Genomic DNA, 64127 nt, shown 5'->3' on the forward strand with positions numbered 1-64127 from the left:
AGTACCGCTCCATCGAGGTGTTAATAGGAGCTGGATACAGCACCCCCGCTGACATCTGGAGCACCGCCTGCATGGTGGGAGCCAGACACACACACACACACACACACGCGCGTGCACACACGCACGCACGCACACACACACACACACACACACACACACAGGTAGAGGAATACAGAGTTTAATACTGCGATAGATTGTGTACTGGAGGAGGGAAGGCGGTCAGGTGTTCATAAAGTGTTTATTACTTGCACTGTGAGCAACATTTTCGAAAAAAAACACTCTCAATTTACCAGTGAAAGTTGGAAAGATGGCCATGTAGCTCCGAATGATGTCGCGATTAACAAATTATGTAATAAAATCAGAAAATGTTTTACATTTTGCTCTTAACTTAGTTGAAAATGTACTTATATGAAATATACTTCTATGTATATGTGTGACGTATATACATGTGTATATACCCTACACTGTATATATAGTTACTCAAGCTCCCCTTTTGTAGGCCTTTGAGCTGGCGACTGGAGATTACCTTTTTGAGCCCCATTCTGGAGAGGACTACTCCCGAGATGAGGGTGAGTACATCTTTATTCTTTCTTTTGTTTTTCATCTTTAACTCGTGCGCCACATAAACTGCCCTTGAAGGGAGATTCCACCACAGAGCAGCATCAAGGCCGCTCATTTAATGAACTGAGGCATAACTGCGTTTTTTAAGTCTCCCTTTGTGGTTTAAGGCGAGCCGGCAGCCACCCAGCATTAGTTGTGCAGTTTGGTTTTGAGCTCATTTTGATCTCAGCACTGTGGTGGAATATCCCTTTAATTCCAAGGGTAAAGGCTTAATCAGTATTCTGTGTGTGTGTGTGTGTGTGTGTGTGTGTGTGTGTGTGTGTGTGTGTGTGTGTGTGTGTGTGTGTGTGTGTGTGTGTGTGATATACAAAGCATTGCATTAGCAAATTAAATGTTGTAAATTATTGAATGCATCTTAAATGATTAATGGATTGTGCCACCTGAAATAACTTATTTGAATTATTTAATTGCATAGGGACACTCTCATTTGTCACAGCACACTAAGCTCGATTTCTTGGTGTAACTTAGTCAGAAATGCCCCCATAATGCGCTAGGGAAGGTTTAGCTCCCCCTTACCCATCTCTACCCTCTGTCCCCCTGTAAAACCTTAAATTCTGGATGTACGTCTTCACTCATCTCCATGCTGCCTCTATACCTGGCTTGTTAACTAACCTCCCAAAGATTTAAAGCAGATGCACACAGAGATGAGGGCAAGTGGGAACGGCGAATGTTCGCGCAATTCTTTCCGTTCCTTCCGAGGTCTCTGCATGTCATGTCTTGAAAATGCCTGAAATTAGGTTTTTCAAATATCGGGCGCTGAAAGTCATCGAATAGTCAGGAATAAGTCATTTTAATTCACAAGGTCTCCATTTCAACAAGTTCTCTGGGAAAGAAAAGTACTGGTTCGATGTACTCCAGTTCCTAATTTATTCGCTTGCTATGCGACCTAAATGAAAGTGTTGTAATAACAGTTCAAAGAATCATCTAGTTGATCAACTTCCCTGTTTCTAACACTTTATTGAATAAGACAAGTATGATTGTCTTGAATTTAGTAAATACTTAAAGACCCTAATAACTTTGCAGAGACCACGCCCCCTTTGATTTGCAGTTATTGTAACATTTATCCATAAAATCAAGAAATATATCTTATAACCAGCCACTGAATTTATAACCCTTGATCTTCCGATCAGATTTTGGTGTTTCATCCATGGCAATCCAATGAAGGTGAATCTATTTTCCCCTTGAAGCGAAATTAAAAACCAGACTTCGAGTCTTTTTTTGAATTCTGCTCCTCGATGCCCGCCCCTTGTTTCTACAGATGAACGTTTCCCCATTTCACCCCCGTGCTGCGGGGCTCGCCACACTAACACTGACTCTTGTCTCTGGCACTTTGTGACTGTTTGTGACTGTCTCTCTCTCTCTCTCTCTGTCACTCCTCCATTTCCCTTCCTTCCATTGTCTTTTATAACCCTCTCGCACCGCTGTCTTCCCTCTCTGTCCCCGTTGTTTTCTAACACCTTTACCTTTCCCCTGGCATCTCGCTCTCCCCTCACTCCTTTACTGTCTGCCCTGTCTGTCCTGTTCTTCCTTCTCTTTTTCGCCCCCCCTTTCCCCTCCCTTTTTTCGGATTCCCCTTGTCCTCCCGCCACCTCCCCTCCATCCCTCTCTCTTCTGTAGACCACATAGCCCACATCATAGAGCTGCTGGGCTGTATTCCGAGGCACTTTGCGCTCTCCGGAAAATATTCCCGGGAGTTCTTCAACAGAAGAGGTAGCGCTGTCCAGGGAGCCGGTGGGGCGGGGTTACGCAGACTGCCCGAAGGGGACAGACATACTGACAGGCAGGCCGTCGAGAGCGACAGGCAGACAGACACATCTCCTTTCGGCACAACGAAAGGAGATGCCTTTCGGCACAAAACCCTGGTCTGGAGTAAGGGAGTAGTTAGTAATTTTTTAAAGTGTGTCCCTGTTTTACATTCACCCCTCATGCAGTATGCAGGGGGGGGGGGTCTCCGCCTTTTCTCCAACCTGGTGCCTCCATCCCTCCACCAGCAGCACGATGCAAGTAATGGAGGACAAATCCACGTTCAGTGCAAAAACTCACCCCGCATTTCAGGCAAAGCGAACACGACGGCGCGGGCGGTTTGACCTTGCAGATTTAAACAGGATTGGGTGGGTGGGGGGGGGGGGACGTAAACTGGAAAAGCAGTCACCGCCAGCAGCCCACAACTTGGCAGGTTGCTTGTTTGGGGGAAATAGCGGGAACAACGCTGGCAACGACAAAGAGCGGCAGCAAACAGCGAATTTAGCCGTGAAAACCGAATGCCAATTTTCAAAGTCAGACCGCTGTGGCGCCGCGTTCGCTTCGGCTGGAATGTTTACTCCCAACACGGATTGTGGATTTGTCCCCCGTCACCCGCGCCAAAGTCCTGATGGAGGGACGGAGCTGCATGTCCCGTTTGGATAAAAGGCTGAAACCTGCCCAAATGGGACAGCGCATGAGAGGTGAGTATAAAACAGGGATCAACTCCGACCAACGGGCACGGCGCATACGCTCTAGGGTGGGGTGGTTTTTCCCAGGCGTCTGTCGGTGTGTCCTGGCGGCGGCTTCGGGCGGCAGCGTTCCCCGCCGCGCCCACTCGGCCGCTGTGTGCACAGCTGTGTGTGTGCATGCTGTAATGCTGTCCCGTGCCTGTTCTCTTGTGATTGTGTGTGTGTGTGTGTGTGTGTGTGTGTGTGTGTGTGTGTGTGTGTGTGTGTGTGTGTGTGTGTGTGTGGCGCGCGCGTGTGTGCGTGCGTGCGGTGGGGGGCAGACCACATCGCTCTGATCACGGAACTCCTTGGGAAGGTCCCGCGCAAAGTGTTCGCTGCCGGGAAGTACAGCCGAGAGTTTTTCTCCAAGAAAGGTAAACGCACCAGCAGGTACCAGGACGGAGCGGCCCGGTTGTGGGCCGAGTGACCTGTGAAGGGTCAGACTTGCAATTTGTATATCAAATCACGCAGCATCAATGAAATACACATCTGGTAACAGCGGCCCAACCTGCTGTGTGAATCTTTGGCACAGGAAGGTGTTTTTCAAGGACCAAACTGGGGTCAAATGGAGTTTTTGCCTTTGCCAGCACAGACACACACACACACACACACACACACACTACCCCGACCCCTTTTTTTCCCTGACATTCCCGACAGCTCACATTTTTAGATTTAGCCTCACCTTGTATTTTTAAATTCCATGTTCAAAGCAATGGCGCTTCTGCCTTTAAAAGATTGAATGAAGTCACCTCAAATATGACAAGGATGTGTTTTAGCCTCAGTGTCAGTGGGACCAGGAGTTTGAAGGTACGTCGCTCCGATTTTACAACACTGTTACGCTACGGCCCTTTGTGCAGTTTTAGAGTTGTGGAGTTGTGACCAGCGGCCCACTGCCTGTTCATCTATCGCTCTGAGGGCGGACAGGATTACGATTTTTGGCCAGAAACTGCAGGAGCCACACAGGGGGGGGGTTGGGGGGCGGCTGCAGTTTCGGCAGTCTTTTACGGCAGGGTCAGCCTCCCTAGCCATAGCGCTTGTCTCTCTCCCGCGCCCCGTGCGGGCGGCTCCACTTTTCGCCGAGTCGGGGCTGTTTCGCGTCGCCCGGCCCCAGGTTCTCGCGCCCCTGGTAAGTGTGCGGCGTACGCCCCCCTGTTTGATACGGCGCGTAACCCCCACCTCCCCGCACCCTCTCCCGCATTCCCTCTCTCCCGCCGCTCCCACCCCCTCCGTCTCGGCTCGTGCATTCTTCACACCGTGGACGTGAGACTTAAACATTCCTCCTTTGATGTTTGACTGAATCTGAGGTCTGAGCGCGTGCTTGATGTCTCAATGTTCTTTTCTTTTTTCTCCTTTTTTTCCCGTCTCCGTGCGGCTAATCAGGCCTGACTCCATCGCTCCGTCTCTCTCGGCTCCCGCTGTCTGCCGAGCCGCCCGGGGGCCCCGTCGGTCTGGCTCGCTGTATTTCCTTCATTCGCATAGATTGGTGTTCCGTTTATGGGGGAGGATGGGGGAGGGGGGGTACACCAACGGGGAAAAGAGCGATGGAATCATACATTTCTCTTTAAAAATTCAAGCTGATTCCCCAACACACTATTTGCAGTATACAGGGGGATTGATTCTATCCCACAGTTTACCCGTCCAGTCGGTGCGGATGAAGGAAACCTCGGTTGCCATGGCTGCCATGGCGAAATGGACCCTCTGACTTGATCTCTTTCATTCTGCATCTCTCTCTCTCGCTCTCTCTCTCTCTCTCGCTCTCTCGGGCAATTCCTCTTGTTTTCTTGCCTCTTCGCTCCCTTCACTCTCTCACTCTCCCCGCCTGTCGGAACCTGCTGTTGGACTCACCCCGCACCTTGATCGCCCCCTGCAGGCGAGCTGCGGCACATCACCAAGCTCAAGCCCTGGTCCCTGTTCGACGTGCTGGTGGAGAAGTACGGCTGGTCGCACGAGGACGCCGGCCACTTCACCCACTTCCTGCTGCCCATGCTGGAGATGGTGCCCGAGAAGAGGGCGTCGGCCAGCGACTGCCTGAACCACCCCTGGCTGAGCTCGTAGCCGCATACTGTTAATCAGGACCCCCCCGAACCCACCCACCCCCCTCCCAACCCCACCACACACGCAAACACGCACCCTCCCACCGCCACCCTGACTCCACCCCACACAATCAACCTAAGCACCCAAACCCTCGCATCCAGGTCGCAGCCAACAGAGCTGCAGAAAGTGAAGTGAAGACAAAAGGTTTGACGGCGTCGGAAATGACTCGAGAAAGGTCGTCTGGGATTCCGTTCTTCGCAGGCTCCCGCCCCACCCGCAACGGCAGCCTCTCCGTCTCCCCCCGAAAAAGGAATGTCGAAAACGCGATAAGGTTCAGGCGCCGACCCTCCCGCACAGCGTTACGGTGCCGTCTCCCAAACCACGCGGCGGCCAGGGCTTTGACGGGATCTGCCGAAACAGCGGAGGATTTGGGGCGAATTCGGACGACGGAGAGAGGCTGAAACGGGTCGTCCTCCGAAGCGCGTCTCCTCCGTCTGTTCGCGTGTTTGAATCTCCCCGCCGCTCCCCGTACGGCCAAATATATCAGCCTTTCGTTGCGCGGGAAAGTGTGCGAGCCACAGTTTGCGCAGTCCGGGGTGCTTTCGGGTTCCGGTTCCCTCCCCTTCTCGCCTGGCCCCCGGTCCCATCCCCAAGCTCCCCGCCTTCCGCCCTCCGCCCACCCCCTTAACGGTTGACACCCCTCCCTCACCAATGCTCTCCCCCTCCCCCCCCTTCGAAGTGAGCTGCATGACCTCCTGGGGGGGGCGGTGAGGCGGCCACGCGAAGAGAACGACAAGGGGGGCGAAGGACGGCAGGGGACAAAACCCAGTGGATGCAGACGCTGAAGCGGAGGCGGAGAGCTCCCGGTTTGAAAAAGGAACAAAAACATTCATAAACTCGCACGGAGAGACCGGTCGTTTGGCACGAACGATATTGGTTTGGGAAGATGGATGTGTATTTCGGTTTTGCATTTCACTGGTTACCTTTGCCCCCCCCTGCGGGTTTGAATCGAATTTCCCTGCGGGTTTGAATCGAATTTCGTTGGAAAAGACGAGACTTCCTTTACAAAACGGTGCCCGTTGGAGGAAGGTCACGACTCAGCAGTTTACCCCCCTTTCCCCCCCCCTCACTTTTCACATTCCTGGGTCCTCCTGGTCCTTTCCCAGAATTCCTGACTTCTTTCCTTACTCCCCTTTCTGACAAAACTACAAAATAACTCTTCCTCTGACTTGTGCCGGGACCCCGTCTCCCACGTCCCAGATACGATACAACCCCCCCCCACCCCCCCCTTTCTCCTGATTTTCCTACAGAGGATTCCCTCGATCCCGGAGCCTCTCCAGAAGAAGGCGATGGTCAAATGGAGTTTGCACTTGTCTTTGTAGATGTCCTTCAGGGATTTGAAATCTTTGTACATAGAAAACTGAAATCTGGCAACGCAGAGACAAGAGGACGAGGGACAGAATCCCCCCCCCCCCACACACACACACATACACACACACACACACACGTCATTCCAAGAGAGAGAGAGAGAGAGAGAGAGAGCGAGAGAGGACCCACCCTCCTTTCCAGTTCATGGGGACCTTCGTAGCAGAGGCCTGCTGGAATGTTTGAACTGCTGGGGAGCGCCGCGCCCGGCACACTGCAGTGCTCCCAATGCCAACGCTCCGAGACGTTCCACTTTTTCACTCCACTTATCGATATTTCTGTCTCAATCGCACGCGCGCGCGCGCGCACACACACACACACACACACGCACACACACACACACACACACACACAGACAGACGAACAGACACACACACACACACACACACACACACACACACAACGTATCATCACAATTAGTCCAGTTGCCTATTTTTCGCAATAAATGAAAAAAGATGAGTATAAGTAAATTGTGAGATATTTTTAAAAACTATTTAATTCAGTAAAAAAAAAAAAAAGAGGAAAAAATTAAAACTTTTCTCTGGTTGTTGTGACCGTGACCGAATCTCGTCTTATATTGAGGTGATTGTAATTGTCTGTTCGAGATGTTTTTATTTCTTTTGTAATTATTATTATTATTGTTATTATTATTATTGGGATAAGTTCTTTTGTTTTTTACACAGCTGTCACCTCTCCCTCCTTCTCATGAACTGTGCTGCTCTGTCTGGGTCCGTGATGATGACTTCAAATTATTAACTAAACGAAAACAATGATCAAAACGTTTTGCAATAAAGAGTCCATGATGAAAAAAGAAAATTTGCACCAAAAGCTCCTGATCTCACTCTCTCAGCCATGCTGACTGTTCTTCCTGATGACATTGACAGAATGCCGTCTCTTGTCTGTTTTTCCATTGACAGATTTAATAAAATTGTAAATTATTGGAATCCGTGGGCCTTTGATGTGATGTTTTGCCGGTTACTGCTGTGAATATCCATCCACAACTTGCATCTATCAAGCTGATTAAATTGGCCAAGACGGCTTTGGTCAAAGGCAAACTGTGCAGGACTTTCATTCCCCATTGTTTCGATATGTGTTTACTGCGAAAATGAACTCCCCCACGCGGAAAACTCACCGATTGCCCATCGTTTTCGCCAAGGAGGGAAACCCGAGCCAGGTTCACTCTTTTACAACATCCAATCGCAATGCAACGAGGCATAGATGTTTCTGTCTCATCGCCTCTTTTCAATGAAGGCACAAAAAGTCAAACTCGTTGGTTCTGACTCCAGCCCGACGGGAGCGCCACGGATCCACCCGGGAACATCCAAAAAGCCCTGTGCTCTGAAAAAACACTGCCCGGTATTTAATAACATTTCACAAGAGCAACGTGTCCCCATGTAGTTGCACCACAAAGACGAAGGAAAGGAAAGACGGCTCCAGATACTTTTAATTTATTGGTTTGTATAGCTCCAGAACGTAAAGACATGTAGGTCCCCACTAAAGACATTGAGTCACATTATAAGTTATGGTCTGTATTATGATTCACACTCAATCATTAAAACCACATCAGTAACGCTGCAATAAAACACAGAACACAATAAACAACATCCTGAGATCAACACTAGTCATTAAAAAGTAAAAACCTGCTTTGGGGTGGGCAGGGTTGTTGTGTAACTGTGGTCTCTGAGGTTTCTGATGTACCTTCGGCAATAAAAACGCAAGTAGTGGTTTGTATGAAGTAAATGCTCCACCGTGGATCGTGGGATCCAAGGGGACGGGAGGTAATGCTTTCTGATTCTCGTTCACAGGTGCACAACGTGTGAAATGCTGTGAAAACTTCAAATCAATGAATAAATAATTGTTTTATTTCTAGTTAAAAGATGTTGTTAATAGATTAAAAACACGTTAAGATTGAAACCAGTCAATGTAAAGCACGGTGAGGTAATCATGGAGTCGACAGAGCTGGGCGAGCACTCAAATTCCTACGACAAAGATTCAGTGCAGGGACCCGAAAACACACAACTGTGCGCACGTTTGTGCTCACTGACGGTCTGTGTGTGTGTACACATTTGCATGTTCTAATGTTATTACATTGTACTTTCAGACAGTAATGAGAGTAAAGGCGTGTGTGTGTGTGTGTGTGTGTGTGTGTGTGTGTGTGTGTGTGTGTGTGTGTGTGTGTGTGTGTGTGTGTGTGTGTGTGTGTCAGACAGAATCAGAGCAGCGAGGGCCAGTTCTTCAGTAGCATGGGTTTAGCCAGCTCCAGGATGTCCAAGTTGGGGTCCAGCGACCGGCCCAGGCCCTCCAGGACCATGATGGCAAATATGATGGACGCAAAGTTGCTCTCCAGCTTCACCTACCGGCAACAGAGAACGGGGTCAAAAGTTAAACCTTTTAAAAACCGCCAAACATCTATACATGCCCGTAGCCGGGAGGGATGTGACCGAGTCGAATGAAATAAGGTCCGAGTGGAGCCGAGCCTGCTGCGGTTGGAAAGCGCAACTACTGAACTTGGAATGACGACACGCAGTGAGTAGTTTACAAGTTACTCCTGTTACTGTCACATCCGTTTGGTCAAGTTCCCGTCCGGCTCTTGGATCATTTCCCCACCTCTATCCGTCACAGTCACAGAGACCATCAAAAAAAAGTCATGGTTTCATATTGTATTTAGCCAAATGAACTGGAAGAGCAGGGCCAATGTGCATATTTTCAGAATTAGTCTTGGAAAATCAGGTGAGAAATGGATTCCTTGCACCCTGCTCTACAGTTTCAAATACGTCAAAGGCTCCTGTACTGAAAATAAAAAAAGTCCACTTTCGATGGAAAAAGACCCACCCCTTTCACACGGCGGGCTACAGGCATGCTAAACCTATAGTGAAGAGTATTTCAACAAGTACTAGAAATTCTAACAAGTCATCGCCCCCCTCGAATGTCAGCACGCTGTCTGCCTGGAGGGAGTATCTTGGTTCCTTAACATGACACACAATATGCTCTTTTACAGCAAACACATTTGTTTACCCTGCTTTCACTTCAAAATGACACCTCAAAAAGAAAACACGTTGGAAGCTTCAAGGGCAGAAATAGAGATAAAAAGACAGAAAAGGTTAAAATCCCGTCAACGGCTTGACCGGCCAGCTCTATCGCTTCCTAGGGAGAGGTTTTAGTGTGGGGCAGAGACAACTGTAACAGCCTTCAAAACTAATTAAGCATTCGGACGCTTCCCCCTCGCATTTGATTCTCTCCTTCTCTGGATTATCTCTATTAAAAAAAAAATAATAAATAAATAAAAATCCTGTAAGTGAGAGTCGTGCCACACAAGATCCAAGAATTGGCAAAGTCTGACAGAGAGGAAAGAGGGACCTTTCACTTCACTTTCTCAGGTTAAACTCTCCGAGGTAGAAATGCGTTCGACTGCTACAATAATTGATAACTATTTTTGGATTCCCCTGGTGGTGTTTGCTATCAGTCTGTATGACTCAGCAGTAATCAAATATCACAATATTTTTGACAATATATAATACTAAAATACATCCCTTGCGATACTTTATTGTCACGCTACTTAAAGACAACATTTAACAATATGCAATGCAATTACCAAAATCCCGGACATGACATCATGACATCCATATTATAATGATGTATCGCCCAGCCCTACGCAGCAGAGAAAGTGAGACTGGAGACCACTGCGAGTGGATTTCATTGCCAGCAACACTAGGCAGCAGAAATGGCTTGCGGTGGTTTCGGAACTGTCCCACTTGGGTTGTGATAGTGGAGGACCAAGTTGAATCTCTGTGATCTAAGGGAGAAGCTGCGGTTCCGGGTTCAGCTTGTGCAAAATGCTCCACGATAACGCCCACAATAAATATGTCCCCGGCCCCTGGTACTGTTTTGCGAAAAGGGCACCGGAGAGTGTAGCACAGTTGGGACCGTCCTTGAGGGCCCGGTTGGTTTCAATACAAACAACGCACATTTCCTGCCCCCGCTCTCCCATCCCTGATGCAAACGTGTGTTTCCAGAACTTGCAGGAGAATGTTCGGGCAAAGCGAGGCTACTTGTCTGCTTGATAGAGTGAATATTAGCTTCTTAATGAGACTCACACCTCTCTAAGGCCTTGCAGCATTCCTCTTCTCTCTTTCTGTAACTCCTTACTGAGCTCCTGGCATTCAAGTGCCCTTGGTTACCACGGTAACAGAGCAGGGAATCGGTCTGGGACGATATGCCGTCTGAAGCGCTGCCTTTGCCACCAAAGTAAACACAAGGCTCTGTTGTTTTACCTTGTGGTTGATAAGGAGGCCAAACACTCGGGAGAGCAGCTCTGCCACTTGGATCTGAGAGCCCCAAAACAAACAAAACCAAACGGGAAGACAAACAAGAGGTTACAACTTTGTGACGCTCTTGGTGACTCATTGGCTGCTGTTGTGTGTTCCTAGTATAGAAACCATGAATAAATATAAATTTCAGACATTGACACAAATAATACGCAGACACTGCGGTGAAATGTGAAAATGGCGGTTGAGAAGGCATATAAGGCTCACGTCACTGTAGCATAGAATCCCTTTTAAAAAAAATAATCTGGAGCTCGCTCATCGTTCAATTATTTTGTCCGTGAAATATGACCCAAATTTTACCCAAAGATGCCCATTACACACAGATGACAGCTCAAACTTGCCCAAGCGGTTACTAAGAGTGGGACTAAGACTATGATAGTCTTGTTTTCATTTGTTAAACACCCCGTGCTCTTTTAAGCAACTCTTTTGAACAACAAAGCTTCTGAAAAAAAATGTCCAAATCTCTTCAGCCAAGCGCCATGCCCCTCCCTCACTGGTCGTCAACATTGCAACCCCACCCCTGCACGCTAATGGAAGGATTTAGGGGAATCATGGCCTTTACGAAACAGGGAGACAACAAGATGACATTTTGAAAAAGTCACATGCAAAAATAATAAATCACAAAAACACTACATGAAAAATGAAAAAAAAAAACAGGCTGCAAAAACACAATACTGAACATATACGAATGTGAAGTATCCTTATCAATATTTTACACTTAAATGCAAAGATGGAGTGACGGCAGGAATGATAAGAAATTAAAACCCTGCGCTACTGAGCATTCATGATTATTGGGGGGGGATCAGGAGACAACATGGCGGGAATCTAGTTCAGCACCTTTCCCAGAGAGAGGGTGTTACTGAGGGCGTTCTCCACCAGCTGGGCCATCTCCCTCTTGAACCGAGCCACGTCCTGGCACTCGTTGGCCCTGGCGTGGTTCAGGATCAGCTCTGCCACGCGCTCCCCCTGAGGACGAGGCGGCAGACAGATCAGTCATCTGGACTTTCCTGGTCAGAGCCTGGTGGAACACTCAACTTTGTTCCTCACAACGAGAATCCAATTCACTTTCTGTTCAATTATATTTTCTTTATTTTTTGCGGTCAAGTACATTTTATGGAAGATGCAGAATTCGAAGATGCAGTCTCTTAAATGTGACCTTATTTGTTCAAGATGGAGAGTGTTGGTAGGAACACTGAGCCATAATTTGACATCACAATGTGTTTGTTTTTTTTTAGCTGTAATTAAACCATAAGATGCTGCTGTGCTCTCTCCAGACTTGAATTCTGTAAATCCCAGAACAATTAAGATAGGATTTGATTAAATTTGGAGACTGAATATTACTGAAAATATTTTGAAAGGTTCAGATCAGTAATGAGTTTAGGGCAAAGATGAATTGTACTTTTTTTTATTAAATGCAAATAACTAATAAGCATTTTTTTTTTCAATTATGTCAAATAATGGACATAAGGATCTTCTCATGAAGAAAATATTCGGCTATTACCAGCAGATAATTATGGATACTCTTTTGGACATTGCACATTTTCATTTGGAGGATAACAACCTCCAACTCATTTACTACAACATTACTCAACATTTACTCTCTTTATTTAAAGTGTGACATAGCTAAATTTCCAGTGTCCAGAAAAATATTTTGAATTGTTAATGCTGCACAATGGAGTAATCGCAGTTATGGAAGAATGCAATCACAATTGACCCATTGTACTGTGCACTGCCGCTCGCTGCATGGCAGTCTGATGAAGCTACGGTCTCAATGCCGGATCATTTTAAAAGACTCAGATGCCGATGGTTCGGCACTGACTCTCAGTGATTCAAAGGAAGAAAAGTGGCACCACTGTGACCAGCCTACCTGTCGTTGCACCACAGCGGTGAAGACGGCCTTGAAGTTGGCCAGGTCGTGGTCGCTGAGCCTGGCCACGATCCCGGCGTCCAGCAGGACCAGCTGCAGCGGCGCCGGATCCGGCCGCACGCTCACCACCACCGTGTCCCACAGGTCGGTCAGCGTGGTCTTACCCTTGGACTTGGAAGGGACGTTGGAACCCTCATCACCAGGCGAACAGAGCCGCACTAGGATGTTGCCCGGGTGGAGGTCACCGTGGACAAAGTTGTCTATAAATACCTGGAGTACAGTATAAGCACACGTGGACTGATGATACTGCTGGGCGACGTTGACTAAATCAAATATCACGTAAATTTTTGAAGAATACCTTGATATGGATAATGTTAAAGACACATTTAACGACATCACGATATTACAACCAAAGTCTCAGACGATATCTCGTCTCATATGACAACATCAAAATTATATCAATATACATGACCCAAAGTGATGCTATGTCAGATCGCAATCAAGAAATCAGGCCAGCAATGTAAACCTGGTCAAACTGATATGTGTAAAAACAAATGCACAACCTCCTTTTTTTAATCCTCTCAGACACATAACCACAGACATTGAGCTCTTAAACATTTATTTTCGCAATTCTCAGTTACACCTAGAAAGATTATAGTAAAAAAATTGTCTGGAGCAACTACTGAAAGATGATGAAACTGGACCGGATATTTGAGACATTTTGCAAGCTCTACGTCAGGGGTGTCAAACGTACGGCCCGTGGGCCGGAACCGGCCCGCCAGGGGGTGCAGTCCGGCCCGCGGGATAAATCTGCATTATTAAAAAAAAATAACAATTAACTTCATTTTCTTTAAAATCTGCAGTTCCTATATTGTCCGCTAGTGGCGCTTTCGTGTTTTAGTCAGTTCTATCGTTTTACCCGCTTTTTCTGTTGACCCTGGCCCCCTCTTCAGTGAAATGTCTTTGTCAAAAAAGAGAAAAGTGGACACAGAGTGTCGGATTTTTCAAGAAAAATGGACCTCTTCCTATATGTTCACGGAGGTAAATGGGAAACCCGTGTGCCTGGTGTGCATGCAGCAAGTTTCGGTGCTTAAGGAATACAATATTCGGCGCCACTATGAAACTCAGCATGGTGAAAAATACAACAGCTTGCACGGAGAACTGAGAAAACAGAAGGTAAATGAATTGTTGGCGGGTCTGAGGAAACGGCAATCTGTTTTCACCCGGAGCCGAGAGGTCAGTGATGCTGCGGTGAAAGCCAGGTACGTAATTGCAGGCCAAATAGCATTAGCCTCAAAGCCATACTGTGAGGGGGAATTCGTCAAAAACTGTATGCTGAAGGCTGCCGAAATTGTGTGTCCTGAGAAGCGACAAGCTTTTGCCAATATTAGCTTGACGAGAAATACCGTGGCACACAGGATTTCGGAACTATCAGCAGATTTGGACAGCCAACTAAAACGCAAATCGGAGTCATTTCTGGCATTTTTTGTTGCAATTGATGAGAGTACTGATATTACGGACGTCGCTCAACTGGCCATATTCATTCGTGGAGTTGACGAAACTTTGACTGGTTACAGAGGAGTTTCTCGAGTTGGTGCCTATGACCGACACCACAACAGCTGCGGACATTTTCCGCTCTGTCGCTGAAGCGCTGGACAGAGTCGGGGCGGACTGGTCCCGCGCCGTAAGCCTGGCTACTGATGGGGCGCCGTCAATGATCGGGAAAAAGGCAGGTGTGACAAAGTTCGGAGAGAAAGTACAAGCCGCAAATGGAGGGGGTGAGTTTTGGACATTTCATTGCATTTTGCATCAGGAGGCATTATGTTGCAAGGCGTTAAAAATGGATCACGTCATGGAGGTGGTTGTCCGAACTGTTAATTTAATCCCAGCCAGAGGTCTCAATCATCGTCAGTTTGAAAGCCTTCTCAGTGACTGTAACATTACCCATGGTCTGCCATACCACACTGAAGTAAGATGGTTAAGCAGAGGTGCTGTGCTGAAGCGCTTCTTTGATCTACGTGGGGAGATCGGACAATTTATGGAGAAAAAAGGAAAACCTGTTAAGGAATTACAGTGCCCACTTTGGCTGCAGGACCTTGCATTTGTGGTTGATATTACAGAGCACTAGAACAATCTGAACAAAATGTTGCAAGGACGCAAAAAAATTGTAACAGTATTATGACAGCATACATGCATTCAAGTTAAAGCTCGCGTTATGGGAGACGCAGATGGCAAGCGGTGACCCTGCTCATTTTCTCTGTCTCAGAGATGTGTGCGCAGCAAGGGTTAATCCTGACGTGAAACAGTACAAAGACAAGATTTCAGGGTTGCTGAGGGAGTTTGGGAAACGATTTCAGGTCTTTAGCGAACCCGAGACAGAATTCGCAGTTTTTCGCTCACCATTCACAGTCAGAGCTTCTGATGTGCCCGTTGAAATGCAACTTGAAATCATTGATTTGCAGTGTGATGTAGAATTGAAGGACAAATTTGCTTCTGTGGGCTTGGACACATTTTACAAATATCTCCAACCAGGCTATCCTAAATTGACAGCACTGGCTGCAAAAAGGTTGTCCATGTTTGGGACTACCTATCTTTGTGAGCAGGTTTTCTCAGTAATGAACATTAATAAAACGAAGCTGCGCTCAAAGCTCACACGTAAGCACTTAAATGAGATTCTGAAAGTGGCTGCTACTCAGGACATGATGCCTGATATGAATGCACTTGTGCAGGCTAAAAGATGCCAAGTTTCAGGGGAAAATACTGAGCAAGACTAAATCTTATGGAATGCTCCTGTCAACATTGCACTATAAAAATAAACAGCTGTGAATATTTGCTGTTGTAATTGCTGTGAAAGTCAGTGCTAGTCAGTAACAGATTTACAACAGAAGAGTTTTGCTGAGTAAAAAAATATTTTTTATGCATGCCATATTTTCTTATGCATGTTGTATGTTTTTTTACATGCATACATGTTATGCATTAACAAGGAAGGGGACAAATTTACTTTATCAAATGTCTGTTTAAAACAGCTGCCACTTAAGATTTCAAGTGTGTGGAGTCAGTTCATGTGTTCAGAATTGCTTCCCAGATGTGGAAAATGGATTTTAAATCATTTATAAATTTTGACGTGTTTGATGTATTTTAACATGCAGGACAGTGTTTTAACTTCCACAAAACTGTCAATAAATGTTTTGCAACATTGTACAATCACTGTGATCAGTTTTTATGCATAATGCACTTAAATAAATGTTAAAATGGGCGAAAGTGTTGTTAAAATTGCACATACTTTTCTTAAAAACTCTTAGGTTGTTCATAATATATTTAATAAAAGGACAATTCATTGCAGATAAAGATTTTTATAATTTACTTCTTCTTCTTTGCACTAATACAAAGAAAAAAGTGGACTTATTGTTAGTTCTATGTTATTTTGGAATGAGTTTACTGGTCTGGCCCCCTTGAGATCCGATTAAGTTGTATGCAGCCCCCAGACCAGAATGAGTTTGACACCCCTGCTCTACGTCCACATGAAAAAATCTCAATAAAATTCAGCACAAGCAAAAACACACATTTCTTCCGGTCTCAATGTCACTGTTATTAAGTAATGCATAAAATGTGGAGAAACACAGTTTGGTGAGGCGGTTCAAGGACCACAAATGTAATTTCATCCTACACTATGGCAAAAGTATGGCTAGGATTAGAGCGCTGGTCAGCATATAATGTACGTTACCATCTTAAGCAGGGTGTCCACCCCCATCCGGGCTATCCTCTGCTTCAACTCCTGCGGAACATCTGAACTCAGATAGGTGGAGATGGGTTCACTCTCCTGGAAAACATACACAACCTATTTATTTTACAGATCAATGTAAAATACATGACATTACTGACATTGAACCAAACCAAACCAATCTGGACTAATGACATAAATATATATTAAATATATTATCTTATATATATGATAATTTCTCATTTAAAAATATTTAAAATGTATAACGCTGAGAAATATTCTCTCTTAACTACCTGGCCCCAGCCAATGTCTTTCGCCTATGACTTTTATATGTATCTAGTGCGTTACATCGCTTTCATTACATCCTCACCTCAAAGGTTTCCACTAAGATGGTTCTTGTGACAAACGGCCGTAGTGGAGTGGGGAACTTGACAAAATCCACATCCCGAAAATTATCTCGGAAACGCTCAATGTTTCCGGCTTCAAACCGGAGGTCAATCTGAAACAGAGTACGAGTTAACAACGTAAGAAAACAGTATCCCCTTCGTCAAATGATTGTACAAGTGCTTATGAGAGACCTTGGACCACTCAGAAAATGGCACAATGAATTACAGTATATGGAAATAAAACATGTAAAAACAAAAGGATTCAATTACATGTCTGAGCTTGAATAAAACTGAGCTAAACAATGATTGTAGTCCTTCTATTACTACTCTACCTGTTTGGTCATCAGCTTCTCAAACTCCTCCACTATCTCTGGAAGACTGAGCCATTTTAGACCCGGCACACAGTGCAGGAGCCAGCTGCCTGCTCTCATCAGCAGCAGATCGATCTCCACCTGCCTTCTGATGCCAGGGTGGAGCACCTATCCAACAAGGAAAAACAAAAAACTGTAAATGCTGTCTTTTACAGACATGTATCTTGAAGAGCTGATCAAAATCCTTTGAGGGGTGAATATTATGTTAGTATAAGCACAATGTGAAAACACACCTTGATAGCCACAGGTATCAGATGCTCTGAGCTGATCTCCCCACCCTCCACTTGGTGACCTTTCCCTCTGAGACTTCTCTCCTCGTGCTCATCTTCCCCTTTTCCTCTCCAGAGGCCCAATATGGAGCTGGCCACCCCTCTTAGACCAGGGATCTCCCAGGCCTCTAGCAGGTCTTCCCTCTCCATCTCCTCCACCAGCGTCTGGAAGGCCGGGTCCTCCACCGCCTCCACCCTGGCCCAGCCTTGGTACACCTGGGCGACGCAGCCCGAGCCCACGGGCTCCTTGCCCTTAAACACAAACAGCTTCCTCCAATCTTCCCCGAAAGCCCGACGTAGGCACTGCTTGGTGTGGGCCCAGGAGTGAGGGCGCACCTTCACGTGGAGCTTGGAGAAGCGCTCGCAGAAGTCCCTGGAGAAGACGTCTCGCCGGGTGCACGCCCATTGACCCAGCTTGATGAAGGTCGGACCGGAGGTCTCGGTCACCCACAGCAGGGCGTCCAGCCAGTGGGAGGCAAAGCGGGACGTGAGCAGGGTCAGCGGGGACAGCAGGAGAAGGGGGCCGAATTTGAGGAGCAGCACAAGGGCACGTAGGCCGAGTTGGAGGAAGAACACCACTCTATGGACTTGGACCTTGGCCAGAGACTTCTTCTCCGTGGCCCGGGGTGCGAGGGCGGTCCCCTGGCATCTGGCCACGCCGGTGGAAGCGTGGGCCGCGCCCCAGCACAGCAGAGTGGCTCTCGGTATGTGTGTTAGGATCTGGCCTCGCGCAAACGGACATGCCTTCGGGTTGTGCGTGAGGCTGATCCTGGCGAAGGCTCCTGCCCGTTGCACCGTGCACTTCAGGCGAAAGAGGACTGCCCTGGCACCAAGTGCGGCCATGGTCACGTCAGATGGTCGCAGCTCGGCCCAGGTTGACCCCCACAGACTTGGGATCTCATACGGTCCTGTGTAGATTCACCAGCCGTGCGGACGACCCCTGCGACATCAAACACAGTCAAAGTAATAATAATAATACTAATAATCCGCACCAAGCTTCATTCCAGTACCTTGAAAGGGACCGTACGCTCCATGACAACACCGGCGGTCTGTTTAAAAGCTAGCGTTTAGCTCATCCGAATGTGTAGTCACCTTTTTTTAAGTCATAGCGGTTTGTTGCCCGGTTGTTTTGATGCACGCCGGGGGTTTTCGACCGCGATAAATCGATTAAAAACAGCGTTTTATCTTTCAACATAAGGTTTACTGCCCCTCACCCTCGCCTCTGATTTGAAAACATCGCAGACTTCCGCGTATGGCGTCATTACGTACGGGTCACGTCGTGCCGTCCGCGTGTGCTGCGTTCCGTGAACCATCAGAACACGGAAATCGCAACCTTCCGCGTGGACCTTCCGCGACATCCGAGGTGAATCGCGCGTCCCCATTGCCTCGGTTCAGCGAAATATGGACGCCTATGGCAGACTTGTTTTAAAAATTATAAAAAAAAAACAACAAAAAAAAACGATAAAGACAAGGTTCACCGTTAACCGTGCGTGGCGATGCAGTATCCCGAGCGATCTGCCCTGAAATTCCGACTTGGAATTTCGATTTAAAGCGACCCTTTGCACTTGATCCAACTGGCTGGAGTAATTTTTGTTTTTTTCCGAGTTTCGATATATATGGAACGCAGCCTCACTGTATACTGCTCTGGGCTCAACCGCAAAATGACCGCAGAAAAAGTCATAATAACTGTAAAATAATCAGAAACAGCTTTTCTCCAAAGGCCACCGGACTACCAAACTCACCCAACACGACATGAGCACGACACCCACAGAGTCCAACTGACTGCACAATATTTACAGTTTTACAATACATATATATCCCCTTGAGATATATATGTATTGTATCTATGTGTATGTATGGTAACATACCTCCTTTGACTTCTGCAGTATATTAAGACTATCCTTAGTCGTGTTGTGTTGTTGTGTCTATTGTTGTTGTGTCTATTGTTGTTGTCTTTTTGCACTTTCATGCTATATGTTGTGTGTTGCAAATATGACTTGCACACTTGGGGTATGGGGAAACGCAATTCTGATCCTCTGTGTAATTGACAATAAAGTACACCTTGAACTTTGAACTTTGAACTAGCATCTGCTCCGCGTCCGTTAAGTTTTATTTTCAAGCGAAAAAAAAATGTGCCCTCTCAGTAAGTTAAGGATTTTTATTTTTATTTTATTTTTTTTGAAACAAGCTTAGTTGTAGGAGTGTCAAAACAGCGCAAACCCGACGCTATTTCGCTTGCATCCCAGGGTTTCTGTATTAAAGTACCGTGCTAAACACTGCAATAACGACACATCTTGAGTGACATCGAGAGGTAGTATATTCACTACGATAGATGAACTGCTGGGATTAAGAAGTGCACATGTTTGCAGGTTCGCTTGACAGCCCCTAGATGGAGACATTTGACACAGCATGCCTTTTGATTTGAAGCGGAGCCTGGTTTTTCCTGAAGCTCCACGCACGAGATGCAGCCGTCGGTGTCTTCTACAGCAGTGGTCTCAAACTCAGATGACCCGGGGGCCTCGAGGGGAAAATGGCCTGTTTTTTTGTATTTTATATTTTGACAAACATTAAGTACATTTGAGTGGATTATCATCACGTGGCGGGCCGCATTAAATTGCCTCACGGGGCCGGATGTGGCCCCCCGGGCCTGTAGTTTGACACCCCTGGTCTAAAGGGAATGTGAAGTCTGACGGTCGCCATGGGGTTGCTATGGACCCCGCTCGCCATTTTTGACTTCCCCGTTCGATCGCGTAGGGGAATAGCCAAAATATACCAGCCGCACAAAATAAAGATGGAGCAAGGAGGGAGAGAGGAAGGGAGAAAAAGGAGGGGCGAGGTTTTCACACCAGATTTCAGATTCGGCAGTTTTGTCACCCAAGCGCGGCGGCCGACGTTCACCGTCGGTGCCAGCGAATTGCCCCGAACGCGGCGGCTTGCACCGGCGCCGCGACGCCAGCTTCACCTTCCCTCCAGACCGGGACCTCGCCACGCAGAGTGTCGTGACGCGTCTCCCACCCCCCAGCTCTCATTGTTACGCCCGGTAGAGGTCGGAGGAACAGAAGGAAGGCTAAATGCCGACCAGATGTGAGCAGCGCCCTGCCCTTCCCCTCTCCCCCGCTGACGACGGTCGGGTCGGGCGTTTCAAACCGGTCCCCCGTTTCATTTTGGGCTGGGAGACAGGTCGGTGCCTTGTCTTTTTTACCCGTTATGCTTATCGACGGCGCAGGGATTGGGTCAACCTGTGAGCCTGCAAATGCCTCTTAAATCTGTTGATCGGATCCTTTCACCTTCCACAACAGAGTGAGTGTGTTAAAGACAGAACGGTCGCGTGGTCTGATCGATATCCATCATACGGACGTCTCATACTGACGTTCCGTACGACGTTTTGCACCGACGAAAGAGGCAGGCGGCTGAACCGGAGGTGGCAGAGTTGAGGATGTGGAGATTTTCATCGGGAGTGACAAGGATGGACAGGATTAGGAACGAGTACGTTAGAGGGACAGCTCAGGTTGGACAGTTTGGTGGAAAAGTGAGAGGGGCCAGATTGAGAGGGTTCGGACACGTGCGTCGGGGAGATGAGAGTTACACTGGGAGAAGGGGTCTGAGGACGGAGCTGCCAGGCAAGAGGAGATGAGGAAGGCCAAAGAGAAGCTTTGCGGATGCGGTGAGGGAGGACACGCAGGCGGTTGGTGTAAGGGAGGAAGATGCGCAGAACAGAAGGTATCGGAGGCAGATGATTCGCTGTGGCGACCCCTAACGGGAGCAGCCCAAAGGAGAAGAAGAAGAAGAAGAAACCGAGCTGACGTTCGACATTTTGAATATCGTTCTGGTCAAACGACTGGGCGACGACCCAGATTCCTTTGCAGGTTTTGTGTGTGTGTCCGACGTTGCACCCATGTGAAAGTTGCATGTGTGTTGTTGTATTCGTATGTGTCTACTGTATGTGTGTGTGCTCCACATATTAACGTATGAATCACTACACTTGCAACTCGTCTTTGATTGCTGTTCTTTCACTTTCTATTCTCATTCATGGCCATTGGGCGGCTGCCAGGTGGTCAGCTGGACCTGCCCTTTCTGTTTTGTTTTTTTAACGTTTCATTGAGCTGGGGTCACTGGCAATCAACCAAACCTTTTTTTTTTTTTTTTTTCCCAAACATTGGCTGCTGAAGAGCCCCGCCTCGGGCCAGGGTGGCTTATCAGGAGAGTATCTCAATCCATCACAGTAAAAGTAGAAAGTCCAAATGTCAAAGCTCACTAAGCCGGGCGGCAGTTTGCAATTTTGGACACACATTCCAGTTTTGGTTGCGGGGTCCCACACCGTAACTCACAAAAATATATTTCATGACTACCGACGTAATGCGACGTGTTCTGGTCGAGGTGCCTTGTTTCACAGGAGCGAGGCTGGTCAATCCCTCCTGCAGCCTTGCATGGAGCTAAGGCAGTCGGCACGTGACACGTGCAGCCTGTCAACATGTCCCTGGCGGACACGCAGGGGATGGAGTTGGCCTCGGACCGTTTCGTCTGAATCTGGGTAAGACAGGCAAAACACACATTTCCCCCAGAACCGGAATGTCCCATTAAGCAAGGCAGTGGCCTAATCGGTCACTGAAAATAACAAACCCTCGGGGTCATCAAGATCGGACACCGAGTGCTCAGAAGCCGGTGCGGCGGAAATGTTATCAGCACATCGCTGGTTCGGGTCGTAATTACATCATAGCCACTACCGCGACGCGTGAATTTTACACTAAATTAAACAACAATAAACGAATGGAAATTCTTCCGCACCGTTTCCCACCCCGGCAGTGGACGCAGAGCACGAAAGCTCTGAACTTTCGGTCCCGCACCCTCCACCCTCCCTTCTGCAGCTCTCCATCTGCCGCCGCCCGCGTTGCCGCGTCTGCCGCCGCCGCCGCTGCTGTTGGCTGGTGCGTGGAAGTCAGTAAACAAAGTTTCGGAGAGATAACACATGGAAGAGCAGGAAGGGCCGAGCCCCCCCCTCCCCGCCGCCCCCCTTTTGTCCCCTTGGAGGAAGAGGCCCAAAGGCCCTCGGGCTCCTTTAATTGGCTCCCGGCGGAGGCCGTCATTTGTGTATTCAGTTACTCAGCTAACCCCCCACCCCCACCCCCCACCCCTTCATCCCTCCTTTCCTGCTCCCTCTTTTTGAGCAGGACACTCCGTTTCCCGGGGCAACCGGGGCTCGGATCGCCAAGCCAGCTGCAGATTAGTTCAGCGGCGGAGGGGGCGGGGGCGGCGGCATGGTGGTGCAGCTGATGATGGAAAGGGAGGAGAGAAGGGGAGGAGGAAGGAAAGAGGGAAGGAAGGAGGGGAGGGAGGGGGGTGGTGGCGGCGGTGGGGGTCTTGAGAGAAGGAGGGGTGGGAAAAGTTTGAGGCGAGGAGGGACAGAGAGAGGGAGAGGGCGTCAGTGAGCGAGAGGAGTCAGGAGGGCTGAGTGTGGTCAGAGAGAGAGAGAGAGAGGGTGAGGGAGAGAGGGGGAGAGAGAGAGAGAGACAGATTGGAAGTGTTGAAGAAAGAGCTGTAAAATACTAGAGGGGAGACTTTTGGACGACTTGCGCTGACTTTGAGACTCTTTATCAACAACTTTGTGGATACTTGGAGCTGCCCCCACCCACCCCCACCCCACACACACTCTCTCTCACACACACACACACACACACACACACACACACACACACACACACACACACACACACACACACACACACACACACACGCACGCTTCCACCCCCCACTCCCCCTCTCCCTCTCCACTCTCCACTCTGTGTGGGAGGACCGGGCAGGGGCTGTGCAAAGTGAGCGAAGTCAGAAGAAGGGATAAGGATTAGACAGAGGGAAAGGAGAACGGTGGAGGAGAGAGGGAGAGAGTGAGAGAGAGAGAGAGAGAGAGAGAGAGAGGGAGGGAGGGAGGGAAGGAGGGAAGGGAAGGGAGACGGGGATCGCTTTCCGTGGAGGAAGGATAACATGCGAATGGATGCTGCATTCTCCAGGGTCCGAATTCACAAGATGAGAAGCTACTCCACGAGCACTTCAATAGGGCTCACCCAGCTGAGAAACGTGAGTCTGGAGAATTTTGTCTTTCGCTATTTCGAACCCGTCCGTGTGTATGTGTGTTTTTGTGGGTCTGAAGCCGACTGCACCTTTGTGTTTGAGCAGTCACACCTAGGAGAAGCCAATGGTTTATCAGGAAAATAAGCCCTAGTGTGGATGCAGTGTATCAGATGCTCACTATGCTCAATGACGATCCATTCATTTCACCGGTACACAGCATGCACACCATGTGGAAAAAGGGTGTGTGTGTGTGTGTGTGCGTGTGTGTGTGTGTGTGTGTGTGTGTGTGTGTGCGTGCGTGTGCGTGTGTGTCTGCGTGCGTGCGTGTGCGTGCGTGCATGCGTGCGTGCCTGAGTGTGTGTGTGTGTGTGTGTGTGTGTGTGTGTGTCCAACAGCCTTTTCTAACTTTACTAGGACCTGCAGCAGTGGTTGAGGAAGTTTTCAGAACTCTAAACAGAAGTAAAAGTACAAGTACCCTGACAGAAAATTTCATCTGCAAAAGTCAAAGTACCCCATTGCATAATGTGTTGCACAATACATAAGTACTTGCTGTTAAATATGTTTAATGTATTAACAGTGCTTCGAAGCACTTGGTGCCCTAATATAACATAGACTATAATGTTGTTATAGTTATTGAAGTTATTCACAATATGGACCTAATGAATCACTGACGAGCAATCCTAAATCAGCAGACTAATCGATCCAGCCCCTGTTTTGTTTATGCAGGGACCAGAAAAATGTACTGAACAAAGTACTTGTACCTCATTACCTTCCACCACTGATCACAGTGGTGGACTGGACTGCTTGTCTAATGTAAACGCCACCATCACCGCACATGCAGAGATGCATGAATTGGATCGGAGGTGTTTTGGTGACCCTTTGAGTATCAGTCGGGGTGCACGCCGACACTGTCACATTCCAGGCTTCTTATGAAGAGGGAGAGAGAGAGAGAGGGAGGGAGCGAGCGAGCAAGCGAGCGAGAGAGGGGGAGAGAGAGAAAGGGGGGGAGAAGAGCAGAGATAAGTGGATAAGTGAGGTGAGCATTCTTCGCTGTGAACAAAGGCACCTCTCTATAAAGGCCCACTGTGGGTATTGTTGTGGGGAGTTACAGGGGGGGGGGGGACGCGGGGCGGGGTGTGAGGGGTGATGCCTCCCCACAGGAGGGACGGAGGAGTTCAGATCCAGGTGCCTTTCGTGGGTCCTCATATCATGTTTTGTTTTTTTTGTTTTTGTATTTTTTTTACTCATTAATCAGAAAGAACAAAGCCATACCCCGGATTTGACCCAGATCATACGACTGGGATTGTTTTGGTTCTCCAGCGACTCCTCCGTGAGAACAGCCTCGCCATTAGGTTTGGATTAGCGGGCCACATTGCCGTGCACGCTCGGTTGTTTACCGCTGGCTTTCATCCTCAAAGGCCCGACCCTCAGGCAGTTTTGCTTGCCGGTCATGATCGAACGGACCGAGCATCACGGTCAGCAAAGCATCGAGTAACAGCGGAGGACCTGCAGAGTCCCACACAACCAGACCAAGGGACTGTTAGGGGGTAGAAGGGGGCTTGGATCAAATCAAACACTCTCTTGTCGAAAAAAAACATTTGTGAACAGGAAAAATTAATCTTCTGTCGATCTGTCTCCCAAGTTGTCGGACTGTCGCCCGTAGTTGGCGGGAATGAAGATTAAATGCAGAAGACACATGATGTGATGTGTATGTCAATGTGCCGGACAAATGAAGAGATTCTTCTTTCTAATCGCATAAGCAAGTTGACGCTTGAGTCGGTGTAACCGTTGTAATTGTTATAATTAAGCGTAAATCAGCACATTCCTCTGCTGGTCTACCCTGCTCTCTCTCTCTCTCGCTCTCTCTCTATCTCTCTCTCTCCCTCTCTCCCTCTCTCCCTCCCTCCCTCTCTCAGTTGGATGTTTCAGACTAGGTAGCGTTTGGGGTTTATTGGATTGGAAGCGGTTTGACCGTCTGGGGCTGTGGGCAGGAGGTTTTTAGAGTTAGAGATAAAGAGACAGGCGCTGTCTGTCTGCCGGGACGTTGTAATAAGGAGCGCTGTAATCTGGTAAAGAGGCTGTGGAGTGGGGCGAGCGCACGTGTGTGTGTGCGTGTGTGTGTGTGTGTGTGTGTGTGTGTGTGTGTGTGTGTGTACTGTGAAACACATAACGGTCTGTCTGTCTGACTGGGTGAGCTGTTTACATTCTCTGGATAAGCTAACTGCTGCTCTGCACATAAATATGGGGAAATTGACAGAGAAGACTTACAGTATACTCACTCTTGCCTCGGACATCTTATTTGTCATTCTATCATAAGGAATCATTTTCAACACAAATCTTATTTCTCACCTCTTGCTCTCCAACGCAGAAGGTCAGACACCGCCTGAGTTCCTCTCTCCTCCTTTCTCCCTCACTACCACTCCTTCTCTCTAACCATATTTATTGTCTTCCCCTTTTTTACTTGATTTTGTCCCTCGCGTGCACACTCTCCCTCTCAAATTATGGGCCACATACAGTACTGAGTCCCAGCAGAACTCAAGTGCATGTTTTCCCATTATGCACATTGTAAATGTTTCGGGGAGGAGCAAAAACCTCTCGAAACCCAAATGCCAGATGTTCTGTATCGTGACAACACTGTCATGTCCCCCAAACTTGTTTTTTTGGAAACATCCTGGGTTGGATAAACTGGTCTTAGTGATTCCGGCTCACTAATCCCGGAAAATACTATTTAGTGCTAATGTGAAATCAGATTTGTAGGTTCAAATGAATCAGATATTTTTGTCATTCTCTAGAGTGCCCTTACAAACTTAAATAATTATACATTGGTTAATGTGTGCGCATGCAAGGGTGTGTGTGTGTGTGTGTTCGTGTGCGCGCGTGTGTGTCCTATCCATTCTTCAGTGACAGCAGGGCTTTGGGGTGTTACAGTCATTCCAACTCCCTCTTACAGGAACTGGCTTTTGACAGGCACTTTGCAGGACACCACGGTGACAAAGGACCTCACAGAGGCGATCTCCTGCCGTCGCCAAGCTGCTGTTGTTGCCACGGTGACACGTTGTGAAAGAATGTGTGTGTGTGTGTGTGGGGGGCGGGGGGTCCAGGAATTGTATTTAATAGTTTAAGTCACAATCAAAGGCAAACACAACCCCCATTGTCACATAAAAAATAAAAACACACACGAGGATGCATACATAATGCAGAATATCACACAAAAACTGCCACATCCTGCCACATCTTGCAAGTGCACACACACACACACACACACACACGCACACACACATACACACACACACACACACACACACACACACACACACACACACACACACACACACACACACACACACACACACACACACACACACACACACACACACACACACACACACACACACACACAACTATTGTGTGCAAACTGTGGCTAGGTCTGTTATTAAGCATCCCATGTTCTGAGCTGTATTAAAAAGAAAGTCACACTGTGGCTGTGGAGGGAAAGAGGTGCAGTGATTCTAATAAGGACATTTTACTGGACATGACCAAATCCCTACCCCGCTGCCTTGTTTACACAGGCCACAAGACAGTGTGTGGATCTCCACTGTAGTTCAGCCAGAAGAAATGGGTAAAAAAGTCTGAGTCAGCTCAGATGGCTGGATGTTAGATGTGGGCCGGTAACCAAACGTGATGAAGGCCGACCAGAAACCTCAGCGCTGCCGGCCTGGTGCGGTTTTGCAGCCAGCGGTGGTTGGCAGTGTGCGGTGAGGGGATATACAGCATATTAGAAGTCATGCACACAGATGTGCGCACACACGAACACACACACACGTACACACACACACACACACACACACACACACACACACACACACGCACGCACAGATATGGAAATACTGTAGCACACAACAACTGCATACAACCACATATGCATAAGCATTCATGCCCACACAAATCACTTAAACTCAATGAACTATAAACATGCTCTTAAATTTAGGCTACATGCAGAGACTGGCATACATGAAAATATATAAATAGGTATACCGTGTTCACACAGATATATATATCTGTGTGTGTATATCTATATTTATATAGATTTATATGTATATAACTATATATATATATATATATACACACTTAGTTACCAATTGCTAAAGATCACGACCATAGTAATCGAAGCTGAGTGTTTGGCACGTTGCAGACTGGAAGGAATGTGTTCATCTGGAAGCCTCGCCACATTAGGGAGCTCTAATGTGGCTCTGCTAAGGACACAGATCATCGATAAAGGCTGGAGTTGCCATGTTCTGATGAGCAATCCAAGAAAAACGGAAAATTGTTATAGTTTAATGTTTTTATAATTTTGCAGTCTGCCTTCCGAATAAGATTCAGCGTAGGGAATTTAACTATCGGAGGGGAGGGAAAATTCCAGTGAAACCAATTGAGCAGGACACATAACCCGGCAAAAAATACGGGGCTTTGCTCATCTGCAACTCCATGTCCAGTTTGTAATAACATGGAGGTCATCTGTAACCCTATCCTGCACTTGGAGTCGTCCAATTCCATCCTCCTCTTTCCACAGTTCCACTCCCGGCCGCTCGGCCTCCTCCCAGTCCCGAACCCCTCTTTGAGTCGCGGTCGGTCCAGCCTCCACCGAGAGAGGAATGTTGTTTACCTGTCAATTAGAAATCCAAACCTGTGATGAGAATTAAAACAACGTCTGGAAGTTCATCCAAGTGTGACGTCTTAATGAGTGTCTCCGCCAGACGCTCCGCAGACAGCCAGCGGCTTTGATCACATTTAAACACTGTCGCATTCAATTCTACGGCTAGGAGAGCAGCAGTTGTGCCTTTGCCTCCCCCGTTTATTATTTCATTTGCAAAGATCCTTCGGCATCTTAATTACATTTAGTTACTTATGGAGCTTTATTTTCTCTCGCCCGCTCTCTCTCTCTCGCTCCCTCTGTCTCGGTCTCTCTTTGTCTGTCTTAACGAGTTAAAAGGTATGTAATCATTGTAAAGTGCTTTTTTTTTTTAGGTAAACTTACGGCACTGATCAGCATGGCGGCCAGGCAGGCGTGACTTTTTATCTTTTTGTGAAAGCTCAAAAGTTTCACCTCACCATAAAAGCCGTATCACTATTTTTCCTCATCTAACAAGCTCGTTCAACTGTCAGTCGTTTTCTGGACTCTCCACTGTAAATGAAAACTACAAAACATATGATTGCCACGTGCTGGCTAAAAGAATGGCACGGATCCCGAAAATCCCAAAATTTGGTTTGGCTTGCTCAGGCCGCTCTTTCCATTTGACTGTGTGTGTGTGTGTGTGTCTGCGTGTGTGTTTTTGTTCCCCTCAACGTCTCAGCCAGGTTCACACTTGTCGGTCAGAGAAGCTGCGGAGGTCAACGTCGTCTTCGGCCGGGCCCCTCTCGGATCTGGAGTCTACGCTCCGGAAGAGCGCTTTCCCAAGCTCTCGCCTCGCCCGGCTCCCCCGGGAACCCGGCGGAGGGAATTATAAAAATCTGTTCCAGCAGAGGCGTGCGGTTGGAGCCGGCTGGGATGGGATGGGGTTGGGACGGGACGGGACAGGACGGGGACGGGGACGGGGAGAGCGTCGTTGGAAATCTGAACGTATAACCTAAGAAACTATGGGGGGGGGGGCTGCAGGAAGAGGAAGAAGAAGAGAGAAGTATTTTGGCAGGGGGACCTCAGCAGGGAGAAACGAGATCCGGGTCTCGGAGAGTAATGTTATTACGTTGGAGCGGCCAGGTTATTGTTGAAGAGATCTCTAGTCCTGCTCAGCGCCGGTGGAGTTTCGAGTCCGTTAAGCCGCCCGCTGAGAGGCTCAAAGAAATCCCACATTTTATTTAAACACAATGTCATCTCGCAAAAGATGTAAACACCGTCTCGTGTCTACTGAGAACACAAGGAGTCTTTCTGTGCCTTCCATTGGGTGATCCAGTCGGTGCGGCGTATTGAATGACACCCATGACAGACATGCCTGCAGGATTAGCCTTCCGCCGGGGTTGTTGTTCCCAGCCGGAACGCTGTGATAGCTGTAAGACACACTGCGCCGTCTCTCTCTCTCTCTCTCTCTCTCGCTCTTTTTACCTATTGGCGGGGAAATGGCCCTTCCACTGTCGGTGCCGACCAGAAATTAGCGCGTGCCCACGTGACTGAGCGCGTTTCCCGCTTGGATTACTCGTCGTACCTGTGGTAACACTTGCCCTCTGTTGCCCTCGTCGGTGCATGGCTGCAAAACACATGGCCAGGCACGCGTCTTTCCTTTCATTTTGGCATGCTCTTTGGTACAGGCTTTACTTTTCCACCGCGGGATGTCGTATGATGGCGATTTCTTCATAACCGAATGGCTTCTGTTGACAAGTTTGAAATGTCGGGTTTTGCAAAGTCGAGAGAGAAGTTTTTGTACCAAACAAACCCTGGTGGGAAAAATACTCATACCGTACTTTCTGCTTGAATAAAAGCACGAATGCCCAGACTCCAAATTACTCTAGTAAAAGTGAAAGAATCACAATTAGATTTCTGCTGAAGTAAAGGTAGTAAGTAACTCTGAAACGTACTGAAGTAACGTAACAAAGAACTTTGTTACTTTTCCACCTCCGCAGGAAACTCCACTCAGCTGAACTTGTCTTTTATCTTCTGCTTTGTTTGAGCTCGAACTACCAGCTCTTGATGGTCAAGAGTTGGCAGGGATAAGACCGGGGTGTTTTTTTACTGAACGCGGATTCCTCGGCACGTCAGAGACGGTGTTGTGGGGTTTATCTAGGCCAGAGTGAGAGCTGCGAAAGTGCAGGTTCGGGGGGCTGGGGGGCCTGCTGGCGAGGGACCCGGGCGGGGGGAGCCAGCAGGATAATTGGGAGCAGATTGGGATGAGTCAGGAGCCGCGCAGCCCCACCGCCACAGTGAGTTTTTCTGCGTTTGGAGGGGTGGCTGACAGTCCCGGAGCTCGGGTCGAGGAGATGCTCCGCCCCCTGTGAGGCCGGTGTTACACAATACCCTTTCCCAGATGGGAGGATGGAGACATTTGTTTGCTCTGCCCCCTGGCTGATTCATCCTCTGACGTTTCTTTCTCCGTCAGGTTCTCTGTTTTTGTGCTTTTCGTCAGTTGAGTGATGTCCTCTCTCTGTTGTTTGGGTACACCTTCCTCTTTCTCTGCTGGTTTAAGCCTCTTCTCTGTCACGTGGGAATGATTAAAGGTCATTTTCTATTAAAATGAATTTATCTTTAATCCACTTTTCCATCGGGCCAATCCACCTTTAAAAAAAGAAAAACGCCCGAAACTGCCTGAAACCTTCAACTCAAATCATCCTTTTTCGCAATCGCATTTGCCTCTTATCAAAGCTGCAATATCGGTGGCTTTTTAACTGCAAAATTCTGTTTGTGGAAGGTTTATCACGTTAGCTTGCTCTGTGTACTTTTTTGGGATGTTTGGGATGTAGGACAGGGCCCTCTTACTCCAAAGGCACGGGAAGTCTTCCATTTAAAAGCCTGTGGTTAAACAGCCGTTGTGTGGTCATTTGTAAACCCTGACAGGTGGAGAGAGAGAGAGAGAGAGAGAGAGAGACAGACAGAGAGAGAGGGAGAGAGAGAGACATGTAGATATTGCTGGTTTCCTCTGGATTTTTCCTCTGTTTACTACAATTTTCTGACATCCCTGTCTAGACAAACCTGTCAGATGTCTTGGCAGTTTTATTTCGCTGAGTTTTTACTTTAAAGTTCCAATCCCTAAGATTTACACGCGTTGGGTTGATCGCACGACAACTGACAGTTGCACTACAAAAACATCCTATGGCTTACCACTTTAACGAGTGGATTTTAACGGAGAGCCATGCATGTGCCCTGTCTTGAATGGGGAAAAAGGAAATCTATCCTAAAGCCACTTCCTGGAAGTCATACCACACTCCCTGTGTCTTCCTTAAACCCCCGCGCCCCAAAACAATAGGACAACAACAACAAAATAGATGTGTTTTTATATCTTCTCATGAGCAACAGAAGCGGCTATTAAATGTTAGAGCAGTTAGTCCCTCGGTTATGCCAGGGGACGGACTGCACCACAATTACACCCACAGAGGCTTTCTCTCAGGACTCGGTTATAATTAAGGTTTGTTTATACATTTTCTGAGGTAATATTTGGGCCTGTTCTTACGGCTCCCAGAGGGATACGCCGTAGACACCCTGGCCATGGAGGGCCCTCAGCTGTACACAGAGACCACAATAGCAAGAAACACTATATATGTGGTTGGATATATGACAATGGACAGGGTTTTATATTTAGAATGGATTGATAAGGGGAAAAAAAAAAAAAGCAAGCAAGGAGAAATGGATTGTTTGTGGTCCTGTATCCCACCTCCCCCGGTTCCTGTCTGGTTCTGTGGCGAAAGCCAGTTTTGATGCCGCCTCATGTTTATCCTCTTACTAACAATAGAGAAAGAGAGGTGCTATGTCTGGAGGAACATGGCCGACGGACTCCCCACGGGTCTGGACAGGACACTGGGTGATGAGAACGTCTGGGTACAGTGTGTTTGCGTGCGCGTGCATGCGTGCGTGCGTGCGTGCGTGCGTGTGTCACACCACCGGTCGCCCGCGAAGGCCTTATCTGTGATTTTCGGTGGTCCGTGGATGCATATGAAATGGCAGCGAAGGAGAGCGGAACTTTAGGGAGAAGTAATGAAATGCAGGAAATGTACAAAACAAGACGGCAAGATGGACGAACGAGTGGAAGGAAAAGAGGTGCAAAAAAAAGAGAAAACAGGGAAAGGAGATTGAAGATGGGAGAGAAGAGCGGCAAGCATGGTTTGCAAAGAATGAGATGAATTGAAAGAGTGAGATGTACCAGACACACACACACACACGCACAAACACACACACACACACACACACACAGGGCTGGCCGGCTTGGCTAATGTCCAAGGCCCCGTTATGAAATCAGCTTGGGAAAGCAGCGGGGGCCCTGAACAGGATAGCCGGAGAGAGAGAAAGGAGACAGAGAGAAACAGAGACAGAGAGAGAGAGAGAGAGACAGAGAGAGAGAGAGAGAGAGAGAGAGAGAGAGAAACAGAGAAAGAAAGACAGTCAAAGAAAAGAGACCAACTGCTGGGCCAAGATAAAATTCCACTGTTTTTCCTTCCCCTTTCCCCTCTCCGTCCATCCATCCATCCATCCCCTCCGCATAATCTTCTTCGGTCGTTCTTCTCTTCTGCACCTCTTCTCTCTGCAGTCAGACAAACCCCGTCCAAGCCTACCAGGTCATGTCTTCATCAGCGCCGTCGTCATCGTCGGTCAGTGAAGTTGCCCCCACAAAATCAATGAGCTAAATCACTCGAAGTAAAATCCTTCAACACCGCAGGGCCGGACCCATTGCCGCTCCGACACACTGTACAGTTCAATGTAGAAGAGGAAGGCAAAGCGAGGCTAAAGATCACCCCCCTCCCCTCCACGCACACACACACACACACACACACACACACACACACACACACACACACACACACACACACACACACACACACACACACACACACACACACACACCTCACCCAACCTTACCCGTACATCCTTCACAGGGTAACCATCATTTAGAGACGTATACAGTATCACATTTCTATCCCTTCAGCTTCATGTGTGAGCGGGAATGAAAGACAAAGAACAAGAGGGAAAGAGAGCGAGAGAGAGACATGGAGAGAGGGAGGGGGAAAAAAAGAATCCAAGTTTGCCATTCCAGAGAGAGCTGGCTGAATGTGTAGCGGTGCGTTAAATTGATTGCAGGCAAAGGCTTTGGCACATGCTCAAGTGAACCCCCTTGTTGCGGGTTTGGGAGCGGGGCAGGGTTGGGTGAGGGCCCTCGTCGCACCCCCGGGGTGCGGAAAAGTAGAAGAAGAGATGAAGGGGAAGAGGAAGAAGAAGAAGTCGAAAAAAAGTGATGAATCTCTTCCCTTGTGTTAAACAATTTAAGCTTTCCCTCTCTCAGGTTTTATTGCTTTAGAGAAATACCGGACAAGTGGTTAAGCAGTAGCGCTCGACACAGCCGCCTCCTCCTTGGTAAAACTCTGATATGTGGCGCTCGCTCTTCGCTGCCTGCAACTTGTCCTTTTTAGGTAAGCAGAATGACAAAGAGTGGGAGAGAGAGGGAAAGAAAAGGAGAAAGAGATAGGGGAGAGAGAAGGCAACTTCAGGAAGAAAAGAAGTGAGCGATGGTGACGTCATGTCGTGAGCTATTTAGTGCGCGCCCGGACAGAAGGATAGCGAGGGACAGAGGGCTGGGAGGGAGGATCAGGTCCTAACGCAAACCAGCTGCAGGGGGAGGCGGACGGAGCACCGAGAGGGGCCGACCGACAGGTCACTGACAACTCTGATAAAAGTGGCTTCCACAGCATTGACAGCAACACAACTCCACACACTGTGAGGAGGAGTTGGTGGCCAACGGAAAGGCATGTGTGGTCTGGTTTGGTCAGTGCCGACCAATGAAATAAATCAAAACAAAACGCTGAGACTGTGGATGGTTCAACCCCTAACATAATGTACACTATTCATTCATTTTTTTTAATCTACATTTTTTCACACAGGGTTGGGGTATATCCCAGCTTTCTAGGGGCATAAGGGAGACTTCCCCAAATGGGGTGGCAGTCCATCACGGGGTCAGTCCAAACACTATACACACCTATGGGCACTGATAGTACGGTCACACCACCTTCGCCGGGGCGCTGCAAAGCCACAGGCATTTTCAAACGGAGCCTGGCTTCATCCGGCTGCAGGGGGGCGGAGTGACGACCGGCGATGAGCTCACGGCTTCACGGCACACAGGGAAAGTTGAGCAGGTTTCAACAGCCTGGGCGACAGGAAGATACGCTCTCAATGGCGTTGATCCTTGGACAATGGATGCTCGGACCACTGCATTGCTCCTATTTTTTCAATGGAAAACGTCACTCAAACTATCGATAAAATAAGGAACACGTCATTTTATGTTTCTTCAACAAGGACCATTCTTTATTTTAAGGGACGGATGGCAAGATTATTTAAGTCATTATTTTGGTGGGTAATTTATTTTGCCAAGTAATCAAACTACACCATTTTGTTAAAAAAATAAGTAGACACGCTCCTATCTGACTATATAATATATATCAAATATGGAAAAGGAGAGAGGTTTGAAATGTTTGGCACGCCCACAACAGCCAGTCGATTTTGAGCCAACACGCCCACAAAAGCCAGGGGCACAGGAGCCCCGTCGCCGGCGGTGTGACCCCAGCATTAGTCTGAAACCCTTTTCACCATAGGCATCATTTCAGGAACCAGGAATTTAGTTGCCAGTACTTACAGGACTTACTGTAAGCCTTTTTCCAATGGTGGAACTTAATTCTGAAATTGGTTCCACTTGGATAGTTCCTGGTACCAAAAAAAGTCCCTTGGTTTTTAGGCAAATGGGAACCATTGCGTTGGAGTTTGTTGTACTCATTGTTCAAATGGAAGCTACATAAGTGGCAGCAAGTGGACCCGCCGCCATTTTTAAATGTGCTTTTAGGTCTGAATCCCCATTTAGTTCCTGCCCCTTGATGAAAAGGTAGTGGGAGGACAACGGAGCACCTGGCTGTCATCACAAATCAGTGTCAACACAGGAAAAATATTGGGTGCTTACTTTTGGCACAATGCTCATACTGCTTATTGTGCTGCTCATCGCCGACAATGAGATAGCTAATAATTGACATTTTAACTCAAAACTCAATGAGGTAATCTCATGTGGCTTTAACCAGTTAACCAAGTTAATTGAAACTCCATGCGTTTTAACGACTTGCTCTCTACTCTTTAAACCTCACAACCTCAGGCCAGCATCTCTGCCATCTCCCTCTTGTTACAGCTCTCTGTGTATGTGTGTGTGCGCGCGTGCGTGCATGTGCGTGTGTGTGTGTGTGTGTGCGTGTGTTGGTGTGGGTGTGTGTCCGTGTATGTTTACAGAACACTGCCCATGACAGAGCCAGACACTCAGTGTCCATTTACCCGCTGATAAGAATCCACTGCATGTTTTGTTATGCAACTGATGTTTGCCTCTGATGCCCTGCCTCTGACCCAAGCGGCTGCTATCTCATTAAGGCTTTTAGGCTTTTAGGCACCAGTCCTGTATGTTTCAGGAGGGGAATGGTCCCCCTCCGTCAGGTTTTTCTGAATAGAATCGAGGTCTTTTTGTTCTACACGTCCTCGCTGGACAAAAATGAACCAAGACGAGAGAGCTTCGGGTTCCAGGTCGATTCACTGAGTTGAGACTTTAAAGGGACAGTCGGCAACACTGGATAGTTGGACGAATAGGGCTCGCGAAAGGAAGCCGTGGAAACTGCACCGATATTGTCAACCAGGACGCTTCACCTCCACGAGGCTTCTTAGCCTTCATAGCAGAGGGGTCTTGCGAGGCCCGTCGTTCGGGAGGCGAATGCCCGTCGGTGCTTGCACCAACTAAAATGAAACCAGATTGGGAATATAAGCAGCGTAGTTTAGGAGGCGGGGATAGAATGGAGACCGAAAGGTCTGGGGGCTGAGGGATATTTCCTCCAGACCACAATTATAACTTATTTTATAGGATTATAAAATAGGTACATAATAAACGACACAAGAGAGCAAACAGTCGACAAAGAAGACAAAACAAGCGAACTATCTGATTATTATCTCTATTTATGATTATTGGATATCTGTTTCCTGTTCTACCACTATTTCCACGCGTGGGCGGGTGCAGCGTCCTTCACCGGAGCCCTTCTCCTAAAGTCCATACATCCACCCCAGCCCTGGCCAACAATGCCCCTTCCTTAAACGCTTCCTCTGCTGTGCCACGCACAGCCTGCCACACCAATCACACCTCAGATAGCGAAGGTCATGGGGGGCGGAGCAGGTAGAGGTCACCGGGGTCACACTTCCTTGCAATGTTTTTATTGGCCCGAGCAGATGGCTTCCCTCGGCCACATCATTGTTGCGGTGGCCATCTTGCTCTGCGGGTCAGGGCTAACAATGGCTGCAGGACGGACAAAGGCTTTCAGTCAAGGCTTCTCCGCTGGCCAGTCGGGTTTCTATAGCAACCGTGTGCAGTAAACCTTGCCAGGCCTCAGGTTTATTTTCACAAGATGTCGAGACAGGTTCGTCAGGTTTCGAGGCGGCGAATCCGCTTGGCATTAGCTCCGGGGGCATGTGAGTCACTCCGCAAGGTTGAGACATGTTTTAACTCACCTTCACACTCTTCTAGACACTCCAATCAGTCTCTGTCAGAGCCGTGCAAAAATAACCAACTGCCCTTCGAGGAGCACCGAGCCAAAGCATATTAGTTTCCAAATAACCGGAGCCTCCGCCGTGGCCCTGGAGCTCCAAACAGCCTAAAAGCCCAAACTATTTTCACAGCGTAACCGAATAGCCGTATTATTCTACACAATATCCTATTTCTTTCTCCTTTTGAAAACCACCTCTTCCTCTTCAACTCAGTCCATCTCCTCCCCCTCTCCCCTCTACCCCTGTGATATGTAAACCCCCCCCCCAGAGGTCACATACATTCTTTACCCCAATCTCCCTCATATCCCCCCCCCCGACAACACACACACACACACACACACACACACAGAAATGCATCTCCTCTCCGCTGGTCTTCCCTTTCTCCGTTTTGGGTTCAGAGCAGGGTTTCTTTTTTTTTTTTTTGGTGCAGAGAAAAGATGCCGAAAAAGGTCCATGTATATTTTTTTCGAGGGGCTGATGTTTCCCCTCAAACATGTGACCTCTGCTCGCCTCACAGCTGAAAGTCATTTGGGCCTGCAGGCCGATGACGGGCTGACGCAAACCACCCTCCTCTCGCTCAACTGTCTCTCTCTCACTGGAGGACTCCAAGGGGGTGGGCAACTGATACACAGAGATACGTTAAGGATAGGACATCAGGGTAGAGAGAAGAGGAGGTGGGGGGGTTAACTGTAAAGCTATGCTACAAAGGAGATTTATTTAATGTTCACTTTTCTCATCAGACGAGACGGCAGCGTTCACACAGTGTTCATCCTCTCATACCGAAACACGGGAAAAATCAAAACAGACATTACAGACCCGGAATAATTCCCAAGCACATAGCGCAGGGGGACAATTATTTAGTTAACTCAGTTCACACTCTTTTTCCCGTTTTTTTTTTATGTGATCTACAAAATGCACTGGATTTTCTTTGTGATTCGCCGCGATGCCTCGGGGGAAAACCACGAGATGAATTAAGACTTACATTCTCGACATAATTACATGTAGGGGAATGGGGAGATGCGTGTCAGGGGTCCATTAATGCAGGTTCATTGAAGGAGGTTTGGGAGAGGTGCAGTGCGCTCAGGAAATCTTTAACAGCCCACAAATCCCCTAAAGTATTCCAGCACATCTGGATGAAGACCCACACACAAACACACTATTCTTCATCTGCTTGTGTGTGGATGGACGGTGGAATGCGCTTCCGTAAGGTTTGCCCGCACCGTCGTGCGAAACGCACGGATAAACGCTACCAGGAACGGCCCTCCTCTCCCATGTGCACACCTGTGCCAAATCACGGGCTTCGGCCCTTCGTCTCCTCTGTTATGCCAGCCCTCGGCCGGCGTTTATGGGCTTAGCCGCTGAGTGTCGTGCACCGGGGGCTCTCGCCGGACTTATGGTTGGCTAAGCTCCTCTCCAAGAGGGTCTGGTTTCATTGCTCTTTGACAAATGGACTGAGTAATGATTTCAAACCGGCCAAGCATGTCCCCTCACACCAGCCCTGGCACTGCTCGGCCATAATAAAGAACGGCGAGGAATGCAAAGTGCAAGGAAACACACACACACTAAATTAAAGAAGTCCTTTCCTGGACTGGAACGGTAGCTTGTACGAAGGATCTGAGGTGTAAAAACAAAAAGGCCCGAGGTGGCTGCCTTGAAAGTGTTTCAGGAAATCTTTTCTGGCGGGTGGAAAAGAGAGATTGTGCGATAGCTCCTCCACGCCCTTCCTCTGGCTGCACTCACGGCTTTGGTGTGGAGGGTTGTGATTTCCCCAATGGGGTTTAATTGGATTATGTTTTGCGATGTTTCCATAATGCCACACAGGCCTTGGATCCCTGCCTGCGTTTACAGCTGTAACTTTGCCATTGTTTTTGTATCTGTATCCTTTCATTACTAATCCTGATGCCTCGTAGCCCATAAGGTCTACTCTTGGAAAATTTGGCTTGAGCAGGGTGCATAGGCTTCAAAACCTGATTGATAGTTTATCATGAAGCTCTCCTGTCACATACCATTCCTTGAATGAGCTCATGGGAAGGAATCAAACTTTGACCCAGTTTTAGTATATTAATATGTATGGCTCCCGGTATTTACGTCCTCGTATTGGTTGTAGATTGAACGTTTTAAACTCGGTGTAGTTTTTCTCAACGGGCGTGATTTGAAAAAGGATAATTGAAACTCTCGTAACCCTTTATACCCCAAGGGTTATACAGTCTACGGTAGTTCAGTGTTTCTCAAACGGGGGGTAATCGTACCCCTAGGGGTACGTTGGGGTACTGCAGGGGGTACCGAAAATTAACAACAAATGTGTTAAAAATGTGGTTCTATATAATGTTAAAAAAAAACACATATGACACACATACAATACATAATTTATATTAAAAAAATGCCAGTGAAGGGGGGTACCCAGCTGAAAAAAGATCTTAGAGGGGGTACATTTGTCAGAGTAATTTTCCTCCTCAAAATGCCTGTTAATTTGTTATCAACTGCGACTCCTGTTCTCTGAAACGCCTTGTGTCTTCCCTTCTAGGATGCCGGCTGCTAGCACAATGACCGGTGGGAGGGTCCTGCTGCTCTGTACAAACACTGACAACTGCATCTACCAATCAGTCAACGGGTAGGTGGACATAATATCGGATATAAAACACCCAAATTGGGTCATTGGTCATTTCTCAGGCTGTCTGTGTTTGTGTGTCTGTATTGCAGTGCCCTTTTGGTTTTGATGAAGACAATGTCCGTTTAAAAGCCGTTGACTACTGTATAGCTGCTTTCACACATGCACTCTGGACAATATCCAGATAATCAGGTCCGGAAATTGTACGGAGTTACCCTTTCACACGTGCAACTCACAACCAAAGACACACCACACCCAAGATGGCGGACGATGTTTCCGACTTGTCGGATCCGCACAAAGGTAAACAACTGCCGCATGATAGAGACGCCATCAACACGCGACACGCCCACTCGCTCACCGACAATTACCTGTTCTGTTCACACATACCGCTCAATCAGACATTTCACAGACTTTGTACTAGGGTGCTGGTTGGGTAAAGTCTGGGTAATGTTCGATCCAATTGATTCGGACATTTGTGTTCACACATACAGCTCCTCCGGGTAATGTCCGGATAATTTTAGGGTTGCAGTGCATGTGTGAAAGCAGCTTTAGTTAGATCGTACAATAAAATGGCACATCTTGGCAATGACAACAATCTGCCAAACAAACACCTTACGTCCTCCAGTGGTACAGCACATAATAACAGTGATCGCACTGCAAGATTTTGAATCAAAATTTCTGACAATGCCAGAACTCTCTTGGAGGCTGTGTTTGGATGCAATACCAAATTTTCCATCACTGAAACTACAGCTAAACCAGCCCATTTTGCCCCACAGGGAAAGTTTTTTTTCCTAAATTTCAGAATTAGTCTAGAATAGGATTATCATGGAAACTGACCTAGACCGTGCACCAGACTTAAGGAAGGCAATTGATCCGTTAACTTCTCCAGTGAAGTTCCTCGGTTGCCATGCGTCTAGGCTGATCCTCTTCCATGGAGTTTCATGCTAACTGTGGCACCTTAAGCTCCGTGCCAAGTTTCCCTGCACGTTTTCCACCACGTCCTGCTTGGGTGTGAAAAGCCACCCCATCCCCCACCGCCACCACCATCCACCACCTCCAACCCATTATAAAGTTCTCTACTGCTGTTAAGCTAAAGGCAGAGCAGTGCGCACGGGACAGAAAGTGTAACAAAAGCATGGCTACTGGGGATGGGCGGTGCTGGCCATCTGGCATCTGGATACTCTTACTGCCCCCCTACTGTCACTGTCTAATGCCCCAATGGTGACCTACAATGGAGCCTTCTGTCAGTGTAGCGATATAAATAAGTACTATTTAGGTTTGCAATGCATGTTGTTTTTTGCAGATGACAGATTGTCTCGCAAAAGATTTAAGTGTCTGTTGTTTCGAGGATTTATGTTATGTTTAAAAAATAACGCTTTATATACCCAACCTGTATTTTGAGACGGCTACATACAGTGTAAGTAGACTAATGCACAAATTACACAAGACACGAAACACAAAAGTATGTCATTTCGCCCACCAACTCGATTCCTTTTGTCACCCCCCCCTCCTGTGTTCAGTTGGTCAGTTATGCCTTTCTGCCCTTGAACCCCCGCCCCCTTACCTCCTTCCACCCTCACTGACCCACATATCCCTTACCGAGCCCTCCACCCCTCCCCAGCCGTGTCCGCCGCGAGAGACCAGCTTTCCTCAGAGCGCCCACTCTTGCCACCTCTGCCTCTTTCATTCAAACTAGAAGTGCAAGAAAAGAAGCCCTTATCGATCGGCTCCACCATCTGCTTTCGCTTTCCTCCTTTCCACCGCTCTCTTTCATTTTTGTGTTCCTCCTTTGCCCAGCGCCACCCCCCCCCCCATCTCCTTTTTCTTTCTTGGCTTTCCCATTTGACCTAGTTCTTTTCCCCTTTCTGTTGCTTCATGCTTAATAGATTCTGCTGCCTCAACGGAGGAGGCATTGGGTAGGGAAAGAGAAAGAGAAAGAGAAAGCTGTGGTTGAGAGATCCAAACTAAGCCAAACTAATAAAACCATGAGGGAAAATTTCTATTTTTTTTATTTACATCATTTACAGACATATTTCTTTGTTGATAAGCATCGGAATTCCCTATTTTTGTTCATAGGCGTAATTCGGACAGTTATTTTTTTCCCTCTACAGGGAAGAATCTCAAATTGGTTGTTTCCCCCCCCCCCATGAGATTTCCTCCAGATTGTATGACTATTGGTTTTTACATCATCCGATGTCACCAACGAGTCACCGCAACTTCCTCCATTTGTTGGAAACGCAGTCAGAAGGTGATGAATACGCATCAGACTAGTTCAGAGTTTATTGGGCCAGGATTAGAAAACAAAAGATGCACGTCTCCGCTGTGGCCTCTCCCCTTTGCTGTGCACACTTTCATCTCCTCCCCAGAAATAGCTGCCTGTGTGTACTCGTAAACTTTGACCCCCAACCCAAAGTTCAAACAGTCATGACCTAGTAATCTTCCAGCAGTGACTCAAGGCTCCAACACAGGCACCAGAGGTCTGAGCCATTTTAACAGGAATTCCTTATTTACCCCATAAAACAAAGTAGTAGCTGGACGTAAGGGTAAGATTTGCTTAGATTGCGTGGCCAATTTTCTGTGCTATGCAGATCACCCTGCTGTGGAGGAAGTCAGCCACATTTCATTAGTGCTTTCTATAGTATCAACAATGGGCGTTTCAGTGGAAGTAATTATGCTAAAATTTATTACATTCGACGACGACGAGTGCAATGTCTGTGACCTTATACCCAGGATTCAAATTGGAGGTGGAAGATATTGAAGGGGTTCCTTGCCGATGTTCTCATACTTTTCTATAAGGGCTCACTGATAACAAATTCCCATCGTCAAAAAAAATTGCCTCCCAAATCCTAATTTAATCCTTGCTCATATCCTCTGTCATTGTTCGTCGGTAGGATTCTTTTGATTCTAAATGCAAATCTGTGTGTATATGTTTGACTGAGAGTGTCTCTGTGCCTACTTCTGGGTGTCCACTTCTGTCTACAAAGTGGACCATATTTTCTTATTTGGATCTTATGTAGACCATATTATATATATTTCATGTTCATGTTTGTGTTTCCCCCGCTAGGCTCCAGTGCTGTGGCCTGAAGCTCGGGGACGCCCCGTCGTCTGCGGTCCCCCAGTGCCAAGAGGTGTTCGGGCAACCTGGGGACAGAGACCGGAGGGACACGGCTGCGGCCACCAAGCGACCCCCCTCACCACCGGTCGGCCTCGGTAACAGCCTGGGACCCCCCGACAGCATGTTGGCTCACAAGAGAGCCGTCACCGCCGACCCCCGGACTCCCACCGCCGAAAATGGGCTGTGTGGCAAGTTCAATGACAACAACAACAAGAGCCCGGCAGGACTGAAGCCCAGCGCCAGCATCCGGGATAAGATCTCCCAGTGGGAGGGAAAGAAGGAACCTGCTCCCACAGCGTCTACGACACCGTGTTCACTGACTGCAGGGCAGAAAGAGACAGAGGCGGTGAGGAAAAAGGAGTCCAAAGCCTCAGAGGTCCAAAGGACAGACAGCAAAAAGTTTGTCAGTTGGGAAAGGCAGGACTCGGGGAAGGAGAATGTAGGGAAGCTGGGAGATTTAAGGCCTAAATCTCCAGAGGGCTCCAGAGAGGTGATCCTGGAACGGGGCCCTCGGGGAGCTAAGCCCGCAGAGCAACCCCAAGACCCCAAGAAATCGGTTTTGACTCATATTAAGAAACTGGAGAAGGCAATGAAAGAAGTCCCGGACAAGCCTTCCCTGGCATTCCCGGGGAATTATTTCTGCCCTCCCACGAAGGAGGAAAAGGAGGAGGCAGAAAGGAGGGCCAACGAGCCCATTTTTGGGACTTTTGATGTGGTCCGGCCCGGGGGTTTGAGGCTGCGGAGGAGGCAGGGGGATCCGGAGAATGTGTACACTGAGCCTGGTGCTCCGTCTATAAACCCTTTACCCAAACCCCAAAGAACCTTCCAGCACCACACCCCACCCAGTACCCCCGCGCCAGGGCCCGGCTCAGGAAAGGGCAAGAGGAATCTACCCCCTCTGCCTTCCATTCCCCCTCCACCACTGCCCACCTGCCCGCCCCCGGGGGTCTGCAGGAGGACCTGGACTGACAAACCCAGAGACAGCAGTAACAGGTACATATAGATCAACAAGGAATATTGTGTATCATGTTAGTGGATTACAAATATTAATAATTGGAACATATTATTAGTACGGATATCAGGTTTACACAGGAGGTCTTATGGGTACGTCACATAGACATACTCACAAAACCTTTACACAACCTAAAGTCATTAATTCTTTGGCATATGTCAAATCAAATGCCACCCAAAAAACACACCTACACTGTATTAAAAGAGTAACTAGAGACGTAGAGGCCGTGTCAGGCAGCAGACGGCTGAAAAACGGCCATGGTGGCGTCACCACAGGCTTTTCCTGCTGTGGCCACAATGGGATTTGGTAGGAGAAATAAAATCAGCAAGCTTTTATGTCAATGGAAATGGAAATCTTTGTGAAAGCCTCTCTGAATCAGCATGGGCTTCCTTTTTAGTATTCTTCGTTTTGTAGCTTGGCCCTGCTATCAACAGCGGAGAAATGTATCATTGAGCAGCAGGTTTTCAGAGTTTGGAGAGCCTCAGTCGTCCACAATGCATTGCAATGGATAGAAATGGTGACGACAATATGTGTTAATCAACGAGACCGTGGAGCATTGATCATGTTACACAAACATTACGCATAACTTTTCAGCAGTCTTACTGGAAGTGGCCATTAGCCTACACTGACCCTGTACGCAAAGATAACCCCCCCCAAAGCTCACAGTAAAAAGCACAGCATCGCTCACATCTGCTGTTAATAACAGCTGATGACATCATCGTGTTTCTAAATATCCTAAAGCATGATCTCATTGGTTGGAACTGAAGAATGTGCACAACGACCTAACTCATTCCTCATTCCAGCTCTGTGCGAGAGGGGAAGCAGTGCAAAGTCGCCTGACTCATTTTTGGGAGGCCGGTAGTCTCACCAAGAAGCTGCGCTCCGACTTTGCACACATCACAAACCCAACATAAATGACCTATAAATCATTACGTGACAGGTTGAATCACATTTGAATTTCAGAAAAAAACAAACATTATGTGCAATTTGACTCAAACAAAGTCATAAGTGGGGATCGCTTTATTTACAAAGGTAAAATAAACGCAAAGGAATTTGCAGGATTCCAGAAAATGAAAACGGACTTTCAGATGGTTTCAATCAAAGAAACGGAGTAATGTTGGGAGACCAAAAATGTGGACTCTGCACTATTGGAGTATGTCTATTGTTCACTTTCTCCAGTGGTTGACATTCTTGTTTTGGAGCTTGGCTTGGCTGCCCTACACTCCATTCCATATGTGGAGGCCTCACACTGCTCAAATGTGGAGCTGCAGCCCCCTTTTGTTTGGCCAGATTTTCCCTCTCTGGGCTGTCCTGTGACCATGCCAGCAGATGCTGTGCGTGTGTGCGTGAGTGAGTGAGTGTGGCTGTGTGTGTGTGTGTGTGTGTGTGTGTGTGTGTGTGTGTGTGTGTGTGTGTGTGTGTGTGTGTCTGTGTGTCTGTGTGTGTGTGTGTATGTGTGTGTGCGCGCGCTTTATTCTACTGGGATAGACTGTTTGGCACTGTTGAGGCGCAGGACTGGCCATTCAGAAGTGGCCAAGAGGAATGTCTTTTTGCCTGCCTGGATCCCAATGTCTGGCAAACGAAGGCATCAGTACATCATAACATACACCCACACACACGCCCGCGCACACACACACACATTCACACACACACACACACACACACACACACACACACACACACACACACACACACACACACACACACACACACACACACACACACACACACACACACACACACACACACACACACACACACACACACACGGGCAGAACAAGGTCAAAACTCCTTCCTCCCCCAACTTGTGATGAGTGCGTAAAACACCCAGTTGCGCATCATTGCTGTAATACTCGTGGTTCTCTGCCCAACAGGAAGTCCTACGAATTTGAGGACCTGCTCCAGTCATCCTCAGAAGGCTGCAGGGTGGACTGGTACGCTCAGTCCAGACTGGGCCTCACACGCACTTTATCCGAAGAGAACGTCTATGAGGACATACTAGGTCGGTCATCAACACTTAAAAAATATATTTTTGTTCTATATTTTCTTAAATGAAGCTTTTGTTTGGGATTTAAATTCTTATGGGTCAAATAGATAGTAAGTCGTTGGACCATTTTGGGAAACTTTGCGCTTGTAGCTGCTCTGCTTGGTTGAAACCAGGTTGGCCATGACTGTTATAATGTAATCTTTATTTATGGGTGATTGCTACAACAGATGTTGCTGGCCTGTAATAGTATGTCTAATCAGATGTTTGATCGATTTGATTGATAAAAAACTACTATAAATAATAGCAATATAGATGCCTAACGCCTGACGGAGGTCTGTGATTCCTGCGGTGACATTTGCAGTAATATATTTAATTGAGCTGATTTTTCCACGTTTGGATCCTCTCATTCATGTACAAACATTGTTAAGTGGCACTTTTATTCCTGATTGCAGAAGTTGTTTTCAATCTATTAATGATTCACTGTATCAGCCTATGCCCGAGATGTTTCGCCTGACCGTTACAGCTTTATATCTCACCGGGTGAGTCACTGAGTTCAGACTGAAAACCAACATAGGCGGGAGGCCATGTTTTTATAGTTTGTTCAGTTCTCGGTTCCAGCGCTTTCATTTAGGAGCATGCTGCTCCGCTCTTATTAAAAATGATACCTAGCAACTTGACCCATGAACCCTGCTTTTATTGTCTGTTATGCCGTTATGAACCCCCAACCCCTCTGCCCCCCCCTGAGCCTGGTTCATTTCGTAACTTGTAATATCTGTGTTGTGTGTTGTGTGAGGCCTTAGTGGAGGTTTGGGTTCGATGATTGGAAATCCTACAGAGGGGGCATATGAATTGCTTTTCCCGTGGCACATTTCTGAGCCACGCGATATACGTGGATCAGCTCTGCAGAGCTGAGCGTTCGTCAGAATAGGATTACGTTTAACTGTCTTTGGGTGCTGCCCGCTACTCATTTCGGCCTGGTCCGGTCCTGTCGTTTCATTTTCACGTCGGTATTTGTCGTCCCTTTAAATCCTCACGCGGGTAAAGTCACTCGGTGGCTGAGTCGGGGACTCCGTTACAAAAACCGCCAGAACGACGGGACGGAGCCAGAGGTGCAGACGTCGGCGTAGACAGTAATGGAGGAGCGCGATGATGGATCCTCGCGGGCTCGTCCTAAATCTACGGGCGGCGCGCGAGAAGCTCTCTCGTAAAAACTCCCACGCTTCCAAACACACGACACCCAATCAAGCGCCGCAGCCGGCGTTTTTGGGTTCAGGGAGGAAGAAGCGATCGTCAGCAAAACGCTTTTCGCGGACGGGTACATCGGAGATCAGGTCCCGGCGCGCAGCGGCCCGGCGATACGAAAAAGGGTCGGGGCGGGGCGCCGAGTCTTACTTTCTTGACGTGAAGACACAGCAGAGAGGAACTGGACGTCCTCGTCTCTTCTGGCGCTTCGTAATCCCACAGGCCACATCTGGTGGATGTATTGATAGGTTACAGGAGGTGGATGTTGACACGGAGGCAGATGTTGAGACGGAGACCGAAAGAAGGGAAGAAGGAGCGGAGCAGAGGCCTTGGGGCCCCGAGGCCCCCCTCCTTTGTTTTTAATCTTTTCGATGAGGGGGATTGGTAGCTGGAGACAACACTTTTCTATCGTTGTCAAACATAAACCGAGTTAAGAGCTCTGCGCTCGGGCCGGCTCGCTGCACATCTGGAGCGGCGAAAAAAAAACCAAAGAAACAACGTTGGGGCATTACGGGTCCGGAGGGAATACTCCGTCCCTTGTTTTGTGAGCGCTCGCTGCCGGGTCTTTTTTGTGTCGCGGGTGCCACATTAAAAGGTTTGAATTGAAGTCGTGACGAAAGGCGTTTCCTCCGGCAGATCCTCCGTCCAAGGAGAACCCCTACGAGGACATCGAGTTTGAGAGGAGCTGCCTCGGCAGCAAATGCGTCTCACCCGCTCCTTCATCTCCTGCCCCCGACACTCCCACCAAGGTACCAGTCAAATTTCGCAATGTGTGAGTGCGCGTGACTCAAAGTGGAAATCCATCAGATTGTCGGACGGACTGCGGAATTCCCGGAATTCCGTTCCAAACGGCAACTCAACACCCGTGTTTTTTGCCCCCGTCTTGGCTCTGAGGCGGTCACTGTCTTATCTCCAAAGTCACATGAGGTGGCGGGGTTACTGACCACAACAAGCTACGACGCTTCATCAGATTCACCACGGCTACCTTCCACTTCTTGGCCATGCCCGATCTTTGCGTTCCTCAGGAAAGGCGGACCCCGCCACCAACGATGGAAACAGCATATACTATAGATGAGCACATACAGGACAGAACACAATGACATCAAATGACTGTTTCTTACAAAGTGCGAGCTAAATGAAATATATCAAGTATGGGATTTTCTTTTGACAAAATAATCTTATGGATTTCAACTTTAATGGAAATAAAGTCAAATGATGTCCAATACATGCCAATACCAATGCCCATACATTGCAGTTTTCACTGCTTTTTTATATGTTGTCAATGTCTATTTCCTGACGCCTTTTCCTTTTTTCCCCGTCAGCTCGCCTCCAAGCCGGGCTTCTTCCGACAGAACTCCGAACGTCGCAGCTTCAAGCTCCTGGAGCTGCGAAAGTCGGCCCGGGAGACGGGCGTGTGCTCCCCCTCTCGCGTCAGCCCCCCCTCCACGCCCAGCAGCCCCGACGACACCCCCTGTCTCTCGGGGGACCCCTACAATCGCAGGCGGAGGAAAATACCCAAGGTACGGTCGGCGGGGTCCGAGAGGCTTTGCCCACGATCAAGTAAACACCCCTCTCCTGATGAGAAATAGTTTGGTCCGGCGTCCACGGGTCTGCGGACCGCTCCACACACGCAGATGTCTGGGGATGGGTAAGGCAGGGGAAACCCTTTTGACGGATATTTCCTGTGAGGAGTGCGCCGGCGGACAGGCCTCCCGGAAGCTGTGCCGTCGGAATGATCTTTTGTGGGTTTTGTTGATGGTTTTTTGTTTTTGTTTTTTTTGTCTTTGCTTTAATTCATCTGAGCCCATTGTGGCCCCGTTTGTCCTTTCCTTCCTGCAGATGGTACTGAAAATAAATGGAATCTTTGAGGCACGGAGAGGGAAAAAACGCATGAAGCGAGTGTCCCAGTCCACCGAGTCCAGCTCAGGGAGAGGTGAGGGTGCGGGGTCGGCGGATGTCGGCCCCTCGGCACTACTGCTGTACATTCTCTTTACTCCCTCGTGCCACTTTTATGCCCTCGGCGGTGTTTTTTGGAAAATGAAAATACAAGCAGTGACATACATATCTGTGGGGGTCTCCGCCCACCGGTAAGGGTTTAGGGAGGGAGACTGAGTCTCTCTGGCGGTGGTGCGCCAACATGGCGAGAGTTTTTATTCTTACCTTCACAATAAGGTACGCTGGCCACAAGTATATACAACAAATTATGATTATTAGATTCAAGATTCAAGAGGTTTATTCGTCGCATACATATACATACTTTCATACATATATGCAGTGAAATGTAATGCAACGCAACTTGTGATTACACACAATATGTCCTCGGAAAATTTCTTTCTACTAGACAAACTAAATGATTCCTAAAACGTAATACAGTAAGTCGAATACTTATCGAATAAAATAAAAATATATAGAATAAAATAAAATAAAATGGAATAGATAAAGGGAATAGGCTTACGGCAGATTTTATATAATAATGAGGTTGATAATGATCCCCTGGGGCGCAGGAGTAATGGCGCTCCGCTGCTGGGCTGCTGGGCTGCTGGGCTGCTGGGCTGCTGGGCTGCTGGGCTGCTGACGAGCCCGTGCGGCGCTTCCCTCTGTAAGACAGACAAACATTAAGAAAGCTCCCGGCCTCGGGTCAGAGTCAGATTTGAGGCAGCTTGGAGGCCGCGGGAAAGGGAATCATGCTGTCGTCCACAGCCGGTGCTTGACCACGCCCCTTTGTCCGCCACGATATCATTTTAAAACGTAAACCTAGACCTTTAATTTCGGCTCGACACAGAATCGGTGACCCGCTTCAATAAGAATGCTCAAGTCGCTCATACTTTTTATGTTGTGGGTGTTTAGATGTTTTAACGTTAAGGTTTAATGCGTTTTTAATGCGGGGGCCGCTTTTCTTGGCAGAGGGCCTTCTCTAAAAAGAGATTACATCTCAATCAGGCCGCCCTGGTTAAATAAAGGAAAAATAAATTGAATAAAAAAGATCGTCAGTGAAGGATGAATAGTTTCGCTATAATCCGTGTTTTTATTTCAACTTTCATCAAATTGACTTCCATCAGTCCCAAACATTTCAGTAAAACATCAGATTTCTCCAGATTTTTGCCACATTTTGGGTCGCTCCTCATAAAAGGAACAATAGCCCGCCACCTGCGTTCACTTTGCTTTATGGCAGGTTTACATTTTTGAGATGGCTGGCTTGTGTTTAATGCAATTTGAGACGCAAACGCGGGACATGTGGCTGAAATGAAAGCAATGAATCCCTCGCTCTCGGTGCCTTCCTGTGTTGCTCAATTGCAGCGTCTTCAGAGCCTTCAAATTGTTATTTTTCCTCTCTCCGTGTGTTTTCTCTGTGATGCAGTGACAGATGAGAACAGCGAGTCAGAAAGTGACACAGAGGAGAAACTAAAAGGTGAGGAGTAAAATAATAATGTGTATGTATATATATATATATATATGTGTGTGTGTGTATTTTTTTCAATGCTTTCAATGATTTAGGAAGAAAGTCATTTTTTACAAATGCAGGTTCTTTCGATGGGTTGTGGAGTAGTTAGATGAAGGGATTTTGTTTCAGTATTCATGAACTCATAAATATTAATTTATCACTATTATTATATTAATTAATATTCTGTGACATATTTGAAATCCTTTGCAACTATGGTGAGGTTTAGAGCTGTCATGATCATTATATTTGAGCTGATGATGAATTTTCATACGAATAATTGCGATCAACAATTTCATTTTTTCAAGTTTTATGCCACTTTCATAGTGGTAGCTTAAAATTGTATATGTAATGTCTACCTAGTCAAGTCAAGTCACACTTTATTTATAACGCACATTTCATACCAGGGCAACAAAGAAATACAATCAAAAAATAAAATACAAATACTACTACAGAGGAGCTATCGATTGAACATGGGAACATAAAAATGTCGTTTATTGGGGTAATTTGCCTCATTCCAACTGATGGAAAGTCACCTAATTCTCTTTTAATTTATTGCAATATTTCAAAAACGTTTTCAAAATTCCCCTTCAACTTGGAATGGCTGGATATGTTAACATCTGGGGCCTAAGTATCTCTGTCTGTGCTTCAGCCCACAGCCAGCGCCTGGTGTCGGTCCAGTCCATGCTGAGGCAGACGGGCCGCTACCGCACCTTGGAGAAGGACCTGACGGACCTGCAGGAGAGGAAACTCTTTGAGTACTTCATCGTGGTGGCGCTCCACAAGACCAAGGCCGGAGTGCCGTACCTCCCGGAAGTCACACAGCAGTTCCCCCTCAAGGTAAAACCGACGCCGGCGAGCCGAACCCAAAGGGAGGAGGTGATTCGATCGAGACTAGATCGAAGATGTGCTCTTGTTTTTCCCCCGCCTAGCTGGAAAGGAGCTTTAAGTTCATGCGGGAGACGGAGGACCAGCTGAAGGTCATCCCTCAGTTCTGCTTCCCCGATGCCAAAGACTGGGCCCCCGTCGACAACTTCCCCAGGTCGGTGTTCTGTTGGAAGCTGCAGTCGAAAGGCTCAGAGAAGACAGGGACGTAGGAGTCAAATACAAGACCCTCATGAGCGCAGCCCCTAACAATACCTATTGCTCAGGACGACCAGATATTAGATCTATTTCCATTCCCAGACCGAGACATAATGTATGTTTAATGTAAGTTGAACTGTATAAATACCTGTCACATAATTTGTAATCAGCATAAACATTATGCGTTGTGCAGAAACGGTAGCACTGTTGCTGACCACAGTACTATCCAGGCCTAAAAAACAGCTTTATTAATACCGACCTTTGTGAGTCATTTAATTATTCATTAAAAAGGGTTTTTAACATTTTACAATGCGTTTTATTAAGCTTTACAGTACTTTCAAAGAGAACTTTTAACTTTAAAGCCAAACAACCAAACAACGCCACGTGGCGATCGCGGTAACCACGGCAACCGTGGCTCGGAAGACTCGGCAACGGCGGCGTCGGGACGGTCGGAATTCACCCGACGGAGAACGTCTGGTTCCCATTTAAACCGTTCGCTTGTGTATTAATACGTTACGATGTTGTCAACGGTAAAAACCGGGGATTTATTTATATGTTTGAGAGGTTCTCTGCGACGCCGGGACGCCTGGTTTAAAGGCTGACCCGGTCGCCTGGTTCACCCTTTGACCTGACTTAACCGCTCCTTAGCGAGGGCATTAAAGTCCCAAGATGGGGATTCCAAATGCCCTTTTTTAACTTGTTAAAAACCCGCCGCTCTCTCGTAAAATATACGAGACTGACAACAACACACGGGCAGAGGGGAGGACCTCGCTGGGTTTAGGACCTTTTTTTTTATTCGAAAGACAAAAAAACGAACCCCGGCCCCCGTGCGCGTCGCCCTGTGGACGCTCTGACCGGAGCTTATCCCCTCAAGGGCGGCATTGTTCCCAGAAGTGATGATGTGCGCCGCGAGGGTGACAGCTAATAATTACCCGGCAGTAAATGTTTGACGAGTGAAGGGTGGGTGGAATTTTTTTGGCATTTGCTTAGCTGCCCGCCCCCGCCCCCCCACCCTCCAAACGCACACCTGCAGGCCGAGAGCGGGCGGCCGGGCTCCTCTGACGCGCTCGCTGCCACGTGGGGCCGTCGGTTCGGGCCCTGCCTTTGCATGGCGCTGGCGGAGCGAGCCTGCCTCAGGGGTCCTTCCTTCTCAAAGTGCAAAGCACGGCCGTCGCCTAACTCACTTGTGAGATGTGAAATCCAACACGGGGATTGACGTGATCCATTTTCCGCCGGGGGGAAAAAAACAAGAACGCCCGCTCGAAATTTCGGCAGTTTTATGACATGTTTTATGAAATGTTTTCCTGCCCGTCCTACTTATCTCTCTCTCTTTTCCTGTTCTCTTTCCAGTGAAACGTTCTCATTTGTCCTGACCGGAGAAGATGGAAGCCGGCGGTTTGGCTACTGCCGACGTTTGTTGGTAGGCAACCAAAACAACCAACTCTGTTTTGTCCAATTAAGAGACCACTGGATATATTCTTTAATAATAATGAAAGTTTCCATTTTTTTTACATAGCTCCTCAATTCATTACTCCTTAAACTCGTCTCACCCCCCTCTTTCCTCGTGTTTCCTTGCTCGGTTAGTTTGCCGTCATGTCACGCAAAAGTTATTTCCCCCGGACCAGAAAGCGAAGGCTTTGTCGTGCTTCTGTTATAGTCGTCGTGCATTTGAAGTTTGGGCGAGGCGTCTTGTGATGATGGTGTTTTGAAGCTGTTCCCTGCCGGTTGTGCGCAGCCCAGCGGTAAAGGCCGGAGGCTTCCTGAGGTCTACTGCATCGTGAGCCGGCTCGGCTGCTTCGACCTCTTCTCCAAGGTACCAACAGGGATATAAGCACCCGTGCGCGCAGAGGCAAATAATAGCCATTTAAAGTCGTCACCAAGTCTTGAAAAATATTTCTTTTGAATTTCGTTCTCTCACACACCGGTGTGATGTAGGTTTATTCCAGTTCTTCCTCACTTCCCTTGCTATCGGACCTAATGGATGCTGTTCTAATAAAAGTTCATAGAATCATCTAGTTTATAACCTGCGTACCTTACTTACCTGGATCCGTACCTGCAATCACTTATCGAATAACAGAGAGAGGATTTGTCAAAAAAAATCTGTCTTGAAATCTGTTAGAAATTGTGCTAAAATGGTCTTAGAGGATTACATTTAACTCTCTGATACCTGTACACACCCCGGCACACACAGCTTATTTTGATCTTGCATGCACACGAGCACAATACCTTGCATTTTCGCCGCGCACGCACGCGCACACGCACGCAATTAAAGACACTCAAGCTTTGTGGTGAATATACCCCCACCCCGGTGCCCACAGAGCTCCACCCTCCCCACTCTGGTCCAGCTTCCCCACAGAGCCTTGCAGCTCTGGCTCCGGCTCAGAGCGCCACATGTGAAGTGCAGCTGATGTGGTTGCCGCAGAGCCATAGGAGCCCTGTAATGAGCAGCTGATTTATATCGCTGGGTGTAGTGTGTGTGTGTGTGTGTGTGTGTGTGTGTATGTGCACATCCGTGGTTATGCACAAACATACATCTGTAAGTGCTGAAGGGAAATTAATATTTACATCATATGAATGCTCAAGCGCTTTGTTCACTTCATCCCCATATTATGATATTAATTCCAGTATTCTGACACATGAAATAATGCATGTCTTTTAACATTTGATTATAAGTGTGATTTTATGGTTTTGGTATTTGAGTTTATTTTTACACATATTTTTTTTTGTGCCCACCTGTTTCTTCCTCCAGATCCTGGATGAGGTGGAGAAGCGGAGGGCCATCTCCCCGGCGCTGGTGCAGCCCTTCATGCGGGGCATCATGGAAGCTCCCTTCCCCGCTCCAGGACGGACCATCACCGTCAAGAACTTCCTCCCTGGCTCTGGAACGGAGGTGAGGAGGCTGAGGAAGTGCTTCCTCCATTTCTTCAACTGAACCAGTTTTGCGGGCCAGCAAATATTCAAATATACATTTCTAACAAAATCCATGAATGTTTTAATGTATCTACCATATCATCCATGAAAATAGAACCAATTCAGACAGAAACAACTGCTGGCTTGCACCTGTTAAATGGGGGTCTCTTGTGGAAAAAAATGTTGTGAGCCCCTGGAGTTATTCAACGTTTTCTCCCAAATCAAACAACATTTGTTGAAGTCTCTGTTTCTCTCCCGCTCTCTCTCTCTCTCTCTCTCTCTCTCTCTCTCTCTCTCTCTCTCTCTCTCGCTCAGGTGATCGAGCTGTGTCGGCCGTCCGACTCCCGTCTGGAGCATGTGGACTTCGAGTGCCTCTTCTCCTCCCTGAGTCTGCGTCTCCTGCTCAGGGTTTTCGCGTCCCTGCTGCTGGAGCGCCGGGTCATCTTCACCGCCGACAAACTCAGGTCGGTCCCCGTACGCTGCTAGGTCACAGCCAAACTAGAAAAAAAATAAATAAATAACACAGAGACCATCCCATGACCCGAGGGTTCCCAAATCGGGATGCACGGCCCCCTAAGCACGGCCCCCCTCGCAAAGGAATTGCAGGGGTTTTTGTTTGTTTTTAACAATAAATCATCAGTGACCTAAATTTCAAATTCAGGGATTAAAATTTGAAAATGAGGTCTTCCCTCCCACCTCAGTTTATGCGAGTAGTGAGTTCAGGATGTAAGTCCTGAACTGCTGCACATGCAGATTTTGTGGTGGAATTCTCTCCACCACGTTGGCTCATTTTCAAACATTTCAAGCAGGGGCGTGGAGCTAGAAAGGAGCAGTAACACCGTGAAGGGTATAACGCGAGAGATGTCAAGCCAGACGGACAGAAAGAGGCCGAGCCGAGTGTCAAAGCAAACGGAACGCTGTTGTGTTATACGGTCGCCGAGGGAACAATCGGTTTCTGACTCTGGAAAATGATCCCGGAGGCCAGATAGATGGAGGTAGCCTCTCGGAGGAGCGCCTGGAGCTGACATGTGTGCGCATTGACGCCGTCACGCCCACGCGGATCAGTAAAAACGTTTTAACTCTTGCGCTGCGTCAGCGCGGCGAGGCCCACGAAACCAGCCGAGGTTTCTGTTTTTTACCGCGCACCTGGTTCCGCTTGGAGGCTCAGCGGAAACAATCATCATTTTTCAATTAAATTCAAATAGCACCCACCTGGCAGGTAAACTTGGCCTCGGTAATTCAAGTTTTCCTCCTTTGCGTTAAAATATGCTCTTGAGGTTTTTTTTTTCTTTCTTTTTTTTTCTCTCTTTCATTCTACGACTTACGTAACGTGCCCGCGAATCCTCGCACTGCGCGAGCGGAGGCAGCGCAAGGCGTCTCGTAAAGGCCTCACAAGCGGATCACGAGTCGTTGCACATTTTCTACCCCGGGGTGGAAACTTGGCTTCCCCCATCACTTTTTAAATGAACTAACCGAGACCAGGCGCACACGCGGGAGGAATTAAGCAAACAGCGTGGGGTGAGTGTCTACTCTGCCACCATATACCTTTTTATGTGTGTTACATCACTTCTAAAAGATTCCATTTAACACTCTTTTCACAGTAATGGCAGCCTTCTAAGAACAAACGAACGGCCAAATGAGCCGTCGGAGGAACGAGCCAAGCCGCTCGAGCCACCCACCGCTGTGTTGAGCTCACTGTTGACCAGCGCCACCCTGTGGCAGCTTAGAATACAGTCACTCTGATATGATTTTTATTTAATCATTTATTTTCCCTTTCAAAATGTATTAGTGGTCCGCACGAATCCTGGCCGTTATTTTATAATTTCTTTACAGATCTCATTAAATCGGAATCACAGATCGTAATTGTGACCGAGCGCCCTCTAGTGGTTGAAACCAGCACAAAGCGTGCAGGGGAGGATGCTGACGTAGGTTAGTGCTTTTAGTGGCCGGTCCCCGCCATCCAACCTTGAAACCAGGCTTATATTTTAACATCTCTGCATCGAGGCCCCGCCCCGGCCTCACACCCCGCTCCTCACACCCCGCACCTCACCAGCCTTCTTGCATTTTCTCAAAATTGCAGTCGGTGCAGTGCGGCTCAAACCAGGGGCTGAAATGACTCTTTGAAGACAATCACCGTTAAAGGAACGATGTCAAATGACGTGTTTTTCCACTGTTAGCAGTGTACATCAAAGTGTAATTGGAGTAAAATGATTCTCCTCTCTCTCTCTCTGCAGCACCCTTTCTCAGTGTTGTCATGCAGTGGTGGCCCTCCTCTACCCCTTCACCTGGCAGCACACCTACATCCCCGTCCTTCCGCCGTCCATGTTGGACATCGTGTGCACCCCGACCCCCTTCATAGTGGGCCTCCTCTCCAGCTCTCTGCCCCGCCTCAAGGATCTGCCCATCGAAGAGGCGAGCGGCGCTTGAAGCCCACTACGATTGTGCCGATCTCTCACTGTTGTCCGCCACGTGTTTTTTTTTTTTTTCAACCCGTGAAGTGACACCGCTTTCGCCCTCTTTCAGGTCCTGGTGGTCGACCTCGGCAACAGCCGCTTCCTGCGACAGGTAGAATGCAAATGATCACATGGACGCTTCCGTAGATGTCAACAAACAGGAAAAGTAGCATCTGTACATTCACTTCCAAGCGGAGAAGTCTCGTGTCAATTCAAACGGACAAATATTAGACCTTGGAAGGCATTAAATAGTTTTAAATTTGGGTTTGCAAGGGCTTAATTTCCACGTCAACGTTTTCTCTGTTTTTATTTATGCATAGATTTTTTCCTGTGAAAATAAAACCTTTAAGCCTGCCGCCGAACCTAGGACTTGCCTGCTAGAATGACCTGTTCTAGACTAAACCAATTTGCTTTATACTTAATTTGTCATTTCAGAAATCTGAGAAAATCCTTGTACCTACATGTCTGAAGTAATGTTAAAAAAAAAAAAAAAGTCCTTGATAAATGTATTCCTAATTTGGTACCTGGCTTTCTCACGTAAAGAAAACAGTTCTAGTAACAGTTCATAGAGTCCTCTAGTTCAAAACTTACACTTCTGCCAAATTTATTGAACAAGATTGATTATTTGTCCAAAAAAACAGCCTTAAATGTCATTCAAATCTGTCTTGAAAAGGTCCTAAAGAAAAGTGTTCAACTCTCCGTCTGTTATCTGGTTGACCTGAGTTCAAGCCGGGTTCATCTCGGTGAGGCAACTCCCCTGCCTAAGTGCCCTTGAGCCGGGCAGTAAATTCCTGCTCTCTTTCGGGAAGCTGCGGCATCCATACTGTGTGACGTTCTCGTTTTATACCGAGCGCAATACACCTATTTTGGAACAGCCAGTACTCATAATGACCCGGTTCTCCGTTCCTTGTTCCAGCTGGACGACGAGGACTCGATCCTCCCTCACAAGCTGCAGGCCGCCCTGGAGCACGTTCTGGACAAGAGGAAGGACCTGGCCAGCGACAGGGCCGACCTCCCCCACGGTGAGCGCCCTGAGCCGGTTTGTTATCGGTTTTGCCCTCCCTGCACTCCCCCCACAACATATTCACTGTGTTTCATCGACTTTGGTGAGAGTGGGAGGTGTAGAAGCAGCATCCACGACGGGTGTTTATTGTGCCTTATTTATCATTATTCGTTTGAATTCTCATTTTGTTTTTATTTAATTTTACCTCTACATATGGAACGGGTGCATCTCAGTAAAAAGGATGGATAAATAGGGACAGTAATTGAAATTTAGGGTTGACTCTTACAATCTTCCACAGCGCTCCTATAATGTTTAAGTTTCGACCTATTTTTAACATTTTTAATTGTTGGATTAGACGTCTTTTGAACACTCTTTTTTTTACCTAGAAGCTATGATTATAGATACTTGTCCCTCTAAAATCTCCGATTATACTTTCTACTTTATCCAGCTTGCACTTTTTTTTAAGAAACAGCCGCTCAATGTATTTGTGTTAAAGCATGTGCTCCTCCATACGCAGTTTTCCCTTTTGGTGGCGGGGTCTGCCTTTCCCCGGCAAAAAGAGTCTGGGCACGCGCGACAAGTGAAAGCCGCTGTGAATTTTGATCAAGCATTGTCGCGGGTTGTGGATATGGATGCCCGTTCACAAAAAAAAAAAAAAAAATACAGTACGAAATAAAATACAGGACACCACCACACCAAGGGACCAAGAAGAAAAACAACAATAAAAACAAAGTGAAATCCACCCCAGAGAATCGTATGGATGTCCACCTTTAGTTTGTTCACCCCTCCCCTGTTCGGTCCTGACGCTGGGGTCCTCTCCTCCTCCACCCAGACTCCTGCTCGCTGAGCACGGTGGTGTCGGAGGCGTTTGTGCGGTTCTTCGTGGAGATGGTGGGCCACTACTCCCTCTTCATGGGCGGAGCGGACAGGGAGGATGAGTCGGTCTCCTCGCCCTGCTCGCCCACGCCCTCCTCCTCCTCCTCCTCGTTCCAGCGCGAGGCCTTCCGCAAGGCGGTGACCTCCAAGAGCCTGAGGAGGTTCCTGGAGGTGTTCATGGAGACGCAGATGTTCACCGGCTTCATCCAGGAGAGGGAGCTGCGGAGGCAGGGCCTCAGAGGTACCTGAGGAGGAGCTGACGGCTGCTTCTGTGTGTGATTTTAAAAAAACATTCAAAATGAGAAGACAAAGTAACGAAAATGGAAAATTAAAGAGAAATATAAATAAATTACATGGTTTTTTTCTGTTTTCTATTTTTTCAACTGTTTTTCTTTCTTTTTCCACTTGTACAGCAGTAGCTGTTTACATTTTTTATAGATGTTATTTATTAATATATATTATTGATTGAATTATACATATCTTAAACAGCTTAAACAACACTTTTCACCAATCATTGTAATAGTGTTTATTTAATATATAATCCATTTAGGGCGAGTCCTATATTGATTCTTCATCAATATATTCAATAAATAAACATTGAGAATAATGAGAAAGGAAAAACAAAGATGCATTACATTTGTTTACTCATGACTACTGTTTTTTCATACAATGGCACAAGCAAACTGGCAAAATTACTTAAATAGGGATTCCTAAATTCACCCCCCCCCAGGGAATAATTTTGGTGTTTCCTTATCTTATCTCAACTTGTGCCAAGGTCTGTTCGAGGTCAGAGCCCAGGAATACCTGGATTCTCTGCCTGGGAGCGAACAACGCGGCGTCAACAAGTTCCTCAAGGGTCTCGGTGAGATTGGACTCCTTACTATTTTAACCCTCAAATAACCCCCTAAAATATAACCCTCACTGTTATGTAGCCAACCTCACCTCCTAAAATACATCATCTTTCCTGACTCAAGTCTGTTCCTTGTTTTTTTTTTTGGGGGGGGGGGGGGGGTTGTTTGTTTTGTTTTTTAATTTTCTCTCTTTTTTTTTTTCACAGGAAACAAAATGAAATTCCTGTCCAAAAAATGAAAAAGACGGCCTTGAGCAAAGTTGTTAAGCGAAGAAAAGGAAGACGGAGCGGTGCTAAAGATGGATGGATGTCCTCAGTCTACATTGGATTAGCGCTGGGTGGAGTTACAGCTGGGACCAAAAAAGGAAAGAAAGTAAAGAAAATAAAAAAAGAAAGAACAAATCCCGCGCCCCCCCCCCCCCGTTGAAAGACGGAAACCGTGGCGACGTGGAAACGCACGTGTAGGATTTCCACTTTTGTAAATCTTCTTGTAAAGCGGTCACGGCCACAGTGCTTTAAAAATGTACATTAATGAGTAGAGCAGAATAAATCCAACCGGAAAAAAAAATGCACCCGTGCTTTTCCTCTTTCTGTCGCTGTCAAATGTCTTGTATGTGCCTGGATTGTACGCTTCCCTAAGTATGTCACAGCCCGACAGACACGGTTTTGTAAATTGGCCCGTTAGCACAGGACATTCCATCTATTTTCTATAGAAAAATGTTTTTTGTTTTTTTTTTGTTTTTTTTTGTTTTTTTTAAATAAAATAGTACAACTTCTTCTTCGACAGGAGGCTTTTAAGTTAATTTATATACTTCCTAGAGAGAGAGAGAGAAAAAAAATGAAACATGCTTTGTTTAAATCTCATGTGGTTTTCGAATCAGGCTTTATTTAACAGAGTCTTGCCCGGACTGTCTGTAGACCGCTCGGGGTCGCTGGGTTTGTGGACCACTGTGTTGAGTAAATGAGCTGTTCGTTGGAATAGGAATACACTCACAAAAGAAGGACAGAGTGATCGTCCATAAAAAAAAAAAACAACAACAAAAAAACAAAAGTGATTGAAAGGCGCGACAGAGAAGACGTATAAATGTTTTGGGTGGATCTGATGTTAAAGGGCGAAATGTATCGTAGGCAGGTCAACACCAATGTTCTTCTAAAATACCACTAATTTGCATTAAACTTGATTGAGAATGCAACAAAGCTGTTTAAATAAAGTGATTTTAAGTAGAACGGTGAATTATGAAGTGTCTCATCATTTTCAGCGAAATATTCAGGTTGTTTTTTTTTATCCTCTTTTATCCGTTTATTTATTTATTTATTTAAAGGTGCAGCGTGTATAATTTAGTACCATCCAGTGGTGACGTTGCAGCCGGCAACCAACCGAACGCCCCTCCCCACGGCGGTGCAACATGGCGCCCTCCGTGCAAGAGACAGGGGCTGCGAAACGCGCGCAAAAAAGTGTTTGGTTTGACTGTTCTGGGCCCCTGTAGAAACGTGGCGGTGCAACATGGCGGCCTCCGTGAAGCGTACCCGCTCCCTATGGAGATGAAAGAACACAGCGATTCTTATTTTCCAATTATACACTAATCAAAACACACTTTGAATTGCATTTCTGCCAAGTCCGTTCCGTGAATTCTACACGCTGCACCTTTAATGGGGATTGTTGTTAACAAACAGTTGCTATGCAATACCCCTCATTTCGGGTGGAGGGCGGTTCATCCTTGTCCAAAGACCAGTGGTGCTGCTGCTCAACCCCCTGGCTCTCATAAAAAAAATGCGTAATTACACATGCAATATTTGCATTGTTTTCTGTGGCTTACATTGGAGATAAGGTGACAGAAATTTATATGATCAAGGTGGGAAACTGAAAAGCTTTCCCTTCTTCGCTCTGATTTAATTTTACCCATTTGGTGTTTAAACAAATAGCCTGTTATCTATTTATTTATTTATTTGGTTGTTTGTTTATTCATTTATTTATTTATTTGTTTATTTATTTAATTAAAATCTTCTTTTTTTTTTTTATTTTCTTGAAAACATGAACAATCAAGTGAAAAACTATATAAATTGCTGCAGACCCCCTGCAATTTCTCCGAAAACCCCATAGGGGGCCACTAACCCCAGTTTGTGAACTCCTGGCCTACACTATAAACGTCAGTGCCAGATGGACAGTTCCTGTTGTTACTATGATGTCTGAAAAAAAACAAAACCCAATACATCATAGAGCTGTACAGCTACAAGGTGTTATATTATGCTCCTGTGTGTGTGAGTGGCAACGCAAACTTTTTACACACAGAAGGAACTTTATTTATGGTTAATTTATTGGTTTATTTATTGGTTTCATTTATTGCCGCACAGCAAAGCTGGTGGACTTTCCCTCCTTTACCACATATTACTCCACTTATAGCACAACAGTCCAGAAAACCATAGAATAAACAGGACAAGTGGGAGAGATTCATAGTGGGTGCGGGCGGGGAGGGGAGGGCTGCCAGCCAGGGTGGAGTTCCTTCTAAAGGTGAGATTTTAAAGAGACTTTGGCTGACTTTGACAAACTGCACAGTTGTCCGTTGGAGGATTTTGGATCCTCAGCTGGTCTGGCCTAATAGAGGGGTTCCCAAACAGGGGTCCGTGGCACCTCAAGAGGGTCCCCAAAGCAGTTGCAGGGGGTCCGCAGCAAACTTTGCTATATATTTTATATATTCATTTATTTTTATTTATTTTTTCACATTTCTTTCCCTGACAATATACAACGTTTCATTTCGGAAACAAAAGTATACACGTGGACAGCATAAAAGCTGAAAGTCCCTGTGTGAAGGTGTTTAATTTATTATAAAGAGAAATAATGTAACATTTACTTATTTTTATTGAACACATTTAGTTGTTTTTTCTTCTTCTCTACTATTATTACTATCTAATTGCCTTCTGTCAATGAACAGCACTTTCCCCATCCAAATACGATTATTATGGTGATTATGATTATGGTTATGACTATTATTATATTCTTAGGTCCCATGTCCACTCCCCCCTGCTTGTTTTTCCTGATGCCATTTCCTCACCCCCCCCCCACCCCCAGCCCCACCCCCCCCGTCCCTTATTACGTGTTGACCGGTCAGACCAGCCTCCCCCTCCCTCTCTCCCTCCCCTCTCTCTCTCTCTCTCTCTCTCTCTCGCTCCCTCTCCCACAGTCCTTTCCTCTGCCTTCCAGGCTTCATGTCATACCACAGCTAATTCCTGACATTCCTCTCCTCCTTACTGCGCTCCAGCCGGCTCGGGGAAGGAAGAGGGGGGGACGAGAAAGAAGGAGAGAGAGAGAGAGAGAGAGAGAGGAGGGGGGGGGGATAAGAAAAGACAAAAAAAAAAGAAAGAAAGAAAGGAAGAAAACCAGATTTTCCTTCATTGAATCTCTCCTTCTTTTATTTTTTTTATTTTTCTCCAACCACCCCCCCCCCCCCCCCCCCCGCCAAAAAAAAAGAACTGCCCTCATCTCACCTGCCCGCCGCGCGAGACGCTCCGCCAGGTAAGTGCGCGCGCGCGCGGATCTTCTACAACAACAACAACAAAAACAACAACAACAACAAAACCTGCCGCGTGTTGTCTCGCTCAACTTTATTTATGGCTTTTTTCATTTTTTTTTATTTTATTTGGATTTGGATTTGATCATCGGCTTTTCGGAATTGCGTGTTAATCGGGGAACATTCTTGAAATAGTTCGGATGTTCTCGGGAGTAGCGTGGAGAGACTTCCGGAAAGTTTTGGAAGGAAACTAATGACGTCATTAGTGCTCCCAGCCGGTGGAGCGGCGGACGCCGAGGAAGCGTCGGCCGCTGAACCGTCCGCGCTCCGTCGCTTCGGGACCGGAGCGCGAACCGTCGGTTTGGGATAGACGTGACTCAGCGGTGTGACTCAAAGTGAGACCGTTAACTCGTCCAAATTCACATTCGCTTGTTTATCGTGGCGTTGTTTATTTTGTGCATAATAACATATTATTTTGAAAACTATACAATATTATTTTAATAATGTTATATTTAATTTATACTTTATCATGTTGTATTTCCTGAATTCCCCACGGGCATTACGTGTTAATAATATAGTGATATAATTAAGGCATAATGAATAATGAAGCACTTATGTTCCGTTATTATTATTATTATTATAATAATAATAATAATTATTATTATTATTATGTTATTGTTGTTGTCGTAATAATAATTATTATTATTGTTGCTGTTATTATATATTTTACATAATAATAATGATAATAATAATTTAATATTTGTGTTGTATTACATTATTTGATATAGCTGTGAGGTTACAATGTGTAGCTCTCCTCCCGTGGATACACATCTTACGCTTTGTGATATTGTGTGCACCTATGTGTGTGTGTGCGTGTGTGTGTGTCAAGACCAACAGTTCAGACGAAAGAACAATGCCTATTCATGCTGATGTGTGCGTATGTGTGTATGTGCATTGTAAAGTACACTTATTATTATCATCCAATTTGTGAGTGTGTGTTTAACATATGTAGAGCACTTTAATGTCAGTGGTTCATAGTCTTCCAGGTATAATAAGTCGCCCATCACAGAGAAGTATAAACTGCAATGACACTGTACAGTATAAAAGTTATAATCCTGTGACATCTACATATGATACTTCCCAGTGTGTAAACCTGATGCTGCTTTTAATTACTGACCAATGTGACGAACCACAAACATTTGATACCTAATTACGAAAAATTGCAATTGCAGATAGTGTCCACT

At 47.1% G+C, this 64127-nt stretch overlaps 3 protein-coding genes across 5 annotated transcripts in view; 2 read left to right on the forward strand and 1 right to left on the reverse strand.

The window, feature by feature from the left end:
• The window catches only part of srpk2 (SRSF protein kinase 2), a gene marked incomplete at its 5' end in the record, with an annotated part of 65663 nt that extends 59526 nt beyond the window's left edge, over positions 1–6137 (forward strand). Inside the window, 5 exons of the mRNA XM_080002889.1 lie at positions 1–74; positions 500–569; positions 2239–2331; positions 3374–3466; positions 4963–6137. The exon at positions 1–74 is cut by the window's left edge and continues 34 nt beyond it. Coding sequence (XP_079859015.1) covers positions 1–74; positions 500–569; positions 2239–2331; positions 3374–3466; positions 4963–5147 — 515 coding nt within the window. The 3' untranslated portion in view covers positions 5148–6137. The remainder of the gene's footprint in view (positions 75–499; positions 570–2238; positions 2332–3373; positions 3467–4962) is intronic.
• A 1926-nt stretch (positions 6138–8063) lies between these two features.
• On the reverse strand, positions 8064–18674 carry adck2 (aarF domain containing kinase 2). Of its 3 annotated transcripts, none has more exons than XM_080002400.1 (9): positions 18501–18674; positions 17455–18430; positions 17183–17329; positions 16835–16963; positions 16468–16563; positions 12744–13013; positions 11714–11842; positions 10823–10876; positions 8064–8904 (listed from the first exon to the last, which is right to left on the reverse strand). In XM_080002400.1, exons 2-9 carry the CDS (start codon positions 18331–18333, stop codon positions 8764–8766), a joined length of 1845 nt encoding a protein of 614 aa, XP_079858526.1. In that variant the 5' UTR covers positions 18334–18430; positions 18501–18674; the 3' UTR covers positions 8064–8763. The 3 variants fall into 3 exon arrangements, with proteins under 3 accessions (XP_079858526.1, XP_079858527.1, XP_079858525.1); XM_080002401.1 differs by having other exon boundaries at positions 18583–18605; XM_080002399.1 differs by having other exon boundaries at positions 17455–18674.
• Positions 18675–23432: 4758 nt separating this feature from the next.
• LOC307231176 (DENN domain-containing protein 2A) lies at positions 23433–60604 on the forward strand. The gene is made up of 20 exons (XM_080001765.1): positions 23433–23562; positions 39324–39410; positions 42472–43515; positions 45409–45536; positions 47400–47512; positions 48086–48283; positions 48603–48696; positions 50122–50172; positions 50855–51042; positions 51135–51244; positions 52636–52705; positions 53021–53098; positions 54035–54175; positions 54511–54659; positions 56430–56607; positions 56719–56760; positions 57565–57670; positions 58484–58768; positions 59303–59389; positions 59585–60604. The coding sequence occupies exons 2-20, from the start codon at positions 39325–39327 to the stop codon at positions 59614–59616; spliced, it is 3180 nt and encodes a 1059-aa protein (XP_079857891.1). The 5' UTR covers positions 23433–23562; position 39324; the 3' UTR covers positions 59617–60604.
• The last annotated feature ends 3523 nt before the right edge of the window (positions 60605–64127 follow it).

This window comes from Zeus faber, assembly GCF_960531495.2.
Source record: "Zeus faber genome assembly, chromosome: 6".
Taxonomy (NCBI): domain Eukaryota; kingdom Metazoa; phylum Chordata; class Actinopteri; order Zeiformes; family Zeidae; genus Zeus; species Zeus faber.

Excerpts from the sequence above, each read along its gene's own strand:
- adck2 (XM_080002400.1), bottom strand. The coding sequence starts at position 18,333 with ATGGCCGCACTTGGTGCCAGGGCAGTCCTCTTTCGCCTGAAGTGCACG. Across the intron at positions 17,330-17,454 it reads TGATACCTGTGGCTATCAAG|GTGCTCCACCCTGGCATCAG; the intron begins GTGTGTTTTCAC and ends CTTGTTGGATAG. Across the intron at positions 16,964-17,182 it reads AGAAGCTGATGACCAAACAG|ATTGACCTCCGGTTTGAAGC; the intron begins GTAGAGTAGTAA and ends ACTCTGTTTCAG.
- LOC307231176 (XM_080001765.1), top strand. The coding sequence starts at position 39,325 with ATGCCGGCTGCTAGCACAATGACCGGTGGGAGGGTCCTGCTGCTCTGT. Across the intron at positions 43,516-45,408 it reads CCCAGAGACAGCAGTAACAG|GAAGTCCTACGAATTTGAGG; the intron begins GTACATATAGAT and ends TCTGCCCAACAG. Across the intron at positions 54,176-54,510 it reads TCCCTGGCTCTGGAACGGAG|GTGATCGAGCTGTGTCGGCC; the intron begins GTGAGGAGGCTG and ends TCTCTCGCTCAG.